The sequence below is a fragment of the Gadus morhua genome, chromosome 2 (assembly GCF_902167405.1).
Source record: "Gadus morhua chromosome 2, gadMor3.0, whole genome shotgun sequence".
Classification (NCBI taxonomy): Eukaryota; Metazoa; Chordata; class Actinopteri; order Gadiformes; family Gadidae; genus Gadus; species Gadus morhua.
This window is the reverse complement of record NC_044049.1, coordinates 16,806,312-16,877,615: the sequence shown is the minus strand read 5'-3', so window position 1 is coordinate 16,877,615 and position 71,304 is coordinate 16,806,312. Positions and strand designations below refer to the sequence as shown.

Here is a 71,304-nt window from a genome sequence, read left to right as displayed (position 1 = left end):
GAATGTGTACTACAGCGTTTCTACAGATCTACCCGGTTTCGCTTGGCTTCGTCTTTACGGAGATACTTCCAAACCGGATAGATCGAAACCGTAACGGTTTCGCCCGTTTCGGCTTCGTGTGAACGGGGCCTCAGTCACCATGGTGATACAGCGACGCTAAAAGAGATCGACTTTTGTGGTACAACTAACCCAGGCTTTGAGCTTAACCTACCTCGCTAACCCTCTAAGCGAGCTTCGTGGTACAGGCCCCTGGTTGACAGACATTAAACTAATTGGAAAACAAACACACTGGCTGCAGCCATGGAAACAAGCCAACAAATTGGATAAATTGAGATTGTGCTACATTCTTCTACCCGACCTAAAAAACCTCTACCTCTTTCGAAAAAGCTTCTAAATCATTCTGACAACCAGCGTGAGCTTCGAGTCTGGGGAGAAAGGGGCAGGTGGAGAGAACTCTCCAATATGGTGATGAGTAGAGCAGTACCCATTTTGAACTCTCAGTGTCATGTTACACAATCGAACAATATCATTAAATATTTTTCACTAGTACAATAGGTGTGTATAATTATCCGCACAGGCCAACAGCTTAACAGCCTGGAAGGCTGGATATGTTTCTTCTCACTCTGTGTAAAAATGGCTCCATGGCAAGTAGGTGTAGCACACTGGAGTCACAGAAACCCTGCCTTAATCCCCTCCTGATCGTAGTAGTAGCACTCAGACCGCCATCTATCCTGAGTGTTCTCTCTCTCTCTCAGTCTCTCTCTCTGTCGCTCTCTCTCTCTGTCTCTCTCTCTGTCTCTCTCTCTGTTGCTCTCTCTGTCGCTCTCTCTCTCTCTCTCTCTCTCTCTCTCTCTCTCTCTCTCTCTCTCTCTCTCTCTCTCTCTCTCTCTCTCTCTCTCTCTCTCATTCTCTCTCTCTCTCTCTCTCTCTCTCTCTCTCTCTCTCTCTCTCTCTCTCTCTCTCTCTCTCTCTCTCTCTCTCTCTCTCTCTCTCTCTCTTTCACACACAGACACACAGACATACAGACGCACAGACTGACGCCAGTACAGCATCTATTCTACCTGTCAAGATGCAGGCTTGGTGGAGACAGAAGCATATTAATAAGTATCTCGTCCCTGCAAGTCATCTAAAATCTCCTCAAATTCAGGCTGGCACAGATTGTACGCTTCAAGGGCCACATTTTCTGAACAGGATAGGCATCAGTCTTGCCTAAACCTGCTGCAAATACCACCACTTAAAGGTTACGACAGGGAAATAGTATGTTGAGGCTGTACACATCACAAAGGTAACGCCCTTAAGTTCAACTCAATGACTGTACTGTATAACCAACCCAATCCAGATCCCTGCTTTGCCGTGGGGTTTGACAGACCGTCTTGAATGATGTGATGATGATGATAAGCTCTGTGATCTACCAGGCACAAAAGGTATAGACGCTGTACAACAGCTCAGCTCCAACAACAGCTCAGCTCCAACAACAGCTCAGCTTCAACAACATCCTAAATAACGTCGTAGAAAGCGGTGTGACAACAAGACAATGTGATAATTGAAAACACTTTCAGCAAGAGACAGAGAGAGAAGAATGGTCCTCTGGCAGCTGTTGCGGGCAAGGGGGGCATTGCAGACCACGCGGGACCGGAATCTCGGCCATGGCAGGGTGGGGGGCCAGGCCGTGCCGGGTAGCTATAACGGGTCCCTGGGAGCATACGCGCCCGTGCACTATGCTGGGGACGCTGCACATGGCTCCGTGAAGTCTTTCTCCATGGGGGCCATCAACAAGATGACCATGCAGGACCTCAACTGGAGATTGGCTTCCTACATGGACGAGGTAGACACCGACTCTGCTTTAAATGTGCTGTAAACAAAGAGTTCTAGATGGTCAAGAAGAATTCTCTCTCTCTCTCCCTCTCTTTCTTTCTCTCTCTCTCTACATCAATATTTCAAACGTTTGAGTTTTTTGCATGCAGTTATTAATTTCTTTTAAATCTGTTCAAATTCATGTCTAATGAGTAGTACATGCAGTTATGCTTGAAATTCCAGGGATTAAAATGTATACATATTTGATTCTTTAATTATACCCGAAAAAACATTGATTTTGAAACATTGATCTGACAATCTTTATTCAGCAACGATCATTTGTTTAAACTGGAGCATTTTAGAAAATTGTAAATTGAAAAGATATCTTGAGAAATTGCTATTTGACAAAGATCCCAAATGGTCATTGGAATCTCGATAAAAGCGTTCATATAGTTATTTGTATCATGGTCCAGGGCTCCATTTTCTTGTTTAGTTATCATGAGTAAAGCTTACCTTGAATTTATTTTAAAGATAAACAAATTGTTGGATCCTTTAATGAATTGATTATTCTAACCAAATCAAATAACATATTGATGCTGTATGTTTGGAATAATGAATTTAATTATTATAGACACACCAAAACATTATTATTTGATTAATATTAGAGAAAAACAGACACTATTTTAGAGTTGGGTTACTATTATTAAAATAATGCTGCACAGGACCCAGAGGAAACATACTATATAATAGACATACTATATATATAAAATCGTATAATAGATTAATAGACATTGGAATGCTGTTTGCTGATTTTCTGTGTACACTGAATGGCGGTTCAAGGTCCAGGCTTTGGAGGCGGCCAATGAGACACTGGAGATGCAGATCAATGAGCTGTTGGACAGGAAGAGCCCAAGTGATCTCATCAACCTCGACCGATACCTTGAAACTGTCAACTTGCTCCACTCCCAGGTAAGCGCTGCAAAGATAATTACTGTGCCCTTTAAAACTTAATGGGTTCATCCTCAGTAATATCCGTTAGCCGCACCCACATAAACACTGCAAGTCATACATTCAAAGAACACACAGTGACATTTAAAAACAATGGACAGAGTAGACAACATAAAGGTGAGCGAGACTGGTTCTGACTAGCTGGGAAGATTAGTGCTTACTTCGGTTTAATAGGTCATACAGGCACTGACAAGTCGATCTGAAAGGTTCTTACCGTGCCCAGATGAAAATGACATTTGATTTGAGATCATCTAATCTGTCACCATAATGATGACTTGAAATTAATGAACACATAAAACACAATGATCGTAACTCTTCAAAAAAAAAAATCTTTCTTTCATACGCTCTTTCTCTCTGTGCCTCTACCTCTCTCTCCTCAGATCACAGAGGCTCAGACCGCCGAAGCACAGACCAAGCTACAGTTGGTCAGCCTAGTGCTGGTAGCCAGTGACCTAAGTGCCAGGTTAACACGCACACGCACACACATACACACACACACACTGGCGCGCATACACACAAACACACACAAGAATACCCTATCCAGCATTCATCCACGCGCACATCTAAATGTTTTACTGTGCGTGCTGTGTTGTGCAGGTTGGATGCGGAGCAGGGCATGTGTGCGCATCTGCAGGCTAACCTGAGAGATCTGAGGATGACAGGGGAGCAAATGTGGGCCAACACGCTGCCTTGCCTGTCCTGTCACGCCAGCTCGCTCACACAGGAACTCACCGAGCTGCAGGCCCAACACCCCCAGGTCTGTGATCCTTTCCAAAATGCACCATCTCCTAGATAATATTTTGTATTGGACCACACTTAGTTGGCTGAATGTTTTACCTTGAATGTATTTAAAAATCAAATGAGTCAACAAGAACAAACCCCCTTGAGTCAGTAAAATATTTCAGTAAGTCATTATCTATCTATCTATCTATCTATCTATCTATCTATCTATCTATCTATCTATCTATCTATCTATCTATCTATCTATCTATCTATCTATCTATCTATCTATCTATCTATCTATATATATAGATATTCTTGTCTATATACCTATATCTATAACTATATCTATAACTATATATATATATATATATATATATATATAAATATAGTATATATATATGCTAAATAAAACGGTGTGAGGTGATTTCATAAACCTTTAACTTTCTCTCTGACTGTTGATCCATTCTTTCGCCTGCCAATCACTTGGCCCTCCAGGATGTACAAGATCTCCGTGCCAAGGCGTCAGGGGAAATTTCAATACAGCTATCGTGTGCTGAATCAACCAAACTCAGCGAACAGCTGGAGATGTTCAGGGATGAGTCCCTGAATACGATGATCGACAAGAACCAGACACAAAACAATTACTGGTTCAACGCTCAAGTTAGTACAATTACAACTTTGTGTCAACTTTTCCACCTATCCTATACTAACGTACTATGTAATCTGTTGAGTTAGCTTAATGCACGTAAGTACAATTGATCACGATTATGTCCTCTACAATACGATACAAACCACACAATTATAAACTTCTTGGGATAGGCCACACACATTCACATGACATACACATAAAGCATGACAGATGGATGACAAACTGACACACAGTGGAGGAGCATGCGCAGTCATGAAAACTATAGATAAATAATGCTTCCTTGTTTGTGTGGTTCTATACAGGCCTCCATGCTGACTCGTAACAAAGAAGAGGCTCCTTCTACATCCAGTTCAGAGTTCTCCCAGACAGAAATGAACAATCTGAAGATGAACAAGCTCATGTTAGAGGAAGAGCTGACCAAACTACAGACACAAGTAATATAGAACATTAATTTGAAACAAAAACTACAAATACATTGAATGTGCTTATATTTGTCATATATGGTTATTATCAGTGACCCAAAGATTTACAATTCCAGCAAATGCATATTCGTCTGTCTGTATAGAAAATATTGTTGGAAGGGAGTGACCTAAGCATAACGGATGGCTACAGTATGCAGCTTGCCCAACTACAGCAGAGGGCAGACGGTCTAGCGCTGCAGCTCAGCTCCGTTCGACAGGCGACAAGTGAACAGGCTGAGGAGTACCAGGCTCTGCTCCACATAAAGAGCGGCCTGGAGAGAGAGATAAAAGACTACACAGCGCTGCTCAGCGATGACAGGTATCGTGTTTCAATAGGCCAGAACCACAGGGCCACTTACCCTGTTAAAGTTGTATGTTGATTTATTGAGACAAGTTTTGCTGAAAGACTTTTTGGCAATCGTTTATATAACTAATTGCACATAGCTGAATAAGATAATGTGATGCTTAAAGTGACCCTTGAATACGTCAACCCACTTTAGCTCTAAGCAGACCTTCTCAACAAGGTATTAGCTTAACTTAAGTTTATGATTATGATCTCACGGTAGCTTTATTTTCCTCAACAGGACTCTGAGTTCAAGCTTTCAGACTATGACTAGTGCCGTTCCCCTTAACGTACAAACTAGTGGCACAGCCTTCCAAAGTACAGCCATAGTGGAGCACGATAGAAGAATTGGAGCTCAGACCAGGACACTCTGGAATGGGTCAGAGTTAAAAGCCCAAGAGTCACGTGTTCACATGCCAACAGCAATCCACCTAGGCCCCGTGGACCCAACATCAGATCTTCAGATCTCAGTAAGCCCTACTACACAAACGTCTATCCGACCAAACCAGGTGAGGTCAGCCGAAGATGCCCCAAGAAAATATTCCACATCTGTGACATCCATCGGTACCAGTGGTTTGCTTGACCGGTCATTGACATCTTCTGAAAACAAAATCCAGAGCATCACCAAAGAAATCCTAGGCACTTGCACTGGGAGCCAAGAAGGTGAATCCAAGATAGCAAGTTTAGAGGTGAAAGAACAGAGCATATTATTGGAAAGTCAAGTCCCAAGTCTACAAACTCCTACTGAAAACACTGTCATCGTTGAACCAAGAGGGGTCCAGGAATTCACTGGGACTACTCTTGACCGACAAATGACCAAACAAGTGACCAATACCGTAACAGAGATTGTCATCAAAAACAAGAATATACAGCACACCATTACTAAGGTGCCAAAACCAGAATCACATATCAACTCAGATTGCCTCACCCCAACAATCCCAGTCATAGAGAGACTACTAGAGAAAGAACATGACATTTCACCCGATCTAAGCATTACCAGTTGTGACATGCAGATAAGTGAAAGAAGCAGCAGCCAGTCCAATGTTTGCCAGATTGATTCCGTAGTGCTCCAGGCTGTAATTACAACAGGGACAGCAAATACAGATATTGTAGGGGAGCCAACAGTGGTGGATATAAACATATCTGAAGCTAAGAGAGTTACATCAATAGAGAGACCCACTGAAGAAGAGATCCATGTTGGCACCGTACAGGGGAACACACTAGATATCAGTCAGAAAAGTAAATCTGTGGAAATCACGGCAGTTGGCAATCATTTAGAGAAGACTATCCAAGAGAACACAGATGGTGATGCATTGGGAAAAGCACAAGCTAGTTTGGATGAAGCTCTTGTTAGCAAAGAAGTGGATGTCATGGTTCGGCTGGAGAGTAAAACATATTCCACTGAGGATACATCAGATCAGATCCCAGGTACTGTTGTTAAACTCCAGGCTTCAACAGTTACCAAAGTAGAGGATGATAGGTCTCATGTCGGAGGCAATGCAGAAGGCGTACATCTGCACAGCAGTGTAGAAAGTAAGGCTGATGACAGTTTTGCGCCCTTGTTAGCCAGTGCTGTGAGGATCAAGGAGGAGGCTGAGGATGTTGAACAGAGTGCAATAACAAGCCATGGTTCCTCTGATGATATTGCTTCCATCAATCACACGCCTTTATCTGAGAACAACGCAATACCAGCAGTCATTGATGAAGGCCCCATAATTGAGAACAGAGAGGGAGCTGTCGAGTTGGACAATGAAGTGCCCCAGGTCCAGATCATTGAATTTGTTGAAAAAACTCATCATGTCAAAGAGATTGAAAAGGGTCTTTCTACACACTGTGCTCTCGTGGAGTTGAAAATGGATGAACCAGAACAGGAAGAGGGGAAGGAGATAGAGAAAGTGGACACGACGCTGCATGCAATAGACAATAGCCTTCGTTCAGACCTTCCAAAAACTATACAACAAGGCGATCAGGTTCATACAATTGTCAATGTGGTTTGTCCTAACTTATACAGTGAGACTGCTGTGGTTGTAGAAGTCAACCCAACACACCAAAAAACGGTAGCGCTTCTAATAGAAACAGACACTGGCATGTCTTCAGTGGTTAGCTGTGAAGAGGGGACCAAAGTTAATTTGAGCCAAACACACCCAGACCTAAGCTTGAGTCCTGAAGATACAGAGTTGTGTTTGAGTCTAAACAAAACCGTAGTGTGTTCTAGCACAACAACCCCAGGGGTATCTGAAGGGAAATTCGTGACTGCAAGGGATTCTGATTCCCTTTTGAGTCGGATTGATCCACACACTACTTTAAGCCAGAAGGAATCAGGCCCTGTCGAAACTAATGATGCTGAGATCATTGACCAAAATGAATTGGACACTTGTTTCAGTCTGGTTGATTGTGACGTCATGACTCAAAATGAGTTTGAGATTTGTTTCAGTCCTATTGATACTGGCGACATGACTCAAAATGAATTGGAAATGTGCCTCAGTCCCGTTAATCAAGATAATCTCAATGAAAATGAACTAGAAGCTTGCATGAGTCCTGTTGATAATAGTGACATTATGAGCCCAAATCAATATGAAACTTGTTTCAGCCCTGTTGATAATAACGACATTCTGAGCCAAAATGAGTTGGAAGGTTGTTTCAGCCCCGATGATAATGACATCCTGAGCCCAAATGAATCCGAAACTTGTTTCAGCCCAGTTGATAATGACATTCTGAGCCCTAATAGGTCGGAAGCTTGTTTGAGCCCTGATGCCAACGAGACTGGTTACATTAATCGTGAAGAATGCTTCAGTCCATCAGATGATGTGTGCATGAGTCCAACAGAGGAAAGAATTTCCAATCCGGTTAAGAGATATTTGCTAACCACAAAAGAAGATAATCAATCTTTGCCATTTTCTGGAAAGCTGAGATTGAAGGAAAAGGACAAGGCCTCCACTGCTAGTGAGCCCCCGAAAAAAGGGAACAGTTTTAGAAAAGTGCTAAGCTCTGGATTTAAGTTTCTTTCTAAAATGGATGCAGGAAGCAGGGAAGAGGCAAATAATCGTGAAAGAAGTTACAGAAATAGAAGCATCGGAGGGATTGGAAAAGATGCTTTAAGTCCAGTAGGTAGTCCACCAGATAATAGGTCCAGGAAACTCAGCCTTGGAGACAGAGAAGACACCAGATTTCACAGTATCACTCGTAGCTCATGGAGCTCCAGTTCAAATAAGAGTTTGGATGGGCAGAACGATTCAACCAGAATGGCCTCTGGTAGCAGTTTAACAAACGAAAGATCTCATTGCTTCAGGAGCGTCCCCACCAGAGGAGCTAGCTTTAGTTCTTCGAGTAGCAATACAGAGGCTGCTGTCAAAAACAACAGGGCGACCAGTCCTGGAGGACGAATCTTTAGCGGGGGAAGCGGTGAGTGGAAGCTGTATGGTGGAAGCGTGGGCCGCACGAGCAATGCCGGCAGCGCATCCGGCAGCAGCGTAGGTAGCGGCGGGAGACTAGCTAGGTCAGGGAGCGGGGACAGAATTAGCAACGCGACAAGTAGCAAAGTCATTAGTAGTTCAAGGAGATATGGCAGCGTGGGCAGCAGTGAGTCGAAGCCTGTGTACAGCAGCGCTAGCGGGCGCATCAGCGGCGTGGTGTGGCAGAGCGGTGTACCCGGGGGCACCAGGGCTCCAAGCCCCGGTGCCGCGCGGAAGCTGGGCTCCTCGACCGGAGGCAGCGGAGGGAGACTCAGCTCAGCGTTTGGCGGGAGCAGGATGAGCAGCGGTAGCGCGGGGAAGCACAGTCAATCGGGCAGCAACGATAGGCTCAGCGGTGGGCAGGTCCTGAGAGTCAGCAGCACGGCGGGCCAGGTGAGGACCAATAGCACGGGAGGAAGGGTGATCAGCAGCAGCGACCGGCCAGGCTCCAGCGTGGGTAGCGGTATTGGCGCCAACAAGGAGCGCATCAGCGTGTGCAAGAGGGCCGCACTGTCCATCTCAGCGGCCGGGAGGGAGAGGAGCCAAGAGAAACACAGGTCCACCCAGCGAATGGCTTCAGGTAAGGGTTGCACCACATGGAAATGCATATTATTCACCCCCACCCCAAGTCAACGATTATCTGAAAACCATGCACCTATGTGCACGCATAGATATAGATGCATTTAAGACACCCTCACAAAATGATTGTTTAACTAAATTCTTTCTTCTTTTTCATGCTTTTTTGTTGCGCAGCCAAGAGTATTCAGCATTGGGTCACGACGGGGGTCGGGGGAACAGAGGGTATGGACGACCAGGACGACATCCTTAACCTCTGATTGGGAACAAGTGGGACAAACTGGGTACAATGATTTTTGCTCATTGACATTGAGTCAAAAAAGATTAGCATTGGCTTTGATGACCATACTTCCATAATCTTCTTTTGCCAAATAATGAGGATAATTGCAATCCAAATGGGGAAAAAAAGGAAACCAATCCATGAGTGTTGCATGGACAGCTTTATATTTTATCACAGTTTTATTGGTAATGCGTTACGATAAGAGTTCATTAATTAACCATTAATAAACATCAGTTAATGCAGTAATAAACATTATTTTGAAGTTTTAGCATAAGGGTTAGGTTTAGGGTAAGGAAAAGGGTTAGGGTAAGTGGGTATTGGTTAACCCTAACGTATAAAAAATGTAATGCACGTACCCAAGCTAATATGAACACCATTAATAAACTTGAACACCATTTGTAAAGGATACATAGACATGTTGATTTCCTGTTGGTTAATGATTATTACTGCATTAACCAATGTTAATTCATGTACCTTCATTGCAAAGTGTTACTGTTTTATTGAGGTGTTGTAAATGTTGGCTAATATTTAACAAATTCATTTCACTAAATGATTGTTTATGTTTCATGATTATCAATATTTTGTGTTTTGATATATTTAAATTATATCACAGCTACCAACAAAGTAAAATTGATTATCAAAATATAGTCATACATTTTGTTTGCTTCTAACACCACAAATTTCACATGCATTTACAAAAAAAAGTAAATACTTTATCGTGTTCATTCATTCAATTTTCCGTAACTTATGACGGCAAATACTTTTGCAATCTCTCGGAAAGGTATGAACCCTTTGGTTTAGGAGGTTGCCGTCGTCAGCAAATTAAATTTAACTTGGGGACAAAAAGCAACACCATGACTGCCTGTTTGTACAGCCAATGCATAAGCCTCATAGTAGTTTAAGTTGTAAAGTTCTACTGCCTATACATTTCTCGCAATGTCATAATTTTAAGTTAGAATCTCAGTGTCTAGCTCACATATGTATTATAAGTCTTTTCCTCAGTCCTTATAAATACTCCTTCACATTTTTCCTTGACCAAATTAAGTTTTCCATCGAGGTCAAGGAAAAGTGGTTTACTGGTCTACTAAAACTCATAAAAAGCAAAAGTTTGTAAGAAACCAAACCGTTTGTAAATCCGTCAAGATTTCAGCGAGACAAGAGTATTAGCGTTTTTTAGGCTTCCCAAGGTCACCATGGAGCCTTTATTTCTATGGGTTTACATTTCGTTCTGTGTAGCATTGAAAAATCGGAGAAACACTCCCATTCAGAATGCATTGGTTTCGTTGTTTGGAGCACCGTTTTTTTTATTTTTTTATTTTCAGTTTTTGAGGAGGTGCTTAAAAAATGCAATCCAAAATCCAATGGAAAAACCTGTGGCCAACATACGTCATCCCTCCACCACTCATACTGTAAAAACACATGTTCAAGTTGAATGATAATGCATGAATTTATTCTTTATTATGCCATAGTAACACGGTAAATAAATGGCAAAAAATAGGCTGAGAACGAATTTGTATGTGCGATATGTTCAATAAAACGTTATCACAGACAAAATACGTTTTTCAGACAAACGTAATTGAGAATGCCGAATAGTTCTCTGGGAACGTAATTTTGATGAGAAAGGGTTGCTCTGTCAGTTGTCAAAAAAAGCGGACGGACGTGGTCTCTATAGCAACGACCTCAGCTACCCAACACTGATCAAAACAATTATTGTTTCTCTCAATCAAAGCACAAAACAGGACAACTGATGTCCCCATGCGTCGAAAAAAGAAGCACAAGGTCCTCCGTTATCCAATGGAATGAATGCTCATAGCTTCATATATTGCCGTGGAGGGATTAGGCCTACATTGTAACGAGTTGAAAACCCAGTGCGTCGAAAAAATAAGCACAAGGGTACCCTTTTGCGGCAGAGGCACCGTCAGTCAACGGACGTGGGAAGGCGTGGCTGACGGATGGGGGTGTAGTCTTTGCAGAGGCATCCGTCAGCCAATCAAATCGCTTCGCCGGGTTCTTCCCGCTTCTTCCTGCTTGTTGCGATGCAAGATGACCCGAATCATTTGCATACGCGATCTGATTGGATGATGGATCCGTCGCTGCCGAAAAAGTTGAAAATTGTTCAACTTTTTGACGGAGCCGAAGGCTCCAACGGAACGGACGGATCCACAATGCATTGCGCGTCCGTCCCCATTCAAAGTCAATGGGGATCAGTCAACGGACGGAGGTAGTGGGCACGAGGCGATGTGTTGCAACGATATGACTATACTAACTGTTGTTGTCCCGACTGCTTACGGAACCATGTGATTTTACTGTACAGATTTTGAGAACATATCCTTTGAGAACCTCACGTGAAAGCTTGGTCCATTGAAAACCCTTGTTTGATGTGGACGTTTTCACGCCGATCTGGTAGCGTTCGCAGCGATCCACACAAACACACAACCGTAGGTGAAGGCATTTATTTTGAAAGCGTTTCGAGATACCACACAAAGGCTGTTTAGAGTAGAGGCGCATGAAGATTTTGTGTGATGGCTGGCTTAACCGCGGATGGATGAATGACGGCTCACTTGGCCGCAGTCTTTGAAAACCTAAAATGACTTACAGACTTATTGCAGTTCGCAATACTTCTGGCGATGCCACGCTAGTATAACACACATTTATTATTGCAATGCTGAAACTGATAAAAAAAAACTGATAAAAACTGAAAAAAATAATCTAAATTTCAAAGGTTTGACACGGCCGACTCATTTACATGTAGCCTATATATAACTAGAAGGAAAATATTCTGTGAAAAGATGTCTGCCCATTACTACTAGTCAGCCATCATTTGCAAGCAAAGTGTAGTTAAACAGTACTTGAGCAAAATAAAATATGCAAACAATAAATACATTGCAAACTCGAGCATAAGTTGATCAACTTATGGACTTGTTATTGCTTGTAATTGGTGAGATATCTCTCTTCAACATTGTGAATTTGGACTGCAGTTCCCAAATTAAACGCATGATGTCATTGTTTCATCTTGTATCAATAACTACAATTCCAAAGAGCATGCAAAGAGACATCATGCATATGAATGAACCCATTTACACAAAGATCACACTGGTAAATGTAATACCACCTCAATGTGATCACGCTTTTGAAAGTATCGTGTGCAAGTGCATCTTGTCTAACCTGCTCTCAAAAAGGGATTGTTCACATTCTCGGTGTGCGACACATAGGCTACTTCATATATTCACAATACCTTATGAAATGTAGGTCTGTATTTTAGGAAAATAATCACATAGAAGTTGGAAACTGAAGCTCGGAGAGTGGGAGTTTGTGCTGAGGGCAATAACCGAGTGTTTTTGTTGGTGTTATGCTATGACATGAGCTAACCACTGGATGGCAATATATTCAATTTATATATATTCAATATTCAATAAAAAAAAAAATGCAATGCAGTAATGCATTGCATTGACTCCCTACAAAAAACTTTATTTCCTTACTCCGCGAATGTATTTGGTTCTGTCTTTGTAAGTGGCAAAAAACTTAGTTACAATATGTTTACTTTATTTACGTTTATTTTAGTTGAGCATCTTATTTCAGTTTTATCTTAATTTTTGGCTAAATATCGTAGACGCTATGTCTAAATGAAAATACCTTTCAAAGGCAATAGCACATAGAAGGTTAAACAGGGTGTTGGCTACATCACATGCGATAAGCGATATATTTGTTACAAATACAAATTCAAAGTTTGCTAACTCATAGCAATGTCTAGGTCCACATGAAGAGGCTGTGCGGGAGGCTGAGGCAATCAAAGAGGTGTTTCAGGTCGAGGGACCACTCCCCTGTGCCGACCAACAGTCGGTTGTTTTAATGCGACAACAACCATAGCCAAAACCTATACAAACAAATATGCGGGCATACTAGTCATGAAGACAAGCCAACTATCATGTGTGCTTGCGCCTGCACACAGCCACTCATACAGTCGCACACACAGACACAGGCGCACAAACACACACGTACACACACACAGTTTAATCACGGATTTTTTTATTGAAGGTGCATGCTTGCATTGCAACTAATGTGTCCCTTAAGAAATAAGTGAAAGAGCTGCACAAAGGTGTGTCTCTATGCTTCTCCTATATGACAGGAATGATTTATAGGGCAAAAAGCATAAAAAAACACAACCCCAAACCTAAAAATAGCACAATGTTATAATCCCTCAGATCTGCTTCTGCGTCCGCCGAGCTCAAGCATGCCTGAATAAACATGCGATAATCTGTCCTGCCCACTTAATCTTAAATAAAGGACAGAAAAGATCCCTCTTAACACAGCAGAAGTATTCATTAGGAGACCACACTAAGAGGTGAATAAAGCCACTGGTTTAAAGTGAGAACCGAGAACTACAAACCTGGTCAACTAGCATCACTCTGGCCCCCGAATGCCCACCAATCAGAGTGGCGACACTTGGGGGTGTGTTCCAGCATAGGGGTGGGTGGATGGAGGAAGTACTCATTCGCATGACACGGTAGCGTTTATTTTCCTGCCCCAACATGCAGTTTCTGGAGGTGAAATATAATTAATTTAAATGTCAGAACCCTTTTGTGTCTAGTGTGCATGGTGCATATTTAACTGTCATCTCACGGTGGCTCAACCGTGTAAAGGTCAGACTTTGCGCAATGGCGGTCATGAGTTTCGATCAACAATTCCCCAGCTTAACAAAACTTTGACAGCAAACCTTTGATATATATAATATTTATGTATAACATTTCCTCGAAGCAAGTTAGAGTTAAACAGTGTGTATAATTCCATCTGCACCGATCACCATTATTTTCAACTGAGTTAGTTTCTTAACTTGAATAAAGCCCAATCCCCCAAACGTAAATCAGGGATTTATTCTCTCTGTGGAAAAAAAAGAACTAGTTTTAAACTAAATGGCAGAAGACAGACAGATGGCAGATGCAGAGACATTGTTGTTTGCTACTGATGCAATTGCAGCCTTGTGTCTAGATAGCCAAAGAGGGTGCATTTACTGGTTGTTTTGCAACCTCCTTTATCGATGTGGGACAAAACCTTCCTACTGTTGGAGAGATGGGAGCTTCCATTATTAACAACATCCTCAACAAAAGAATCCCACCTTGCAAATGGACGGCATTATTTAACCAAGCCTGTGTGAAATCTTCAATTATTTTGCTGGCCTTAAACTTTCCCCCACTCACAACTAATCTGTCAGCAAAACAGTTTAACAGATTTAGAGCCAACGGTACTATTCAAACCAGTATTAACTTCGCAAACACACACAAACACACACACACACACACACACACACACACACACACACACACACACACACACACACACACACACACACACACACACGTACACACAATGATGCACGCAAACACACAGACAGACACAAACACATACAAACGACCACACAAACACACAAATTTGATATATTATAACCAACGAAATGCTTGTTTTCATAAATATATATATATATATATATTCTGAATGGCAGATCATTATCCACCGTTATCCAAAGTTGATCATGGGCAAATATGAAGGACTGTGAACTTATTTTTAGGCATCCACTTTTTGCTTAACACAACAATGATTAAATGGCCACATTGTTCTCAGGCACGGGTTAAGTAACAGATAAGCAAGTTAACCTGGCAGGAGATTGACAGCTGTGTATGCTGCATGCGTTTCTGTTAGACCGGCACAACGCGAGGTTATCATGTCATGTTATCATGTTATCATGTTATCATCAGAGTATCAACTAGGATTTTTCTTCAGAATAGCTCTATTTCTTTATCTTAGAAAAACCTGTGTTAACTTGAAAATATATGATGATATGGAATATCAAAAACAATTCCAAAATCATTTTTTTTGCTGATGTTGAAATAATGAAATTATGTGACAAAACAGGTGCTTTGAAAGTCATTACATTATACGTTTTTGGCTCAGTCCTGATCGAAGCGACCCGGGTTTGATTCCAGCCCATGGTCTTTTGCTGCATGTCCTCCTATCTATCTCCCATACTTTCCTTAATATCTCACTCTATAATAAAGCATACAAATAAATATACTTATTAAGGAAATTCAGAAAATTGAAATGAATGCGTAAATTGAATAATAGATCACTGTAATACAATAAATCGGCAATACCACTAAAATGTTAAGAGAATGTCCCATAAAGAAGTTATTCAGAGCTAAGCTTAGAGCAGGTGTGGGCCTGACAGCAGCCATAAAAGGAACCTGCCAGAGGGCATAGGGGCGAAACCTGTTTAAACAGAGGCATCGTTATGCCTACGGCAATGACCAGCCCTTATTCATCTGGAGTCTCTCAAGCTGTCGCACGAAGATCCACACATGCAAATGTCAACTTGTACAAAGTGTAAACGTGCATGCTTACATGCAAGCAGGAAAGCACAAAATGTACACATTATCTTCAACAGGAGTCTCAGAACTGGAAGCAGAAATGGGAATGGGCCAAATCATCTGTGTGGGTCTGGATCCGAACACCTTACGGGACCCATTGTCGAGAGTGACAGGTCTATCAATTGTTAAAAAATAAATAACGTTAAAGTTCCCAAAATAGTTCTGAATGTTGAATCCCAGAATGTTGGAGTGGTCGAGAAAACTGGTGCTCGGAATGTCGGAGGCCAGAGTCATCTCTGTGATTTGGGTTGGCAATCCGGGATTGGTTGAAGCACAATTACTTCACCCAACGTTGTTTGCTTATGTACCTCACTTTTCCGATCAACGCTTATTACATTATAATAGTAGATCATATCCAGACCTGATTTGGTTTTTGTTATTTGCATGAGAAAATATGTACCTGTCCTCCTGAAGGTGTGATAATGATTGTAGTAATTACGGCCACATTAGTTGCAAGTTGCAAAGGATGTTAAATCATGTTGGTGGATGATGGCTTCACGGCCTTAAACAGTTCTCCAAAATGATTTTATTCCCTGTATCTTTATTCTTTTGTGTGCATTTGCATACCCATGTCTATGGGCCAATTTATTTTTAATGTCTGCCTTCACTCCATGATGATCTGCCGCATGTCCTATCAAATAAATCCAATGTCAGGCGGAAGAGTCTTCGCAGTGCCAGTGCATTCCTCAGCTTCCCCCTCCAGTGATTAGGTATTTATTTATCTTATCTTGTATCATCTTGTGTTATCTTAACTATTAAAGACTATACAACAACATTTCCCTCTTTCTTGCCACAGGTGCCACTACATAGCGAACCCCGACAAACTGAACACATCACAATTGAATACTAAGAGCTGAACTTAATAAAACTGAATTCATCCAACCAACGATATTTTACTAAATGTAGACAGTAGAACTTAACTTATGAACTGAAACGGTAGAACTTAACTTATGGAACGAAACATTTTGAACTGAAACGGTAAAACTTAACTAATGGAACCAAAAATGTTGAACTGATACTGTAGAACTGAACATATGGAACCAAACATTTTGAGCTGAAATGGTAGAACCTAACTTATGGAACCAAAAATTTTGAACGCAAACTGTAGAACCGAACAATGCAACAAAACATTTTAACTGAAACGGTAGAACTTAACATATGAGAACGTTGGGGTTACGTGGTAACCCTGGTTCTCTAGTGGAGAGATGGTCTCGATACGATAGAGAACCAAACATTTTGAACTGGAACAGTAGAACTTCTGAATGTTTTTGTAGTGAAGCTATAGACGTTGGCAGGGAGCGGGCTGTGTGAAAGCTTGAGCGGTAGTCTGAGTTGGCGTGCACACAACACACGGGACAAAGCCATGACAGATGATAATTATTCCATTAAAAGGTGTTTATTCTTGCTGAAGGTGCCACAGGAACTTGGCACGCACGGAGCATCCGACTGAGTGTACTTTATGTAACACTAAGTAAATACGGTCTGAAGATGTGTTGATGTGGATTTGGATGTGACTTAAAATAGTTTTTTCTCCAATCATTCAAATAATTTAATTCCATGTGTACATCATCCTTTGTGTCTTTCTATGTCTCTCAGTGCTCTGTGTTCCACCTCCCCTTGCCTTCATGCAGCGGCGCTTCTACTTGAGGACCCCTGCGGCCTCACCCGGATCTCCAAAGGAGAGCCTATCTCTGGAAAAAGTTGTTGATAATCAAGCTCTATTTTTTATGCTTTTTAATACACTCTGGAACTTGATTTGTCTTAAACATTGAAGAATGTAAATGTTTATCTCAAAAAGTTATTAAAATATATAAATAAAAAGTTGTTTAAAAGTATTAGTAGGCTGTATTTGTTAGTAAGTATTATTAGTATTGAGTAGAAACAAAATACTTCTACACTGCTAGTATTAAACATGACATGCTATGGTAGCCAACCAAAAACTGTTAAATGTATTGATCTTAAACATTAGTTTATTGGAATATATCATATTCACTACCCCATGCACACACACACACACACACACACACACACACACACACACACGCACACGCACACGCACACACACACACACACACACACACACACACACACACATAATCTTCTGATAAAGGCTATCCAGTGTTGTGCAATTACAAACCCTTTAACCAGCGCTTGCTCACTCTCTCTCTCTCTCTCTCTCTCTCTCTCTCGCTCTCTCTCTCTCTCTCTCTCTCTCTCTCTCTCTCTCTCTCTCTCTCTCTCTCTCTCGCTCCTTCTCCCTCTCTCTCTCTCTCTCTCTCTCTCTCTCCCTCTCTCCCTCTCTCTCTCTCTCTCTCTCTCTCTCTCTCTCTCTCTCTCTCTCTCTCTCTCTCTCTCTCTCTCTCTCTCTCTCTCTCTCTCTATATTTCTCTCCCTCTCACGTTCACATAAAATGCCTGCGTGCCAAGTAATATGAATTCGAATTCGTGCTTCATAAAACATTGTAGGGTTTCGACTCAGATGCCTTGGCTTTACAAGGCTACTGCTGTCATGCCTTCATTCCTACTTATTTTTTCGTTGTTCTTGCCCTACTTTGATTTCCCTATTGCCTCATTCAATGGCGCCAGTTTCTCATTTCCTGTCGCCTCATTCTTTCAAATTATTATCCACCAGATCTATTCACCTTTTCATCTCACCAATTATTATTAATTATAATGTTGACAACAGCACACCATTCTGTTGGGTGGTTAGCTTGGGACATGGCCAATGCAATATACACGCCCCCACAGTACCCAACAAATATAGAAATTAAGATGGCACCCATGTGTAGCAAATTAAGTTTTGTCATAAACCAAAGTGGCAAGCCACCAACTGCACTCTAAATAACATACGTGTTAGGATACACTTACTCACTCCTCAAACACGATCACAATGCACTCACGCACTAGAGTACTTTCACATGTCCACTTGAAAAATAGTCTGCTTGGATTTTGAATGATTTAAGTAGTAAATGTGCAAGTTGCTCAAAGAAAGTTGGTCAGTGACGTTGGAGTATCGAAGACATAAGGCAAGCAAAATAGCACACCTATTTTCAAAAATACACAATTATCCTCATGTGTATTTGAGGATAGTGAAATTGGTTGATGAGTAAACGCTCTACTTCATTCTACCATTTATTCAGGCTAAAAGAAAATGACAACTTTGTTGGAAAGAGAAGAGGTTTACCTTATTCATTTTTACTTATTAATTCATGTCATCCAAATGACATAAAGATCAAGGGTCGCGACAAGCAAAAACACTTCTAATAAACGTCATTCAAACAGTGCAGGGATCCCAGAGGGACTTGTCCTGTCAACTCCTACACCGAGAGGACTAACCTCCCCATCGCGCCCTGAAATTCTTCAACCACAAAAGAGTGCCTGGGAAGGTATTCAATTCTAATGTCTGACAAATAATAACACGTAGAGGTATTGTGCGTGTGTGCAGATGAGGCCGTTAACCTCAAGGCAATGTTTAGACGTTGGTGAGGGAGATGAAATTGAACTAGTTTGGATGTTATGTTGCCTGATTTTAAACACATGATATTGTTATTCTTAACAGCGCTGGGAGTCTTGTTTTTTTGGTTGCTGTTTTAAAGCTGAAATCAAATGTCTTATCTCACTGCTTTTACTTTGTTACGTTTGCATGTTGTGTGTTGAGCGATGATTATTGCCTCTTGGAATGTGACGTGCATAAGGAACATTTCTCCATGAGGTTGGGTGAGATTGTGCACACATAGGTGACCAGCCCATCCTCCTTCATGTTGGCCTTTTTCCGCACAGAGTGAATACACATATATATGTATATACTAGAGCTGTCAGTTAAACACGTTATTAACGGCGTTAACGCAAACCAATTTGAACGATTTTTAATTATTATTATTATTATTTTTATTTTATTTTTTAATTATTATTATTTTTTAAATACATTTTTTTTTTTATTTTTTTTTTTATTTGGGCTCAAAACAAAGTAGCAGTAGCCTGACTGCTATGTTCAAGGCATATATTTGTATGTTCATCGTTTAATTGCATTATAGGCTTTTTTTTTGTACCGTCCTGTTTTGATCAGTATATGCCAATGTTGTTATCAATAAAAAAACATTTATACAAGGCAAGCCGATGCACTTTTCCATGTTGATAAGAGCATTAAAATAAGAAAAATTAATGGGACAAAGAATTCAAGGGATATTTAGCATAGAATTTTTTTTACGATTAATCGTGAGTTAACGATGGCATTAATGCGATTAATCTTGATTAAATATTTTAATCGCTTGTCAGCCCTAGTATATACATATATATATATATATATGCATATATATTTATATTTGCATATTCTTTTAGGCCTGTTATGGACAGGAGAGTGAAGAAAAGAAAAGTGTGCCCGAGAAATACATTGATGGTATGAAGCATGTAGCAACAGTACGATGCATACAGTTAGCAACCCAGTGGGTTCAGAACGATTCTATTCTATTTGTATTTTAACATAATTTTGAAAAATAAAACTGTTGTCTGTGGTTGAAAAGTTACTAGTCAGAAGACGATCCGTGGCCTGTGATGTCATTGAACTGTAGTTTTACAGGCAGGTTGCAGGGTTTAAGAAAACATCAAACTGACTAAACATCATCGAGTAGGTACGTCTAAAAATAAAAAGAGCAGGGAATGCAGCGGTGGACACACCCTGTTAAAGTGTGAACTATAGCCGGGGGTTGACTAGAAAATGTACTTTAGTACACTCATCAAGGTTTTGCTCTTGGTATAAGTAAATCATGGATACAGTAGAGGCATTTTAATGCTGTAGTTGATGATTGTCAAATATTATTTCGAAGTTATGGTTTAGGTTGGCGGATACATTTTTTATGGTCCTGTCCATAGAATTTTGATGAACATACTTACATCTATATCTGCAACAACATATATATACGTTTATATAAGTATAGCTTGCATGTACCTCTTCTTAGAGGGGAGTTGGGCACAAGTTTTGCTCGTATAAAAATTACAAACTGCCGAAGTTTCACGATACGCTAAACCGTCAGCATATTTTGAGACTCTGTCAAAAAGAGGCCATCTAATGAAGCCTATACGTCTATAGGGGAAAACCGCCTGTCGCTGAACATTTCTCTTTCCTTTCATAATGCAAAAAGGTGGGGTCTTTATCAGCATCATTATATAACTCTGCAGCTTAACTCACCTCCAGCATGTTTTTGACATTCACTGAAACCGTAGATGCAATCCAAAGATGCATGTACAAACACGCCTGACAGGTTAATAGTGGGACCGGCTGAAGCAGGTTTCCAAGGTGTGGCTTTGTGCCCCAGGACAGGTAGAGGAAGGGAGGAATGTTGAAAGTGAGGCCAACACCAACTCAATGACAGCGGTTTACTAAGCTACCAAGCATTTAATCATAAATCTTCTCAAAAAAGTGTGAAATTCCGCCAAATGTTCAATCCAAGTAGGCTACGATAACACCTCTTGCACCACATGGTGGAGAGAGAAACAAACTGCCTCTTCTAGATGACTGACCCCAGAAAGCATCGTTACATGTTTTACATTCAGATTGCCCATGTTTATTCTGATGCATGACATCGGTGACAATCCTGTACATCATTGTTCTCATTTCAGTTTTCGGTGAATATAGTAAACACTAGCGCAGATTTGGACAATGCTTGACAGGCCATCAACCCCAAAGAACAAGACATAATGTTCTTAAAGTACTTATATACCAAGGGGCCCATATAGGCTAGAGAGGCAAAATCAGTCATCAGCTTTATTGGCCCAGTCTGTAAACACATACATGAATTTGACACCGTTTTCTTTCTATGCTTTCAATGCAGTCATACAGAATATAGATATAGATACAAAGATTAAACATATAAAAAAAACAATGAAGTTTGTTGCAATGATGAAGAGTCTTGAGATGCTGGAATACATATGGGATGTTTAACAGGTAACTTTATATGCATGAAGTAGGTGGACATGACAGGTGCGTGCATGTTTACAATATACTGCATATACAGCGGGCTTTGGTTCATATTGGACAATGATGATATGGTCAAAACTGTGTTTAAACTACGAAATGTATAATGGAATAAATATAATGAATGGCCAAATAATTAATGAGGTCCCAGGTAATATATAGCATTGTATTTTTTTTTATTGTGCTGAATTGTACTTGCCTGCAACTTTTGAAGACATGAGTGTCTAATATATATATTTTGGGGATATTTCTGTGTGTAGTACTCAGGTGGGGATGGGGACTTTGTCCATTAGAAGGTTAAAAACATGTCATCACCCATGTCCCCACCATTACACAGCACAAATGTCTTGATGGGTTGATAATTCAAATATTATTATGACTCAGTTTTTTATTAAATATGTACTCAACAGTCATTATCATATCTGGATGACCAGTACAGTTGGTTCATTAAAAATCCTTCTTGTGCGATGAGCACAAAGATAGCCTCCTGAATTCCCCCTCGAGCTAGACAGGGACGTGGGAACATGCTTTCAGCAAAGAACTGATCAATAACGCCAATCTTCTCAAGACTCTAACTCAAAAAAACTTTTTTAATTTATACTACAAAGGATTAGGTTCGTCAACCTTTAATGGATAATCAGGGTGTTTCCAACTATTGGGTTCTGCATGCAAGCTTTATGTTTCATTTTAACACAGTGGTTTGACACTCCTTCAGCATTGGAATTTCATCTCATTGTCATTACTGTTTACTCAAGATGAGGCCAGGCGTTAAAGTCGCTTTAGTGGGCAAGGGGATTTGTTAGTCAAACAATGACTTTACCCTTAAAACCAGTTGTACCTCTGTCACAGTTAGATAAACCAGGACAATTCCAATCATCAACCTAGGTTACTACTACAAAATATACATACTATAAAAGGCAACGCGATAATACTGACCTCCAATACATTCCTACAATCTCTATTCTGTCAATATTTCACAAGAACCCTGGAAGGTAAATAAATCGGTGGATGCATGGTTGGTTATGATTTATTGTACTGTCATGCCCACACCCACATTCTGTGTGTCAAGATCTTCATGGGGTCCATAGGTCCATTTGCCTCCTCCCATATTTGGAATGATTTTGCTCCCTCTCACTGCCTGCCTCCCCCTCTTTGCCTCTTTTCCTCCTTTCCTCCATTCCAACACTCTATATAAAACACAGCTCATTCAGCAGATCTTCACTTTCTCCTCTACCGCTGACAGAGAAACACTGCCTCCGGCATCACTGAAACCACCACAACAACATGGCCTTTTACTCCAGCAGCAGCTCCATGAGGAGCTCACAAGGTGGAAGCCGGCTATCAGGCTCAGGCATGGGCTCAGTTATGGGCTCAGGCATGGGCATGGGAGCTATGAGTGTGTACGGGGGTGCAGGGGGCTCGGGCTCTCGTATCTCCAGCTCCAGTGCATCCAGGTCCTTCTCATCCGGTGGCGGTGGCGGCGGCGGTGGTTTCGGTGCCGGTGGCGGGTTCAACATGTCTGAAAGCATTGATTTGTCTACCAACGAGAAGGCCACCATGCAGAACCTGAACGACCGCCTGGCCACCTACCTGGCCAAGGTGCGCAGCCTGGAGTTGGCCAATTCTGACCTGGAGCTGAAGATCCGCCAGCTTCTGGATAGCAAGACTTCGCCAGCGGCCAGAGACTACGCTGCCTTCCAGCTCACCATCGCTGATCTCCAGGGCAAGGTAATTGCCTGACAGCATGTTATCTTCTTCAATACATGGCCTTTCCTTTACACATGACTCATGATGCTTTGTTTACCCGACCAATTCACAGATAAGTTATGAAACCGGTTTTATTAGAATGTCGACAGGTGGAAGTGGAATTGCTTACTTACTATAGTAATCTGTCATCTAACATTCATAAATACTTTAAAAATGTAAGCAGATGTCAGAGACAAGTTGGACCGATAAATCCTCGCATCATAAGAAAGCCACCATTTTTTCCCTCCAGATCCAGGATGCCATCTGTGGCAACAGCAGAGTCTACCTGTCCATTGACAATGCCAAGCTGGCTGCTGACGACTTCAGAGTCAAGTAAGTACTTCTCTTTGATCATAAAGTATATCCAACCATTTAGTATATTTCAAAGCAAAAGTATTGCAAAGCAAAAGTATTGCAAGTAAAAATAAAGAATGGTCTGCTCTGCAGGTATGAAAATGAGCTGGCTATGCGCCAGTCCGTCGAAGCAGACATCGCTGGGCTCAGAAGGGTTCTGGATGAGCTGACTATGGTCAGAACCGATCTGGAGATGCAGATTGAGGGCCTGAGAGAGGAACTGATTTTCCTCAAGAAGAACCACGAGGAGGTTAGTGACATCCTCCTCCTGGCGCCAAAACCCAGTGCTAGTTTTGACGTAGCCAACTTTAACCGTGACAGATATCAGAAAACCATTTGGAGAACATTTGACTAATTTAACTTCCTTGCACTTCAAGAAAAATTCAAATGTTATCTCTTTCATTCTGTTTTTATTTTAATCACTTTCCCTGCTCATGCAAACATCAAACCGATATATTACAAGTGAGGCGAGGACAGGGGCAATGATGCATCCTTTGGATTTGTGTTTTTGTCCCTCCTCTAGGAGCTCCTGCTTGCGCGCACCCAGATGAGTGGACAGGTCAACGTAGAGGTGGATGCTGCCCCCCAGGTGGACCTCAGCAAGATCATTGCTGAAGTGAGGGAACACTACGAGACCGCGTCCGCCAAGAGCCAAAAAGAACTGGAGGCATGGTTCCAGACTAAGGTAGGCAAAACATTTGCGCTTATATGAAAATGTATGAACCTTTACACTGAATTTCTTCGACTTTTACTCCTAGATACACAACAAGACATGATGATTGATAAACGCATGACTCAAAACTTTTCTTTCCCCCCCCCTGAAATAGTCGGAGAATCTCAAAACGGAAGTCGTAGTCAGCACACAGACTCTCAATACATCCAGGTCTGAGATGACGGAGGTCAAGAGAACTCTGCAGAGCCTTGAGATCGAACTGCAGTCACAGCTCAGCATGGTAAACCAAACATTAAACCAATCATCTGATCCGTATAATATCACTGATGACCTGATTGATTTAACTGCACCTGATCCAAAGTCAAGACTATTGTTATCACTGAGCAACCTGACCGATTGCTTTGGCTGATTTGTGTCCATGTGCAGAAATCGTCGCTGGAGGGCTCCTTGGCAGAGATCTCGAACCGCTACTCCATGTCTCTGGCTGGCTACCAGAACCAGGTGACCAACATGGAGGAGCAGCTGGTGCAGCTCAGAGCCGATCTGGGCCGACAGGGACAGGAGTACCAGATGCTGCTGGACATCAAGACCAGACTGGAGATGGAGATCGCTGAGTACAGAAGGCTGTTGGACGGGGATATGTCTTCCAGGTGAGGGGGACCATTTCACATTTTTGAGAGAGACTCTGATGACTGTACGTACGTGCTGTGACATTCAGGGAAGGAGAATATGACATTAACACAAAACCTCAACCTGTGTTTATACATAAATTGTGTTTCTCCTATCCTCAGCATGATTTCCAAAAGCAGCTCAAGCAACACAAGCAGCTCAACAAGCACAGTAACAACAAAGGTGGTGACCATCATTGAAGAGGTGGTGGATGGCGTCGTGGTCAGCAGCGAAACTTGCTAGAAACCATGATAAAGCCAGCCAGAAGTGCTCTCAACACTCACAAACCATAACCTGATTCTATTTGTCTATCAGGCTTAACCCCTGACCAACATCATAGACCAACGGAAAAGCAAAATAAAGTGTTGAAACTTACCTGGTGTCCCTTGATTTTTTTCTTAAAACATGAGAAAAGTGCTGTCTTTACTTTACCCTGTTGGAATTTTGATGCCTTGCTCGAGAATATGGAAGCAGGGCTCATATTAGTTGACATTGGGAACTGACCTTTGGGTCAAGGACAACTGCCCTAAAGAATCATTTGCAATTCCAGTATAAATAACTGTTATGTAGCATGGTTGCCACAATAAAGTTGATAAGGCTTCGTTGCCATTGCCTGCACAACGGGACACTCGGAAGATTTAGGCCTGAGGCTCAATGGATAGACAACAATTTACCGTTAACATAAATAGATTTCTTGGTAGGTTTTGTGGAATATGACTTCCAACTTCCAAGTAAAACTGGTAGTTTGAATGACAAAATAAGATAGTCAGCTACGTGTTTGCAGGTTGAATAGTTCTTGGATGGAAAACAATATCCTATGGTCAAACGTTTTGGGGGGTCACAACCACTCACAACATGCATTATTAGTATTGAATTATATTGGAATGTCAAATAACTAATGTAATACATTTTTGGGGCATTCAATATTGAATTGGTGCATAATATGACAGCTAACCTATACCTATAATCTGCAAGCTCATGTTTTATTTGCTCTGGCATATCTGCTGGGCCCCACCCATTCAGACATATTCTGCATTCAGCCATGTTAAGGTTGGATAGCTGCTGGACCCAAGAGCAGAATACAGACAGGACTGGGGTTGGAGTAATGAACAGGTTTATTTGGAGCAGACCAGGGGTGAGGCAGGGGGCAGGTTGGAGAGTGGGGAGCATCAGGCTGGAGGGAGTGAGGCCGGCAGGCTGGAGGTGTTGACCCACAAAACAAAAAGGCAAAAGGAAACAACAGGAGAATAAACGACTAGTAATATGAATACTGGAGCCATGTATGAATAACTACCACTGAAGTTTGATGCACGATCTGGCAACGACAGCAGGGAAAACAGGTGCATTTGAAGGGGAGTTGATGAGCTGATGCAGGCCAGGTGTGAAGTGAACAGTTGAGTTTAGCAGGCAGAGCACGGAGACAAACATGGGGTGTGGCCGGCACATGGGGAGAACACACAGCAGAAGAGCTGTGGCTATGACAAACCATTTTGCACTCAACAGAATATCTAAACACATGTTGTCGGTGCACATCAGGCAGTTCATTCACTCTTGACCTGACTTGGTTATCAAAAACCCTATTAAATGAAAGGGGAGTAGTCAGCCACCTAGGGACATGATGAACGTGGCTGGGCTACATCTAGTGCTGTGCCTTTGCTGTGGGTCATTTTGGTTCTACTCATTAGCTAAAGGCATTTTTCCGGTTTTTGGATAACCCTTAAATAATGCAAAATAATTCAGCAGAGTTGTCAGATGTGTGATAATTCGTATTGGAACAATCATTTGGTATCAATAATATTAAACTCCCGTAATGTGACTTGGTATAGAAGTGTGGTCAATGGCTTACTTAAAGAAATGTTTCCATCTCTATGCACAAAAAAAGATTTTAAAACAACCAATTTAAAAGAAGTGCGCATTTAAACACAACACACATAAACAGGCCATGTGATTGGCGCTCAAGTAACAAAATATGTGAGAAACACTGAGTTACCCTGTACATACATCTTTTAAATTTGACAGAACATGGCAGCAAACACCACACGTAATAAGTGCATAACAGCAGTTACAAACACATTAGAATCCAATATGCACAGAGAGAATCAGAAACACATGAGCATGTATATGTAATTAAGTGTAAAGCTGACCTCCCAGCTTCGGAGAACACAAATGGGGCCAGTGCATGCTCAGGGGAATCAACTATAGCAGCATCAGGTTCCAGAACAGAGTCCCTGGCCGTGTTAATAATGAACGAGCTAGCGGGGTTCCCAGGGCTGGCAGCATCCCTCTGCAATGTGGAAGGTGGGTGCCAAATTATAGTTCACATGCAGGTTGTAGCACCTTACCCTGTCTTAATTAAAGGTCAAGAGGTTCATGCCAAAATGGGCTATAAATCTGATATGTGACTCCTTCCTCGTCGATCCTGTGCATTCGTTGATTTACCAAATAAGGCCCCCTCCAGTGGGGAGCTGGTTTATGACAGCTCTCTTTGGTATTGTTTATTTAGACACATATCCCCGACCTACTAAGGCAGGGGTGTCCAAACTTTTTTCAAAGGGGGCCATATTTGAAAAATGTAAATACCTCGAGGGCCGAATGCCTCTCCCGTCATATCTTTGGATATAACCCTACAGTCACATACAAATTAATTGCATTTCATCATTTTAATTTAACGAGGGTTAGGGTTAGGGTTAGGATTAGTCTGCAATAGACTTCAATTTGACGATAACAAATGCTAGAAGAAAAAAAGACTTCACAACTTGTATATCACACACAAGGAACAAGTATTGAGGAATAGCTGTCCAAGTTCATTTGAGAAGACATGTATGATTTCATGACTACTTTTTGACCATACCAAATTCACATAAACTGTATTACAACAATTGCAGTCAAATAAAAATATTGTCTTTTCTTCAATTTCATTAACTCAGAACAATAGGAAACTACCAACAATTTGACCATAAAAAATGCACGTGCAAAAAAATACAATAGGTCTCTAACAATTACCAGATGACACCAACAAGCGAGAAGTGAGAAATACACTGTAAACCCGAACTTGTTGTTTCAACTTAAAAATTTGAGCGTCCATGCTGCCTTGAAATTGTAGGTCAAGACAACTAAGACAATAAGTTAACTTAAATAGATATTGCTATTTGACTCAACTCCATCTTCAGTCCATATTACTTGAAACCGTTAGGTGACATTACTTAACCTTGAGTCAATACTACATAAATTCAATAGTTGATTAAACTTAAATAGCATTATAAGTAACATACATTTTTTTGTTGATGCAACTGCAAAACTAGTGAGTTGTAGGCCTACTTACATTTATGAACTGATTGAATATAAACTGCAATCAAGATTACTTAAATGTATAAGTTGATTTAACTGATATACTAGTGAGTTACTTACATTTATTAACTGATGAAAATAAAGCCCAATCAAGATAACATTTAAATGTATGAGTTGAATGTAGGAATACGTCCATGAAATTGCTACACACTAAAGAATTGACGCTGGCTTGTGCTTATGATATGGGACTGGCATATGAAATGACTAAACAAAATGCACAGCAGTGGTCACACAAGTCGTTCAAGGCTAAAGGTACGAACACACCAAACGCGTATCCCGCGTACGACGCGTATAAAATCGGCAATTTTCCATAGGGAACCATTGGTTTACGCGCGTATGAGCTGCGTACACGCGTTACATGCGCTAAAGCAACATTTTACCCGTGTTAGCCGCGTATATTTACGCGCGTATATTTACGCGCGTATATATACGCGCATACATATACGTGCGTACATATACGCGCGTACGCGAGGAGTTCAAAAAAATGAACTTTTTACGCTCATACGCATGACGATTAGCCGCGTTGCCCAATCAGCGTTGAGCTTGACCCGACGTCACTGGCAGAGAGTAGTGAGCTTGGACAGAAGCATACGGCCGACATCTTTCTTTATTCTGTGTGGAAATAGTAACATAGTTACGCCATTAAATGCTTTTATGGAAACATTTTTAGCGAGAAATGTGCATTTTACTTTCATAATGTTCGCTCGGTGAATGTGAAGGATGTTTGGTTTGATAGTTATGACGGAGAGGGAACGCTCCGTTCACTTGCATGGACAGAGTCTCTGGTTACTAAGCAACCTCAACGTCTTGGCGGACTATATATCTGCTGATCAACACTACGAATGCTGGAAACACACCAGACACACCATGTGAAGTTATTTAACCCGATTATTGTTATTTATATCCGAGATTATTTAATCTAACCCGATCCAAACTCTATCACCCAAACACGGCGGCGTTTGGGTTTCCTACCTCGGACTCCAGCGCAGCCACGGCCGACAACTTTCTTTATTCTGTGTGGAAATAGTAACATAGTTACGCCATTAAATGCTTTAATGGAAACATTTTTAGCGAGAAATGTGCATTTTACTTTCATAATGTTCGCTCAGTGAATGTGAAGGATGTTTGGTTTGATAGTTATGACGAAGAGGGAACGCTCCGTTCACTTGCATGGACAGAGTCTCTGGTTACTAAGCAACCTCAACGTCTTGGCGGACTATATATCTGCTGATCAACACTACGAATGCTGGAAACACACCAGACACACCATGTGAAGTTATTTAACCCGATTATTGTTATTTATATCCGAGATTATTTAATCTAACCCGATCTAAACTCTATCACCCAAACACGGCGGCGTTTGGGTTTCCTACCTCGGACTCAAGCGCAGCCACGGCCGACAAATTTCTTTATTCTGGGTGGAAATAGTAACATAGTTACGCCATTAAATGCGTTTATGGAAACATTTTAAGCGAGAAATGTGCATTTTATTTTCGTAATGTTCGCTCGGTGAATGTGAAGGATGTTTGGTTTGATAGTTATGACGAAGAGGGAACGCTCCGTTCACTTGCATGGACATGGACTCATCTAGGCGCGTAGGAGCGTAGGCGCGTAGCTGCGTAGGACCATTTTTGACACAAAATGGTCAAGCAACATTTTAGCTGCGTTACGCGCGTAAATCTTTACGCGGGTACGCGTTTGGTGTGTTCGTACCTTTACGCACTTAGGGACGCAGTCGAAGCCCAGTTAAACAAAATGGAGGCTGATGGGGTTATTACACCTGTTAATTTCAGTGAATGGGCTGCACCCACTGTAAACATCCCAAAAGTAGATCATACAGTGAGAATCTGTAGGGACTATAAAGTGTCTATTAACCCCTAGCTTGAAGTAGATCAGTACCCCATACTAAAACCGCAGGATTTGTTTGCAAAACTATCAGGAGGTGAACGATTCACAAAGCTTGGTTTATCATAAGCATACCAACAAGTAGAGCTAGAATAGAGTTCTAAACAGTACTTGACCATAAACACACACAAAGGGCTGTACCAAGTAAACAGGCTGCCCTATGGTGTGGCCAGTGCACCTGCAATATTCCAAAAGCTAATGGATCAAGTTCTGCAGGGCATAGATGGTGTAATCTGTTATTTAGATGACATATTGATCATAGGCCAGGACTCAGAATCACACAGGAAAAACCTGGAAGAAGTGCTGAAAAGACTAAAAAACCACTACCTCAGGGTTAACAAAAATAAATGTGCCTTCTTTCAGCACAGTGTATCATATTTGGGACATGTCATTGATGCAGAGGGAATTCACCCAATGCAAGAAAAATGTGAAGCTATTGCTAAGGCAGCCGTTCCCACAACTACCACTGAGCTTAAGTCTTTCTTATCACTGCTGAGTTATTATGGAAAGTTCATTCCAAACCTTTCTACCATAGTAGGTAGAAAGGTTTGGATGACAGGGTTACTGCAGAAAGATGTAAAGTGGGAGTGGTCAGCATCACGCCAGAAGGCATTTGAGGAAATTTAAAAAACAGCTTATGTCTAACAGAGTCCTTGTTCACTACAACTCAGACCTGCCACTCATACTAGCTTGTGATGCTTCACCAGTAGGGGTAGGTGCAGTGATCTCACACAAAATGCCAGACGGCAGTGAAAAACCAGTAGCTTTTGCGTCTCGGATGCTTACCAGCGCTGAGAAAAACTATTCACAGATAAAAAAAGAAGCACTTGGCCTGGTTTTTGGAGTACTGACATTTCATGAATACTTGTATGGTCGTAAGTTTACACTGATAACAGACCATAAGCCATTACTGAAGATCTTGGGTCCAAAAACAGGGGTACCTCCCTTAGCTGCAGCTAGGATGCAGAGATGGTCCTTGAATTTAGCTGCTTATACCTATGAGATACAGTACAAACGATCTGAAGATCATGGAAATGCGGACGCATTATCAAGACTACCAATAACAGACGACAGTTTTCCCACACCAAACCCAGTATTCAGAGTGTCTTATTTAGACAGTCTGCCTTTAAAAGATATTGCACAGGAAACTAAGAGACCCTGTACTAGCTAAAGTAAAGCAACATATTTTGTCAGGTTGGCCAAAGTATGTTCCAGATGAGGCTTTAAAACCATATGCAAAACGCAAGTTGGACCTTACTGTTGAAGAGGGCTGTGTACATTTGGGTTTTCGGGTGGTCATACCAGAAAAGCTGCAAAGCAGGTTATTGCCAGAGTTACATGACAGCCACTGGGGCATGGTGAGAATGAAGTCTCTCTCCAGAAGCTTATTTTGGTGGCCTACACTTGATGAGGATATTGAAAATGAGGTAAATCAGTGTGACATATGTAAGCAGCGGCGTAGCATGCCTGCCACAGCACCTGTGCATACATGGAGAGGGGCCTCAGGTCCATGGGAGAGAATACACCTTGATTTTGCAGAAGTCAAAAAGGAAATGTTTCTTGTGGTTATGGATGCATATGCTCGCTGGCCTGAAATAATACACAAGCAAACCATTACAGCCAGCAAAACTATTGAAGCATAAAGAAACCTTTTTGCAGCATATGGTTTACCAAAAGAGTTGGTGTCAGATAATGGACCGCAATTTACTTCAGGTGAATTTGAGACATTGCTTAAAATGAATGCTGTTAAGCACATTAAAACTCCAGCTTATCATCCAGCCTCAAACGGATTGGCTGAAAGACTGGTCCAAAACTTTAAAAGGTTGTTAGCCAAGAACAGAGCAGTGGGTGGCATGACGTTGCAGCATTGTATCGCTAACTTCTAATATGGCTACAGGAACATGCCACATACAACAACTAAGAAAAAAACAGCAGAGCTGTTTCTTAAAAGAAAGTTCCGGACTAGACTTTCGATAGTGAAACCAGAAGTTTCTCCATCGTTCCACACATGTAGTTTTCCAAAACAGTCAGAGATAAAAAGGAAAGTTAGATCTTTCTCTATGGGTCAGGCTGTGCTTGTTAAAAACTACGGGGGAGGAGAGAAGTGGTTGGATGGTGTAATAACTGATGTTTTGGGTCCTGTAGCTTACTTGGTGTCTGTACATGGGATATGTGTAAAAAGACATGTAAATCAGATGCTGGATGCAAAGAAAAATAATGCCATTCCAGAAAAGACTATGAGTAACACTGAAGGAAACTGGGATTACCACATTGATCCTGGAGATGACATGAGTGACATTGACACTGTTCCTGCTGTCTGTGATCAGATGCATGAGAACCACCGAAGCTCAAGGGAGACTGAACGAGCTCGCGAAAACACTTCAAGTCCAGGATGCACGGAGCGCCCTAAAAGGAATGTGCGCCCTCCTCAGCGTTTGGACTTGTAAAAAGAAAGAGACTTTTAAAAGAAAAGTCATGTTATAGAAATGCATTATTATTTGTACACAGGGGAAGTTGTTTTAAATACCCGGTAGGCGTGTACATTTATTTGCTTTGGTATTTTTTGTACCAGGATAGTTGTTGTTCAAAATAAGGGTACAAAAGAAAAAAAAGAAAATGTTAAGTTTAAAGCTACAGGGGAGGAGCTGTGGTGTTTGAATGGAAAACATGTTATATCCTGTTATGCCTGTAGGGGGCGCGGTAGAATCTAACTAGCTGTGTAACCATGTGGCCAGAAGAAGCCACTCTGTAAGAGGAACAGACATGTTCATGTTGCTGTATGCCTGCTATTAAAGTAGCCACGTTTCTATGCATATTCCTATCTGTCGTTTTTCATCATAAGTATCCACACAGTCTGTAGAGACTAATGTTGTTTTTGGCGTCCTGTTTTAATTTTAGTTTTAGTCTAGTCTTTACGTCAAGCTGTAATTTTAGTTTTTATTAGTTTTAGTCACGTTCATACTCTTTTCAGTCTAGTCAAGTTTCAGTCGACTAAAAGTCTGAACATTTTAGTCAGAATTATCCATGACTATTTTAGTCTAGTTTTAGTTAAAGCAAATTGTATTAGTCACTTTTTTGTAATGCAATTCTATTTAACTCAGTCAATATAGGCTACCTACCTAGTAGTGACATTGACAAAACCAACATTTTATTTTTGCCAAACCCATTTCACAATTCAAACAAGTAGAAACGGAAGACACTCTGATATGAATTTACAACTTATTTATTTTACCAACGAACCGTCCACATTAGAACGGCAAATTCCAACAATGAAAAGGATACTTTTCAAAAAAGATCGCTGAGGTGGATAAATATGAAAACGCTGGGTTCGCGTTGTAGTGTGGTCATGATAGGCGGAGGCTTTCAGATACTATGGCGTTTGGTTGCTATGACACTGCCATGACACTGCCACAAGCTTGCGCTCATCTAAAAAAAAAATGGCAGGTGAAATGGAAATTATGATTTCTCTGTGCAATGTACTATGTATCTTCAGTTACAAGTTGTACGTTTTTATATTTACCCGGAATAGTGTGGACAGGGTTTTCATTAACGCTACCACCACCGCTGCGTCTTGTGAATCTAAATACTGCCGCGACGAGCTGGGATTCAGGAAGTAACGTAACCTGATACAGCCCCAGAAATAAATAAAAAAAAGCAATTTTTCTGTTTTGTAAAACACATTTAGTCTCGTTTTTATTCGTCAACAATATTGCATTATGAATTTAATTATAGTTATTGGCACATGACCAGCATTAACGTTGCGTCTCGTCTCGTTTTCCTCACATGATAAAGGGTCGTTGACGACGATATTTCGTCATAATTTTCGTTGACAAAAGCAACACTAGTAGAGACACAACAACCCTCAACGTGACAGTGGTGGCTTTTTGGTCAGGCATGTCAAAGAGATTAATGAACTTGGTGAAATAGTCCTTGATGACTAAAGCATTTCGGCTGGTTTAGAAAATCGTAGAAACTGTACTGAGACTCTAACTGTCATTAAGGTCTTTACAAATACAACTTGACTTCAAAAAGTTGGTGCTTTCAATAAATATTTGTTTTCTTCATTTAATGGTGACAACCATTTTTTATTTGGGTTGTGACTCGCATTCAATGATTTTCCACAAAATACAATCATTTTATGCAATTTAACTTCTGTGTGCCTGCAGGCATGAACACGCACAGGCACGCACACACACACACACACACACACACACACACACACACACACACACACACACACACACACACACACACACACACACACACACACACACACACACACACACACACACACAGGTGCAGATGGACACTAACACACACACACGCTGACACGTTGTCAGTACGCAAGGCAAGGCAATGCAATCACTCAACGGCATAGTTTCCAAAAGATACCTTGACCAAGTACAGAGTAGCTAAGGTAATCAGAACATTTTCAAATTCAAGACCAATTTGTGCTTCATGCAACCACTGTTAAGCTTTTGTTCTTTGAAGCCTTTCTTGTCCTCTCTTTGCCTGAAAGACAACACTGCTCCATTGTGGTCTCACACTAAGACAACCATAGTCTGTTGGCAGAATTACGCATCTCCTTTCAAACCGGTATTGAGACAAGTAGAGACTAGACGTATGGAATCCATACATGAAACAAAAGTGTTTGTGTGTGTGTGTGTGTGTGTGTGTGTGTGTGTGTGTGTGTGTGTGTGTGTGTGTGTGCGTGTGCGTGTGCGTGTGTGTGTGTGTGTGTATGTAATTTGTGTCTTGGCCAATTTACTCTGACATTTGGGACGGGTAAATGGACATAAGAAGGCCCCATACATTTTTTTCAGAAGGAATGCTAGAAGATTCTGAGGCCATTAAAGATACATAAACCTCAGCTTACCACATATTTTAAATAGCGCCTGTTCCTTGGATATACGTAACATTCCACCTCTTGGGGACGTAAGTGTTGTGTGTGTGTGAGTAAAGAAGTGTGAAAGACTGTGTGTGTGTGTGTGTGTATGTGTGTGTGTGTGTGTGTATTTGTGTATGTTTGTGTGTCTGTGTTGATGCAGAAAGTTTTGCATTTTTGGAAGCGCATGTCAGCGCTTGTGTGTGTGTCCAAATTTCAAACATTTGCCCACAGGGCTGGGGGTTGGGCAGGTGTTTTCGTGGCATAAAAGGAGCGATGTCCAACCACTTGACACCGGTTCTCTTCTCCTCTCAGAGCAGACAGACCCTCACACAGCAGCCATGACTTCCTCCTTCTCTCGTTCTTACGGTGGATCCGGCGGCAGCCGCCTGGGCTCCATGCGGGCCGGAAGCGTGTACGGTGGCGCCGGAGGCAGCGGGGTCCGCATCTCCAGCACCAACGCCTCCAGGTCCTTCGGGGCCGCCGGGGCCAGCTCTGGCTTTGCATCTGGTGGATCAGGCTTCCAGCTGTCGGACGCCCTGGACATCAACGAATCTAAGAAGGCCACCATGCAGAACCTGAACGACCGCCTGGGCAGCTACCTGGAGAAGGTGCGCACCCTGGAGAGGGCCAACGCCGATCTGGAGGCAAAGATCCACCAGTTCTTGTTGAACAAGACCTCGGTGGAGACTCATGACTGCACCGCCCACAAGGCCACCATCAGGCTCCTTCAGGAGCAGGTGAGACCACTTCAAGCCTGACATCACGAGTACATACAGTTGTAATACCGTGTGAGCTTTTTTTAACTACATTGTATTAAGATGAAAGCAATAAGGTCATCGTTAGATGAAGTTAATTCAAATGATGGGCAATCCCATGTCTGTGTCTCAATTAATGTGTGATGTTTGATGATGTCTTGTCAAACAAAGACCTAATCTATGACAGAAAGACCAGGTGAGACATTTGAGGCTGTTTTCTTCGAGGAAGCAGGCCAAGCACAGCTCTGTATTCCGCATGTGTGTATAGCCACGCCCTAAAGTATTCCCTGGGGCAAACTGAACTAGTTTGACGGAACAGAAAACAGTGCAAACTTGAACTTACTTTACATAAATATTAAGTAAATAATTTGAGCAATTAAAAAGTGGATAAGATAATTCAATATTGAACAAATAAATGTTGTTCCTCATTACAGATAATTGATGCAACCCGCTCAAGAGGAGCAGTCATTCTGGCTATTGACAATGCTACGCTTGCCGCAGAAGACTTCAGGGTTAAGTCAGTACATCAGCAGAAGCAACACTGAATGTTATACATATCATTAAATTATTATTAATATAACTTTTTTTTGATATAATAATATAATTTGAGTAATATTTCAAAAAAGTTTGTACAAAACTGTTGTACTTTGGTTTTGATTGCAGGTATGACAATGAGCTCAACATGCGTCAAAGTGTGGAGGCAGACATTGCCGGACTCAAGAGGCTCTATGACGAGCTGACCATGAGCAGAGCTGACCTAGAGATGCAGGTTGAAGGGCTGAGGGAGGAGCTTATTCAAATCAAGAGAAACCACGAAGAGGTAAGGGGCTGTGAACATGTATTTCAGAGAGGACTATGTGGCCATGCAGACAATGGTCAAAAATTAAGTAATCAATGACCAAAATCACATCATTTCATCACTTCATGTTACATGACGATGACCACTCCCTTGAAAAATATAAAATAGCACCTGTCGGCACAAACACATCGAGGTGTTTTACGACAGAATGATTGCTTCCACCAGGACCACTAACATGGCTAGGAATGGCATTCAATCATTGGATGAGACTTTTGACCCAAGCTGCCCTTTCTTTCTACAGGACCTTCTACTTGCACGTTCCAGTATTGGAGGTCAGGTGAACGTGGAAGTGGACGCCGCACCACAGGAGGATATGTCTGTCACCCTGGCAACAATGAGGGAGCACTATGAGGCCGTTGCCAACAAGAACCGCAAGGCACTGGAAGTCTGGTTCCAAGCCAAGGTAGACCTACCTTCCCTTACCTAATACTGAATCCAATATGAAATGGATATGATTTTGTGTTTATTCTTTGTGGTTTTCGTTTTCAGTCAGAGGAGCTGAACAAAGAAGTTTCTGTCAGCACTGAAACACTCCAAAGCTCTCGTTCTGAGATCACCGAGGTCAAACGCACCCTACAGAGCCTGGAGATTGAGCTCCAGTCCCAATTAAGCATGGTGGGTTCCCAAGTTCCATTTTTATGTTGATTCAGTCTCAATTCACCCTGATTCCTCCTTGAATAGTGAAGCCAATGGAATTTTTCATCAATACACTTTCTCCTTGGTTGTGTTCTACAGAAAGCATCTCTTGAAGGCACCTTGGGAGATACACAGGGCAGGTATGGCAACATGCTGGCAGGCTACCAGAGACAGGTGACGGCTCTGGAGGAACAGCTGGGAGACCTGAGGGCCGGCCTGGCTAACCAGAGAGAACAGTACCAGATGCTGCTGGACATCAAGACCAGGCTTGAGCTGGAGATCGCTGAGTACAGGAGGCTGATGGACGGAGAGCTGTCTGATTCTACTTCTTCTACTACTACTAGAACTTATACTACTACTACTATTGTTCAATAAATCGTACACTTACTTGTGCCTAAACTATGTACCGTTCACAGAAATCTGAAAAATAAAACTTTTCTGAGGAACTGACATGAGACTTAATTTCTTTGGTCATTTGCTTTTCATTGAGTTTTCATTTACAAAACATAAACAAAGGTGGATTTCGAGTTAAGCGTCCGACCGTAGTAATTTCACGGATTCCTGTGAGACCATGTTGCAACCGTACGTTGCCATTCTTTATCATGGTTACTTTTGTCTTTCTAAAGCCATTTCCTAGTGATAGCATTTTTGCATGCCACCAACAAAACCCGAAACAGGTATTTATCACACTTTGTTACAAAAAGCTCTTCCAAATCTCCCAGGCACAATATTTTTTGTAATTTAAATAGATTTTCCTCTTAAAGACTGTCACCAATACGCCCTGGACACTTCTCCAAAATGGAGCCACAGAGGCACAATTCCAGAAAATGTGAAAGTTATTGGCCAATGCATGTCCACAGGACCTCCACCATGTGGTCTGATTAGAATATTTACTCTTTTACACCGGAGTAACATCGGTGAGCTTGTTGTTACAGATTGCTGTCTACAGATCCTTTCCCATTCTTCCAGTGTAATTGTGAAACCTCCCTCTGCTTCCAACCTTATTTAAATATGCATATGATGGTATTTTTTAGTTTCTAGGCAGCAAGTCAGTTTTGTTCCCGATGGGTGTTGGCCTCTGCCAGGGCTGTGCTTTGTCACCAATCCTGTTTGTGATATTCACAGACCGGATATCGAGGCGTAGTCGTGGTGGGGAAGGGTTGCAGTTCGTTTGTCTGAGGATCTCATTACTGCTTTTTGCAGACGATGTGGTCTTGATGGCATCATCGGCCTGTGACCTTCAGCACTCACTGGATCAGCTCGCAGACGGGTGTGAAGCGGCTGGGATGAGGATCAGCACCGCTAAATCTGAGGTCATGACTCTCAGCAGGAAACCAGTAGATTGCATACTCCGGGTAGTATATTAGTCCTTAGCCCAAGGAGTACCTCGGGGTCTTGTTCGCGACTGAGGGTACAATGGAGCGTGAGATTGGCAGGAGAATTGGAGCAGCGGGGGCGGTATTGCGTTCGCTTTACTGCACCATTGTGACGAAAAGAGAGCTGAGCGGCAAGGCAAAGATCTCAATCTACCGGTCGATCTTCGTTCCTACCCTCACCTATGGTCATGAAGGATGGGTTATGACCGAAAGGACGAGATTACGGGTATAAGCGGCTGAGATGAGTTTTCTCAGGAGGGTGGCTGGCGTATCACTTAGGATTAGGGTGAGAAGCTCAGCCATCTGGATTGCAGCCGCTGCAACTCTGCTTAGAAAGGAGTCAGTTGAGATGGTTCGGGCATCTTGTAAGGATGTCCACTGGATGCCTCCCTTTGGAGATGCTGGAACTGGGGACTCATGACGGCACCGCCCACAAGGCCACCATCAGGCTCCTTCAGGAGCAGGTGAGACCACTGCATGCCTGACATCATGAGTACATACAGTTATCATCCAGTTTGTGGTATGGCAACATGCTGGCAGGATACCAGAGACAGGTGACGGCTCTAGAGGAACAGCTCGGAGACCTGAGGGCAAGCCTGGCTAACCAGAGAGAACAGTACCAGATGCTGCTGGACATCAAGACCAGGCTGGAGTTGGAGATCGCTGAGTACAGGAGGCTGATGGATGGAGAGCTGTATGATGCTACTGCTACTGCTATTATATCTACTACTACAACCATATTAAAATAAATCGTACACTCACTTGTGCCTGTTCCGTTCAGAGAAATCCGAAAAAATAAAACTTCTGCTGAGGAACTGACATGAGCCTTTATATGAGATATCTTGTGTGTTCCTACGATGATATTTTGTGCTTGGCCGAAGATTATTCTACTATCTCGACCCGAGAACTTATCTATGGCCACCTACATTGAGGAGAACCCTGCCGGCAGGCCATATCCGACACCTCTACATCCTCTCCACCGATGCCCTGGGCCCTATCGCCTCTAACATCAGGCCTTCTGTCAGAAATCTCGGGGTGATTTTTTGACAGTGCCTTCAAGTTGGAGCAGCAGATCAGTGCAGTAGTTAGGAAAAGCTTTTTCCTGGCCTCCACATCCATGCAGCCCAGTCTCTAAATATTTTTAAGTCCCATTTAAGGACCCACCTCTTTTCACTTGCATTTCATTAGTGTCTCCTTTTTTTTAAGTGCCAGTGAATAGTGTCCCCTTGTTACCTTTTAAATGTTCTCTCTGTAAATGCGCTATAGAAATAAAAATGTACTAGACTTCACTTGACTACATCTCCCGCCGGTGCAGGGTTCTTCTTCGTGGCCAAAGGATTCGCGGCCTTGCATAGATAACAGGGGACTCAACGGGATCATTGTTAAGAACCGCAATCTTCTACTCTTCTACCCCTTATAAACACAGCGTTCAAAACTGTACATGGAGCTCAGATTTTCCCTAAATTAGACCTAGAAGTGCTTACAAAGAGAATCAAATTAATCAAAACCAAATCAAATCAAATTTATTGTCATTTTGTTGATTACAAGTAACAACAAAACGAGAAGGTGTTTCTCAGGGATCATGATCAATTCAGTACATACATTGCCACACATTCATTTCACACATCGACAACACACATTGGTGCCGTGACCCGGATTGACGTCGTGGACCAACACCAGCTTGGTCACCGGAGGTTGTTGGACGACAGAACAACGACGAACGAAAAAAAGGTTTCCTTAAGAGGGTTACATTGGAGTGACTTTGTCACAGTTCAAGGACATTAGGGGGATTTGGTTTATTTATTTTTTTGTTTCATTTTCTTATAAAGAAAAGAAATGTACAGTGTCAAATGAAGGAAAGGAATACAGTACTTTCCGTGGTTTATTGAGTCAGTATTTTCATTGTTTTTTTTTACTTAAGAAAAATGGATTCCAATGTTGAAAATGGGACTGCTATTCGTACTGTTGATTCTATTTCCGGGAGGGGGGCACAGATGTTCACCTTTCCAGTTGCTGATTCGGGGAGGGGAACACAGCTATTGAGCTCTTTTGGGAGGGGAACACAGCTATTGAACTCTTTTGGGAGGGGGGTACAGTTGTTTAACTCTCCAGTTGCAAGTCCAGGTGACGTGAGGTCACCAGCGTTCAGCTCCATCCGTCGAGTTGATGTCCCAGACAATGTGGCTTCCTCAGTTTTCACCTCCACCCATCTACCTAGTCACAACACACAACGCAGAGTCCGGTTACATTGGAACACACACACATTTGGAACGATCTTCCGCTCTCTCTGCGTTCGATGGAGTCTGTTGACTCCTTCAAAAAGCAACTAAAGACCTATTTGTTTGCTCATGCTTTTGCTTAGCTGTCTTGGGGCTGCTATGTTTGTCACCTAGTTGTCTTGGCCTTTTAAACTTAAATTTGTATGTACTTCTTAACTGTGTATTGTTATTGTTTTAGTTTTAACTGTGAAGCGCTTTGTGACCCTGGTCTGTGAAAGGCGCTGTACAAATAAAGCTTACTTACTTACTTACATACATCCCAATGATGAATAAAATAGATGTAGCTGGATGGCTTAAATAGCTAAAAGACCATAACATAATACACATATATGCACTGAATAAATAAATACATTTAATTTAAAAATGCTCTAATAAATAGATAAAGTGCAACAGATTAGAAATGATTTAAAATGTTATGTGCAAGTCCAGTGAGTCCAGTGAGGAGATCTAGGACGCTGGTGTGTTGAGCACCCTGACAGCTTGAGGCAGGAAGCTGTTTAGCAGCCTGTTGGTGGAGCATCTTATGCTGCGATAGCGCTTCTTGGAGGGTAGGAGCTGAAAGAAGCTGTTCAGAGGGTGAGAGGGGTCTCCCACTATTTTCTCGGCCCTATTCCTGCAGCGGCTCAGGAATATGTCCTGGCCAGAGGGAAGTGAGGCTCCAATTACCTTTTCCGTTGATCTCACCACTCTCTGCAGGGCCTTTTTGTCCACCGCACTGCAGCTTGAGAACCATGTAGAGTTGGCGTACGTCAGCACACTCTCCACTGCCCCCCTGTAGAACGTTGTGAGGATGCTCAGAGGTAGTGAGGCCTGTTGGAGTTTCCTCAGGAAGTACAGTCTCTGTTGGGCTTGCTTAACTAAGGGAGGGAGAGTGGAAGAGTATGAATATCTGGTGATGCCCTTTGATCTAGTTAATGCACCTGGGATATTCAAGGCGATGGTTAACGCTGTCTTGAGGGAACTCCTCAACCACTCTGCTCATGTATATTTTTAGACGACATCTGCTACTCTTATGGGCGCACAGCTCGAACCCCACCTGGAAGCATGGCTCTCTACCCGGGAGCTTTATCGGTCCTTTCAAAGTGATCCACTGGATCACCCCGTAACTTAACCTCTGCAGCTTGTAGACAGTACAAGCATGTTGGTATCCTCCCCGACACTGTACAATAATGAACAAATCCTGTCTATTTATTCCCTCTGCTCCCCTTACTTCCTGCTGAGTGTTCACAAATGTTTGTTGCATTGGATTTTGCAAGAACGTCTGTTACTTACTTCAGTTAAGAAGATATTTTGCTTTACAAACACATCGCTGGATTTAGATTCACACTTTACCCAGGCCGTAACAAATTTCTGCTTCCGAGCTTTGGTTCTTTGAAGCCTTTCTTGTCCTCTCTTTCATTTGCGCAAAAGACAAAGCAAATTCCATTGTGATCTCACCCTAAATCAACAAAAGTCTGTTGGCAGATCTACTCGTCTCCTATTGAGACAAGTAGAGACTAGAACGTTTGTGTGTGTGTTTTTGTGTGTGTGTGTGTGTGTGTGTGTGTGTGTGTGTGTGTGTGTGTGTGTGTGTGTGTGTGTGTGTGTGTGTGTGTGTGTGTGTGTGTGTGTGCGTGCCTGTGCGTGTGTGTGTCGCAGGGACGTCCCTAGGAATTCTGGGCCCCCTGACAGAAGGAGGGGGGGGGCGGGCCCCCCCCCCCCTCCCCCCCCTATATGTATAGCCTACATGTTTTATGTTATATATTCATTCACATTTTATGATCATTAAATATTGGTTAATACTGGGTCAAAATTGGGTAGTCATTCTCATCAGAAGAAAATGAATAACAAATGAATAACAACATGATAAACCTACCTACTTACCTAGGCTACTTTGTACACTCGATAGTTAGTTAGTATTTAGTTACACATTTACCTGGCTTGTAGTTACTATAGACCGAAATAAGCTAATAGACTGTGACAGTGCTGCTTCTGCTTAGACTTTACTCCTTCTCCCCTTCTTCTATTTCAACCTCACTGGTTTCTTCTGTGGGTTCATCATGGCTTGAAGAGGGCCCTGACTCTAAGATACATCATATAATTCAGAATATGTCTCATAATTATTTGAACATATTAAACAATGTTGTCAACAGTCTATTTGATTGGATTGAGCTGGGCATGACTATTTGCCATAATAAATAGCAGCTATTAAGCTAAGGGTAGACTACTTGTAATTCTAGCTAACTTAAAACTTAAAAGTCAGCTAAAATGTAAGTATCCTTGGTTTAATGTCTGCTAATATTGTAATGCAGCCAATCAAAATATTCAAAATCTGTTTACATGAATGTTATTATCATGCTGGCAAGCAGTATGGAATGCTAATCATTGCATTATCTCCATTTCTACCATGGTCTGGGTGAATACTCGATTCTGATTGTCTGGAGGGTGTAGGTTAAAAAGTGTTAATTTACACCTAGGAAAGACGTTGACCCTATGAAGACGCTATGGCCACGTTGCTTGGCAACGCCTGTAATTCAAATTCCAATTTACTCCGACCTTTGGGGCGTGGTAATGGGCGCAAGAATGCCCAATACGTTCTGTTGCCATTAGAACACTAAACCTGTGCTTTACTAGACCACATATTTTAAAAGGCGTCAAAGCGGTCTTGTTTCATAAAAAACACTGCATATTTGTCTGATGTTTCTGGGAAAAACGTAACATTCCCCCTCTGATATATTGTCCAATATATCATGCCCACCATGCCCCATCTCTTGGGGATGGACGTTAAGTCCAGAAGTGTGAAAGACTGTGTGTGTGTTTGGGTCTGGCTGTGTGTCAGGGCCTGTGTGTGTCTTCATTTCCCTAATAATTTGCCTGGAGGGAATGGGGGCTGGGCTGTTCCTGAAGCCCTTCCTTATGTTTTGGTTGCATACAAAAGGAGGGAGGTCCAACCGCTTGACACCAGTTCCCTTCTCCTCTCAGAGCAGACAGACCCTCACACAGCAGCAATGACTTCCTCCTTCTCTCGTTCCTACGGTGGATCCGGCGGCAGCCGCCTGGGCTCCATGCGGGCCGGAAGCGTGTACGGTGGCGCTGGAGGCAGCGGGGTCCGCATCTCCAGCACCAACGCCTCCAGGTCCTTCGGGGCCGCCGGGGCCGGCTCTGGCTTTGCATCTGGTGGATCAGGCTTCCAGCTGTCGGACGCCGTGGACATCAACGAATCTAAGAAGGCCACCATGCAGAACCTGAACGACCGCCTGGGCAGCTACCTGGAGAAGGTGCGCACCCTGGAGAGGGCCAACGCCGATCTGGAGGCGAAGATCCACCAGTTCTTGTTGAACAAGACCTCGGTGGAGACTCACGACTGCACCGCCCACAAGGCCACCATCAGGCTCCTTCAGGAGCAGGTGAGACCACTTCAAGCCATCATGAGAACATACATTTATCATACAGTGTGAGTTTATTAACTCTGATGGGCAATCCAATGTCTGTGTATCAATGAATGGCGATGTCTTTGTGGAACAGTAGGACAATGAGTCCATGTTAACAAACCATGTTTGATAGATTAACACAAACAAAGACCTGTTCTATAACAAGAAAGACCAGGTGAGACATTTGATATTGGGCCTGTTTGCTTAGAGGAACCAGGCCAAGCACAGCTCCGTGTTCTGTGTGTATAGCCACGCCCAAAAGTATGCCCTGAAAACTGAACTAGTTTGACAGAACAGAAAACAGTGCAAACTTGACCTAACTTTACATAAATGTTAAGTAAATATTTGAGCGATTTAAAAATAGTTATTTATCAAATATTTAACGAACAAATGTTGTTTCTCATTTCAGATTATTGATGCAACCCGCTCAAGAGGAGCAGTCCTTCTGGCTATTGACAATGCTACGCTTGCCTCAGATGACTTCAGGGTTAAGTCAGTACACCAGCAGAAGCAACACTGGATGTTTATTGAAATTATAATAATAATATAACATTGAAGTATATATTTAGTTTAATCCAATGTTTCACAGAAGTAGGCAAGGCAAGGCAACTTTATTTATATAGCACTTTTCATACACAAGGCAGACTCAAAGTGCTTCACATATAAACATTGTCATACAATAAAATAAAATAATAAAACATATGCAAAGAAATGGGTAAAATAGAAAGTTAAAAAGGCATTTTAGTATTAAAATAGAAAATAAAGGCGAAGTTAAAAAAGCTTTTTAGAAAGTGCAATGTATTATTTAGCAGAAAGCTAAAGCTAACATAAAAGTCTTCAGTCTTGTTTTAAAGGTGCTCAGAGTTGGGGCAAGTCTTAAATCCTCTGGGAGTTTATTCCAGCTATTTGTTGCATAGTAACTAAATCCTGCTTTCCTATGTTTTGTGTTTACTCTGGGGATAATTAACAGATTGGTCTCAGAGGATCTTAGTGGTCTAGAAGGCTTATGTAGTGGAAGCATATCAGTTAAATATTTTGGGCCTAAACCATGTAGGGATTTATAGGTTAGCAACATGAGTTTAAAATCAATTCTCTGACCTACAGGAAGCCAATGTAACGATTTCAGAATTGATAGATAGATAGATAGATAGATAGATAGATAGATAGATAGATAGATAGATAGATAGATAGATAGATAGATAGATAGATAGATAGATAGATAGATAGATAAATACTTTAATAATCCCAGAGGGAAATTATTTTTGTCACGAACTCCAGATATACATACACAAATAAATAAATAAATATTAAGAATAAAATAAAAAATATAAAATATAACATATATATATATCCATATCCATATATATACATATACATACACACACACACATATATATATATATATATATATATATATATATATATATATATATATATATATACATATACATAAAACATAAATACACATACATACACAAAAGATAAAAGAAAAACAAAATATACAAATAACAAATTTAAGGACAATATAAATATATATACAACACCATATATACACATACATATATATATACATATACACACATACATACATATATACATACACATATATATATATATATATATATATATATATATATATATATATATATATATATATATATATACATATATATATATACATGCATACACATACATACACAAAAGACAGCACTGTACAAAAAGAATTGTACAGTATTGTGCAAAAGGTGCAAGAATTATAGTCCTTGTTTGAGGTCAGAGATTACAGAGAGGGACGGTGTCTGACATTCTAAGGGAGGCGTTGTAAATTTTAATGGCCACAGGCAGGAAAGATTTCCTGTGGCGCTCTGTGGTGCATCTGGGTGAGAGGAATCTCCTGCTGAAGGTGCTCCTCTCCAGGGCCAGTGTGTCATAGAGAGGGTGTGAGACATTATCCAAGATGGACTGAAACCTAGACAGCATCCTCCTCTCTGCCACGGTCGTCAGGGTGTCCAGTTCCTCCCCCACAACATCACCGGCCCTCCTAATCAGTCTTTCAAGTCTGTTGGTATCTGCAATCCTCAAACCACTGCCCCAGCATGTGACAGCGAAGAAGATTGCACTGGCTACAACAGACTCGTAAAACATCCTCAGCATCGTCCGGCAGATGTTAAAGGACCTTAGCCTCATGAGGCAAAAGAGTCGGCCTTGCCCTTTTTTGTAGACAGCCTCTGCATTTCTAGACCAGTCCAACTTGTTATTAAAGTACACCCCCAGGTACTTGTACTCCTCAACAGTGTCCACTGGGACCCCCTGTATGGAAACAGGGGTCACAGCTGCTGTTTTCTCCCTCCTCAGATCCACAATGAGCTCCTTCGTCTTTGTCATGTTGAGTTGCAGGTGATTCAGCTCACTCCAAGTGACAAAGTTGTCCACAACAGTCCTGTATTCACGGTCATCCCCCTTTTCAATGCAGCCAACTATTGCTGAGTCATCAGAAAACTTCTGAAGGTGGCAGGACTCAGTGCAATAGATAAAGTCTGAGGTGAAAAGGGTGAAGAGGAAGGGAGAGAGGACAGTCCCCTGTGGGGCCCCAGTGTTGCTGACCACCTTGTCAGACACACAGTTCTGTAGGCGTACGTACTGTGGTCTGCCCGTCAGGTAATCAACAATCCAGGACACGATGGGGGCCTCCACCTCCATCGTAGTCATCTTCTCACCCAGTAGAGCCGGACGGATGGTGTTGAAGGCACTGGAGAAGTCAAAGAACATGACTCTCACAGTGCTTGCCGGCTTGTCCAGATGAGTGTAGACTCTGTTCAGCAGGTAGATGATGCCGTCCTCAACTCCCAGGCGGGGCTGGTAGGCGAACTGTAGTGGATCAGTGAAGGGCCTGACCATAGGCCTTAGCTGCTCCAGGATGAGCCTCTCCAGGGTCTTCATGACATAGGACGTCAGGGCCACCGGTCTGTAGTCCTGAGGGCCGTTGGGACGCGGCTTCTTAGGTACAGGAACGAGGCAGGACGTCTTCCACAGCACGGGGACCCTCTGGAGGTGCAGGTTCAGGCTGAAGACCAGACTCAGTACTCCACACAGCTGATGGGCACAGGCTTTAAGCACCCTGGGCAACACACCATCGGGGCCTGCAGCTTTGCCGGAGTGGAGTCTTGTTAGCTGTCTTCTCACCAGGTCAGGCGTGAAGGACAATGTAGAGGTGACAGTTGGGGGAGGGGTGAGGTCCTCAGGTTGTAGAGGACATGATGCAGAGCAGGGAGGAGGGGTGGAGTAGGTAGGAGTGAATTGAGGTGTCAAGGGGCAGACAAGAGGTCTGTAAGGAGAAGGAGTAGGGGGAGGTGGAGTGGCAGTTTGGCAGCCAGCAGAAGAGTCTTGTGGGGGAGGGGCCGCAGTATCAAACCTCTTGAAAAATAGGTTCAGTTCATTGGCCCGGTCCACACAGCCCTCCAAACCCATGCCACCAGTCTTCTGGAACCCAGTGATGTTTCTCATACCACTCCACACATCCCTCGTGTTGTTTTGCTGGAGTTTATTCTCCAGCTTTCTCCTGTATCTGCCTTTTGCCTCCTTGATTGCAAGTTTGAGTACCACCTGTACTCTCCTCACCTCATCACGGTTGCCATCTCTGAACGCCCTCTTCTTTTCATTCAGGATGGCCTTAATGTCCTTTGTGATCCACGGCTTATTGTTGGCATAACAGGTAACAGTCCGAGCAGGGACATTGCAGTCCACACAGTTTTTGTGTTGATATAGTTGATATAGTCCGTGATGCACTCTGTAAGCCCATCAATGTCCTCCCCGTGGGACTCACAGAGTGCAGGCCAGTCAGTCCCCTCAAAGCAGCTCTGCAGTGCCTCATAAGCCTCCCCCGACCACCTCCTCACAGTCCTTGTGGTCGTAGGCTTCCTCTTCACCAGCGGCACATAGCAGGGTTTGAGGTGAACCAGGTTATGATCTGACCTGCCCAGAGGGGGGAGAGAAGAGGAGATGTATGCATCCTTAATGTTAGCATACATCAGGTCCAGGGTCCTCTCCTCTCTGGTAGGACAGCTCACATATTGCTTGAAGGTCGGCAGAACTCTATCCAAGGTGACGTGGTTAAAGTCTCCCGAAATGATGATGAGGGCACTGGGGTGTTGAGTCTGGAGTTTGGAGATGGTGGTGTGGACGATGCTGCTGGCAGATGTTGGGTTTGCAGAGGGAGGGATGTACAGTACAACAATGATAACATGCAGGATCTCTCTAGGCAGATGGTATGGACGAAGTCCAACGGCAAGCAGTTCAGCATGGTGTAATATGTTCACATTTTTTGGTCTTTGATAGAACTCTAGCAGCAGCATTCTGAACAAGCTGAAGCTTCCTCAGGGTTTGTTTTGGGAGACCTGTAAGGAGACTTATGCCGCTTTTCCACCGCACATGTAGCTCGACTCGACACGACACGACTCGACACGGTAGCAGCGCGGGTCCTTTTCCACCGCAAATAGTACCTCCGGGACGTGGGCGTGGTCGGCTGCGTGAAAGGGCCGTGACGTATTTTTGTACGCGACGCAAACAACACCTACGTAACCCACACATGGACAGAACCCACATAACAACAATGGAGAACATCGATGCGATGGTATTCGTGTTCATATTATTAGCTGGCATGTTGAAGAAGTGGAATATGTTGGCTGCGGCGCTGCTATGGCTGTTACCAGCATGGTTGCCATGTCGCTCTCGTGACTTCGTCACACTCTCTGGCCAATCAGTGGCCGGCCGTCTGCCGACGTCACCTTTTAGCATCGGCTCAGCCGCTTGGAACCTAGAGCGAGGCGGTACTAGAAAAAGCAGCCACTTCAGGTACCAGATACCATGTTTTCGCGGTGGAAACGCAAAAAATGCGAGCTGAGTCGAGTCGTGTCGAGCTGGTACCATGCAGTGGAAAAGCGGCATAACTAGTGATAAAAGCATGTACAAGTTTTTGTAAGTCTTCGGTGGACATGAGCCCTCTAAGTCTTGCTACACTTGGTGTACTTGGTGATAATATGCCGATTTTGTAACTGATTTGATGTGACTGTCGAAATGTAAATCTGAATCCATGATAACCCCTAGATTTCCGGCTTTGATTGAGGTTTTCAGGGACAGAGAGTGAAGGTGTTGGGTTACTTTAAGCCTTTCCGTTTTAGAACCAAATACAATTACCTCTGTTTTGTCCTCATTTAGTTGAAGGAAATTTCGGCACATCCATTCTTTCACTTGCTCAATGCACTGGCACAGCAGATCTATGGGCCGATAGTCATTTGGTGATAGCGATACATAGATTTGCGTGTCATCAGCATAGCAATGATGCAATGATGGTCAATATCGTTATTTTGCATGATTTGCCCTAGTGGGAGCATGTAGATGTAAAATAAAGAGGGTCCTAAGATCGAACCTTGTGGGACTCCACATGTCACGTTGGTTGATTCTGATACAAAGTCGCCAATGGAAACAAAGTAGTTCCTATTTTGTAGGTAGGATCTGAACCAATGTGCCTGTGCCTGAAAGCCCCACCCAGTTTTCTAACCTGTCCAGAAGTAATGTATGGTCTACAGTCTCGAATGCAGCACTGAGGTCAAGTAGCATTAGTATTGAGGTTTTGCCAGAGTCTGTGTTAAGACGGATGTCGTTAACAACTTCAATAAGGGCGGTCTCAGTGCTGTGCAGGGGTCGAAATCCTGATTGGAAGGAGTCAAAGCAACCAGTTGATGCCAGGAAGTGATTAAGTTGCTGGAGGACAACTTTCTCAATGATTTTACTTTTGAAGGGTAGATTTGATATTGGTCTGTAGTTGTTAATAATATAGGGATCTAGGCTCTAGGCTTTTTTAAAAGGGGTTAATAACTGCAGTTTTCAAAGCTTTTGGGAAATTGCCTGACTGGAGAGAGTTGTTAATTATCTGCAATATGTCTACTGCTAGGCAGTCGAAAACATTCTTAAAGAGGTTGGTAGGTAAAGTATCAAGGCAACAGGTGGATGGCTTTAGTTGTGTCACAGTTTCCACAAGATTTTGAGAGTCTATAACATTAAAGCATGCCATCCTTGCCACGTTACAGAACGCCACGTTGTACAAAAGTACAAAACTGTTGTATTGTGCTTTTTATTGCAGGTATGACAATGAGCTCAACATGCGCCAAAGTGTGGAGGCGGACATTTCCGGACTCAAGAGGCTCTATGACGAGCTGACCATGGGCAGAGCTGACCTAGAGATGCAGGTCGAAGGGCTGAGGGAGGAGCTTATTCAAATCAAGAGCAACCACGAAGAAGTAAGGGGGTTTCAACATGCATTGCAGAGCGAAATATAATATCAATATCTCTTTTTTTGGTCAAATTACCAAAATAACATCATTGCATCACTATGACACAACGATTTCTTGTATCAGGACCACTAATATGGCTAGAAATGGATGAGACTTTTGACCCAAGTTGCCCTTTCTTTGTAAAGGAACTGCTGCTTGCGCGCTCCAGTATTGGAGGTCAGGTGAACGTGGAAGTGGACGCCGCACCACAGGAGGATATGTCTGTCACCCTGGCAACAATGAGGGAACACTATGAGGCCGTTGCCACCAAGAACCGCAAGGCACTGGAAGTCTGGTTCCAAGCCAAGGTAGACCTACCTTCCCTTGCCTAATACTGAATCCAATATGAAATGGATATGATTTTGTATTTATTCTTTGTGGTTTTCGTTTTCAGTCAGAGGAGCTGAACAAGGAAGTTTCTGTCAGCACTGAAACACTCCAAAGCTCTCGTTCTGAGATCACCGAGGTCAAACGCACCCTACAGAGCCTGGAGATTGAGCTCCAGTCCCAATTAAGCATGGTGGGTACCCAAGTTCCATTTTTTGTCAGTCTCAATTCTCCCTGATTCCTCTGTGAATCATGAGGCCAGTGGAATTTGTCATCAATACACTTTCTCCTTGGTTGTGTTCTACAGAAAGCATCTCTGGAAGGCACCCTGAGAGATACACAGGGCAGGTATGGCAACATGCTGGCAGGATACCAGAGACAGGTGACGGCTCTGGAGGAACAGCTGGGAGACCTGAGGGCCGGCCTGGCTACGCAGGGACAACAGTACCAGATGCTGCTGGACATCAAGACCAGGCTGGAGCTGGAGATCGCTGAGTACAGGAGGCTGATGGACGGAGAGCTGTAAGGACGTGTCTCCTTTTGTAGTTGGATAATTCCTACCACTACTTTTAGTATTATATGATTACCATTGACTGGCAAAGTGGGATTGACTGTATCCCCCGCATTTACATTATGTTTCATCTCTGTCTTTGAAGATTAAATAAAGTTGATGCTTTCCCGAATATACTTTTTACTTTATGCTCTTTGTTCCCCAGCCCTGCTCCAAACCTGATTACTAAGGAGAAGTAGATCTATCAAATATCCTCTCAGCACAAAAAGTAACATTCAATAAACTACGTACCGTTCACAGAATTTTGGAAATAAAACTATTTCTGTGGAACCGACATTTGAGTCCTGACACGTTTTTTCCTATGTGTTCTTGGAATGATAATTCCTCTATTCTGAATGGCCATATTTTTACTTGTTGATGGATTTGAAACAAGGGAGCACAGAAAAATGCATGGGTAAAACAATAATTTAAAGGGACTATGTGTTGGATTTCCACACACATAAATCGCTTTGAATGCCAATATTTGTAAGAATATGTTAAAATTAACCATTTTACAACAAAATGGATAATTTCAAATATGCTAAAATGGTTCCGGTTTTGCTGGGGAAAAGGAAGGAGGTGACGTCTCAGTGTGGATAATGGCATAAGTATCTCTTCTTTTTTAAAGTTTGATATTTAATGTGCATTATACCTACTCAAGCCACTACAACGGTCTGTAGATACATAACCTTTATTGATGTTTAGAACTCATATTAGTTCATGATTGTTATTGCTTCAAACCAAGGTGTTCGCATTAAGGTTATCTCCATGATTGGCGTATGAACCAGGGGTTTTGGCACAAGTGATGCAACGTCTGGATCTTTTCCGAATTTTGACCCTCGCATCTCGTTCAAATTAACAAATGAGTCGGAGCATTCATTTGTGCATAGAAATAATGCATGTAATATACGGCAGTTGAATGCACTTGCGCATATATAGGGTGATATACGGTAAGAAAGTGAAAACGTCGAGGGCTATGCTAGAATTTTTTTTTAAATAGACAATTCGACAAACAGTAGGCCTACACATATTTAAACACCACATAAAAAAGGACCCTATTAAGTGGCAGCTGAGGAAGGAGTGGATGTTGGAGGAGTTGCAGGTGGAGGAGAGACAGTTGGAGGAGTGAAAAGTTGAGGAGTGACAGGTGGAGGAGTGATAGGTAGTGTGATGAGGTGAGGTCTTAAATGGATTAGTGAGAATGAATACGTGAAAGTTTGTACCTTTTATCAAGCATTTTGTACATTACGTAAGAAGAGCTCAAAGTTAACAGTTCTGATCGCCTACCAAGTCCAATATTACTATGTTTGAAATATCCTATACAATTTGTATTGTATCATGAGAACCCTGACGCGTCCAAGGAGGGGACAGGGGGGAGTGGCAGGTGGAGCTGCAGGGTGTGAGGTGGGGATTTAAAATAGTTTCATCATTTGAATGGGTTAAACCCAGAAAGGAAACCAGGGAAGCATGGCGGTTGAGTTCCTGCATGTTCAATAACTGTTTCTCAGATCAACAAAGAAAAATAATACAATGCACAGTTTCTCAAAAGCCCCTCAAGACCCCTTCAACCATGAGACGGACCACTTAACTGGTCCGGACCAGAAGGACTACTTAACAGACAACACTACTGACCAATGAGCAACTGACCAGACCACAAGAACCATATGGAGCACCGGTTAATCTTTATAAAAAGTTCAATTAAATTACTACATATTTGCTATGAACAGACAGACAGACAGACAGACAGACAGACAGACAGACAGACAGACAGACAGACAGACAGACAGACAGACAGACAGACAGATATAAAGATAGATAGATGGATATATAAACACATGGACGGACAGATATAAGATATAACAGGCATAATCAATAAAAGAGTATATTTAATAGACAAGGGATTATGATCTCTGACATTTCTTCTGCTAACAGCGTTGCCAACAAGGCCAGAGATGGAGGAGGTCGCTAAGGACCACAAATACCACTCCACAGACCATTCGCTAACTGGAAAAGATATAGGCTTAGCATAGATAGAAAACATAGGCTTGGGCGCCCCTTAGTGGTAGTAACCAGGGGTCGGTCTGAGCGACCATGGCCAGTAGACAGACCACTGAATTGGCAACAACCCCTGCTCCTGACCATGTCCCCGGCAGATATAAACCGTGAAACACAAGGAACTCATACCAGATCTAAACAAACAAGACAATGGTACACTTCCAAATCCCTTTTGGGAGAGCATTTGGTCCAGGAAAGCGGTAATTTTTTATCCATTTCTCAATTTCAAAGCAACGCATTATTTGTAAAGAAATACAAATTAATCTAGTTCCAAATGTTCCTAGTAGCCTACATTGTTTTCAATTTATTTTTTCCAGTATCCTCTGATACAACGCCAAGGATTGTTTAATAAAGAAAAGGAGGGATAAAGAGGTATTACAATTATGTTGGTTACTCAGATACTATGATGACATATGGGCCTAGATGTTCAAGAAGAATGGAATGAAGTCCAACTGGCCTACCGCTTCAAGCGATGCACTGTAGGCCTAAGCAGAAGCAATGGGCGGGTCGGGGGGCACCCTCAGGGATGCATACGTAGCACATAGCATTCCTGATGAACACTGAAGGAAACTGAAAGGTTTATTCTTGAATGAAAACATGAATGCAGTCTGCCATTAAGGGAGTTGAAGTAAAAGAATAAACCATTTTAAACCAACCAATACCAACTACATCCCGTACCTGGTCCGTACCTGGACATCTTATGTTGTAAGATGTCAGCCATGTTATTAACACCAAAACTATTTGTTTTAGAAAGATAGATAGATAATACATAGATAGAAAACAACTTTATTAATCCCTTGGAGGGGATATTCCTTAGTTACAACAGCCCAGCAGTAGTGGAAAATCCAGGATAAAATACAATACAATAAAAATACAAGGTACTAATGATAAACAAAAATAGAAGCTAAAGTAAATGCTAAAGTAAAGGCAAACAGAACAAACAGGGTATTCAAAACAGACGGTGTAAACAATATAAATTATAACGTGTAAAGTGTAAATTAGAATGTGGCGAAGTACCAGTACTTCACAGTTTATTAAAGTGTATAAATGCAAATTCAAACAAAGAGAAGTGGCCCAGTGATCATGTATATATCTACGTAAATATATATATATATATATATGTAGATGTATATACATATATATATATACTAGTGATGGGTCATTTGTGACCGAATCAGTTCGAATGAACGAATCTTTAACAAGAGCGAACCGACCTGATTATTCTCTCTCGTTCATCTCGTTTGTCTCGTTCGTTCTCCGAGTCGACTCCTCCCAGACCCACTAGTCGCTGAGTAGCTGACTCGCTGTTCATTCACTGACTTTGAGTGGTGCAGAGGCTTAGTGAGCAAGTGTACAATAAAACTATTAAATATCAGTGAAATGGTAAATGCATGTTGTCTTTGTATTCTCTGTGTCATGCCAGATTACTCAAATATTTGAATGTCTCGTCAATCTGTCTCGTTCTTCATGTGTCGTTTTCACGCATGCGAGCCGGGACCCCGAACTTGGTGGGCCTTGATCGATTGTTGAAACTCCATAATTTCTAAATCAAGTCTATTAGCTTGCTGATATGTTAAACATCCAATAATTAACATTTATAACATAAACCATCGTCATTATTTTACTGTAAAAGGTACGCTAGTAATCTGATGTAATTCAGCAGAATGTTGAAGGTGTGCTTGGATGGCCTCAAGCTGTAAGGGACTAAAAGGGCACAGCCCCTTAGAGTGACCAGACTAGTTAAAACAATGCTGCCAGGTGTGTGTGTGGGGGGGGGGGGGTGGTTTCAGAGGCACTTTCCCTGGCCAGGGCACATTCCTTGCCCTGGGCAGCATTTTAGGTCAAACAACTATTGTGAAAATCACAAACCTATCGGCCCTTCAGAAGGCCCATATAAGAGGCTGCCTCTTCAGCAGCTCATTCAAGCCCCTGACCAGCAGAGCAACAACAACAACCACAGCAGCCGCTCAGAAACAACCACTGACTCAATGGCCTCCTTCTCTAGCCGCAGCGGTTACTCTTCTGGCTCAGCCATCAGGAGCTCCAGGATGATGTCCTCCTCGTCGGACATGTCTGGTGCCCAGGCCTCCGGGGCCGGTGGCGGCAGTGTGTATGGCGGCGCAGGGGGCTTCGGTGTCCGCATCAGTCAGGGCTCAGGGTTCAACCAGGCCGGCTCCATGAACCAGTCCATCAGCGAGAAGGCCACCATGCAGAACCTGAACAACCGTCTGGCCAGCTACCTGGAGAAGGTGAGCATCCTCGAGAAGGCCAACCACGAGCTGGAGCTGAACATCATGAGGTTCATGGAGACCAAGATGTTGCCAGAGGCCCACGACTTGGTTGGCTTCCAGGCAACAATCAAAGACATTCAGTACCAGGTAAGCGTTGATACGTTTTTTTGCTTTACTGACTTGAATGTCATTTCCACCATTCAAAGGATTTAAAGTTCTCTGGACGTTACTATCTAAATAAGGTGTATATTTTGTTGAACATTGAATAATAAGACTCTACTTTCCATTCTATTCAACCCTTCTTTCAGATTAACTTTTCCGCCCGTGGAAACTCTAGTATCTTCCTATCTATTGACAATGCCAAACTTGCAGCAGATGACTTCAAAATGAAGTGAGTTCACCTTGTGTTTATTCCATGACTTCTTACATGATGCAACATAAAGTCCTAAAACACATGCTGAGGCTGATGACCTAACTGACATTCAAACACAGATACAGTATATCATTGACTATATGTGTCTTGCATTGATCATCAGCAAAAGTGTGTACATCCGCATTAAGCAGCTTTAATTTCATTGTCCAGGTATGAGAATGAGCTGGCTATGCATCAGATGGTGGAGGCAGACATTACTAATCTCAAAGGGGTTATGGTTGAGCTGACCAGAGACAGGAGCAGCCTGCAGGAGGACATTGAGGGGCTTACACTTGAGCTCTTCAAGATGAAGCAGACACACGAGGAGGTAAGGCAAAACAACACCGAAAGAGACACCCTAACATGATTGTGGAGCGGGCCATATTGTCAGTTAACAGTGAAATCAAGCTTTTGGTTCTTGTTTTTGTTGATGTGTGTGTGATTGTGTGTGTTTGTGCTTTTCCAGGAGCTACTGGTTATTCGATCCCAGTTGGGAGGTCAGGTGAACGTGGAGGTGGATGCTGCACCACAGGCGGACCTGTCCGTCGCCATGGCCGAGATTAGGAGTCACTACGAGGGAGTGACAGAGAAGAACCACAAGGCGCTGGAGGCCTGGTTCTTCACCAAGGTGGGCTGGCTGCACCATGTCATGCTTGAAACCCGGTGGTTGCACGTGTTGCCCGTGCACAATCACTTGTTAAAGGATTTTCTTTGATTCAGTATGTCTTGACTTTTGATTCCTTGGGGTATTATTTATTTTTCTTTCAAATATGCTTAGTTTTTACAAAAGGAGGCTACTCTTTCCGATTATATCTTTAATTCTCGATACAATGTTTCTAATGATCTTTTTTATCTCCAGACCAACGAACTCAACAGCCAAGTTTCTGCCAGCACCTTGACGGTCGAGTCTTCCAAGAGCGAGCTCACCGAGATCCGACGCTCCATGCAGAGTCTGGAGATTGAGCTCCAATCCCAAAGCAGCATGGTAAGATCCCGAGACATCATGCATCACTATTCAGAGCAGAGTGAGATGGTATAGAACGGTCTAGTGTACAATGGGATAGAATAGAATCAATGTCAAAAGAGGGAAGAATATTCTGAACTATAAATGGTCAGGTCTTTTGACTCCAAGTCTGCAGGCTACCTATAGTGATCCCTGAGAGCAAGATTTCTTACCGACTACCTGCTCCTTAATGACATGTATGGCACGTAAAGGTATTTCTTTGGTTGATGCGACAAGGAACATTGGATCAAAACATCATGCATTCTTATGTCTTTTCTCCCATTCCTCCAAAAGATTGCGTCCCTGCGAAGCAACCTGGGAGATACACAGGGCAGGTATGGCAACATGCTAGCAGGCTACCAGAGACAGGTGACGGCTCTGGAGGAACAGCTGGGTGACCTGAGGGCCGGCCTGGCTAACCAGGGAGAACAGTACCAGATGCTGCTGGACATCAAGACCAGGCTGGAGCTGGAGATCGCTGAGTACAGGAGGCTGATGGACGGAGAGCTGTCTGAATCTACTTCTACTACTACAACTAGAACTTACACTACTACTGTTGTCGTAAAATAAATTGTACACTTACTTGTGCCTTAATGATGTTCCGTTAAATCTGAAAAATAAAACTTTTCTGAAGAACTGACATGAACTGCCTTTGTATATGTTATCTTGTGTGTTCTTGCAATGATATTTCGACTTTGCCAAGTGCCAAACAAATCACTGGCTGATTGATTTGTTATGAGGGGGCACATGAAACTGCATAAATAAAAGCACTGGAGAAAAGTAACAGACAAGAATTGCTCATTTAAAAATTGTAGAGGAAATGTTGGGATTTAAAGAATTTGTGTAAAACAAACAAGAGGATGGCCGATAATAAAAACAAATAGGAGCCAAGAAATAAATGGTGAACCAAAGCATAGACGATCCAAGAGAGAGGAGTCATTGATGGAGTGACGGGAGGGCTTGGAGTAGTAATGGGAGGGATTCTGGGCTCACTGTGCTGTACCGACAAATTACAACCCTCAATGAAAACTTACCTGACTGGAATAAACGAGAAATAGCAGTTGTTGAACTGAACGTCATAAATGAACCCGGCCAGGGAAAACTTGGGAAACAATGTGGTAACAAATGGTCATCGGCTGTGCTGTCTGCATTCTCCGATCTACATTTTCCAATGATAAAGATTTAGATATTGCATTTTCCATAACTTTTAAAAGCATAACATAAAACATGAAATCTCTCTCGCCACTCTTTCACATGCTCCAAACTGTCTTCTGCGCATATAGAACAATTCTTTCTCATAATTTTGACAAAACATTCCGTCCTCCCTATACTACAAAATCACACTTACATGGGTAACGTGTTAAAGCAACATTTAGATAGTGCCCTGATGTACCTTTTGAACACCTATATACATTTTCGACTGAAATTCTCAATCCCTGTGATAAAAGGCTATGTGTTGACTTCAACAAAATTCGAAGAGACAAGATGGCATATGTGTGAAATTAAAAACAAACTAGCAGTTTGTGGTCTACTGTCAGAACAAGTGGAAGTGTGCATACTTAATTCACTGCAAAATGCAACATCTACTACATTTGGTAGAACTTTCTCTTTCTTTTACTGAATGTTGTGAAGTTGTCAGCAACTTCTTAAGTAAATTAGCCCTTTGTTGGTTGCTGACATAAAAATGTAATATAGCCTACATATATTTTGACTAAACATTGGTTTTTCAGATATATAAGACTTTTATTCTATAAAAATGTTATTAATTGTGAAATAGTATCAAACGGTTACATTACAAATAATAACAGTTTTTTCAAAATCTGACCAAATATATATGTATATGTAGGATAGCTATATTTTTTACCCATGTTACACATTCCAAGCTACACAACATATGTTGGCGACAATTTGAGTAGTTCCAGGACTCAAGAAGAATCGAATGAACCTTGCACTGTAGGCCTACGCAGAAGTAGGTGGGCATACAGGGTTGCATACGCAACACATTTCCTGATGAACACTGCTTAAAGATACTGAAAGGTGTGTGTGGGGGGTGGTGGTCAAACGACAGCAACCCTTGAAGGACCTGCTCGACACCGTTAGCCAAGTATTACAGAACAGACAACTATTCCCTGTGTACAACCCTTACCGACCCTCCCTTAAATGGGCCCATAAAATAGCTTTCCTCTTCACCAATCACTCAAGCAACTGGCCATCAGAGCAACAACAACAGCAACAACAACAACAACAACAACAACAACAACAACAACAAGTGAGACCATTTAGAATCAATAGCTGCAAGTTTGGTTCGTACAGAACCGTAATCCTTTCACTTGAGAAAATCAATTCTACTCTGCTTTACCTCAAAATCCCAAGGATCAGAACGAGCTCTCCGTCTGAACAACCACAACGTCCTGATGTGCCTATTATGTAAGTACAAGAGTATACTACCTCCAAATGGCCCTCATTTATCAAACGAGCGTGCGACAGAAAACGTGCGGAAAATGGACGTTCACTCATTTCAACGTTGAGCTTGGCATTTTTCAATTTGAACGTGAGCGCAGGCTGCGATGAAATCTCAAGTCAGGTCTGAGCTTGTGTACGCAAGTTTTTTTGGCGCAACATACGGGTATTTCACTGATGAATAGTGCAGCACAAGTAGCCTATGTTGCACATCTGTATTAATTACTAAATAAATTGGAATTAGCCCAGCCGTTCAAACAATTAAAGTCAGGCCTAATTAAAAACAGTATAGCTATGAAAATAATTAGAATGTGACAGGTGAAATGTTTATTCAGCTGTCTATATAAACCGGAGCTTTGCCAAATAGGTGGTTGAGTCTCTTGAGTTTTTCGAGACCGCGCCGATTTTTTTTATGGAGAGCGATGAATGGCTCTTGAGTTGTTTTTTTTTCGTCTCCCAAGGCATCTCCTGATGGAGCTATGCAATGCTTTGGAGCCACAGTTAAGGCGAGAAACTAGGCGATCAAACGCAATACCTGTGCCAGTGCAGGTGTGCTCTACCTTGGGGTTTTTTTGGCCACCGGGACCTTTCAGCGGGAGATCGGGGACAGGTCTGGTATTTCCCAGCCAAGTATTAGCCGAACCATGCCAGCAGTTTTGGCAGCTATAGGCCTAATGTCCCTCTCCGAACGTTATATTAAATTCCCATATAATAACGATCAGCAAACTGGAATCAAACAGGATTTTTATGCTATTGCTAGGTTTCCAAATGTGATTGGTGCGGTTGAGTATACCCATGTGCGTATGAAGCCACCATCTATTAATGATTACGCGTACATCAACCGCAAAAGCTACCATTCAGTTAATGTTCAGATTATTTGCGATGCCAGAATGTCAATCCTGAACATGGTAGCCCGATGGCCTGGGGGCACGCACGATTCTTTTATTTTCCAAAATAGCAACGTTGGGCATCGTCTACATCAGGGCGCACTACATGGTCAGAGTCATCTCGGTGAGTTACGCTGCAGTCGCACTGCACCGGCCTCCTCCCGTTTCTTGCTTGGCCCGCTTCACAGCCGCAACACGTTTTTTGGTGCTAAGCTTCATGTCGGACCATTTTTTCTTCACCTTATTCGGAATAAAATAACTCTAACGCAATGCAAACAATAGCATATATGTGAAATGTTTTAAGCTGGATAACAGAAATTTTACATTGAATCTATTATTAAATTAATTTAATTAACGTTCGTTTGATAAAAGAGGGCCATTGTCTCTAACATAAACCAAAATAAAACAGGATTAAACTGAACAGGCAGGACATGTTTGCTTTTATAAAATAAAGCTGTTGAGCGATTGAGAGATTCTCTTTGGATATTGGCTATCTCATTAATTCAGAAAAAAAGATATTTGAAAACATATCTCAGAATACTGATAATTAACTTGTTCATTAAAATTTATTTAGTTATTTTCTCAAGTGATTGCCTTTGGCTTTCGTAGGTAGGTGCATGTGATCGCTTAGTTATGGCGCGTTCACATCACTGGAGATTATGGGTAAAAAATATTTTCGCGTCATCGGAAAGTTGCCAAGTTGGTGTATGTTTTACTAGTGATGCGCATGAACATGGCGGAACATGAAAGTTTTACTCAAAATAAAAGAATCAACCACCATATCACATACTTTACTATTGATTGACGTTGTAACCGTCTGTTTGCACCGACATTGCTCAGTTTTAAACGTTGTCTACTGGTAAACCATCTCTAGATAAAGGCAAGTGTGCCTTCCAGTAGCAATGCAATTTGCTTCTCATAAATAAAAGCAAAAGGATAGTAGTTGATAGGCTACAATAAATAAAGGCGTTCAAACTTCAACGGATCTAACTAAGTTCTGACTGTTTTTTATCAGATTAAAAAGAGGAACTTTTAGAAATGCATTGCACATAAACGGTCGCTCTCAGGAACATGCGTAAGGAGTCGTCTCGTTATCCCCAGGACCCTGGACGCCCCTTTAAACAACAGCAAAAGTTGCTAAATTGAGCACAGAACTCCGCCAAGGAATCAGTTTGATAGAAATTAACCTGGCCTGGAGGGAGCTGATTGGCTGCTCTGAGTCTGACAATCCACATGGTCTCCTTTGGAGATTTTCAAGAAAACAGGAAGTTTGCATGGGGTGGGGGAGGTCAATTAAAATTCATTTTGAACCCTTGAAAAAACGTTCAGGATTATTTGTTGCTGGTTCATGCTAATCTAAAATAAATGATGCACCTTTTTGTGTGCCACGCCCTTTACCACACCCCATTTGGCTGATTGGCATGCACCGTTGATATCTTATAATTCAACGGCGCATGCCGTCTCATAAGTGTTTCAGATATCATATCCCCCACCCGGGAAAATGTTAAACTGCTTGGCAGAGGAAACACTTTTCTATTATAGTTCATCCCTGCAGTATCATCCAAGGTCTTAAACATATCAACGTTTAAAGACATTGTTTTCTTTCTTATATGTTTTGAAGTGCCATGCAAATTAATTAACATCATCAAATGGCACTTTGGCAGAGGTAAGACAGCCCGAGACAAGGTCTGCACTGTTTGTTTGCCGTTATCAGACTGCCATCTACCTGCAGCGGGACAACACTGCGACGTCTCTTCACATATACACACTGTTGGCCTGTAGGCGGCGCAAATAACCCCCAGGTATGCTAAATGCCCATGTCACATCTGCACATTTAAATGTATAGTCTGCAATGCATGAATCTAAAACGTTAATGTTTATGTATCAATGTATGCATATGTAAATTATACTCATGCAGTTGCTCGCAAAACATTTTGTTTGCAATTTGTATTAGTATTATTCTTGTTAAACACAACATACATAAATCCTTGAGTTGATTCTCCGTTACAGCAGGTCTTTATTGATGTTGTACTGATACTACTCATACTACCCTCATTATTTATTTTCTTGCTGGTGAGACAATGACGGGCTGGATAATGAAAAAAATAAATCATTGCCTCATTTTTACAATACAGGTACAAAACGACATACCCACCGAAAAATGGGTGCGGCCACCCGATCCGCTAACGTTTATGGATAGTTTGTGGAACATATTTGTAACACCAAATTATTATTGTTGATCAATGTCTGCCATTCCTTTCATTTCTTGAAGTAGGGTCCTATATTTTCTGCAACTCTCAACTCTCGCCCCACTTCACCAAATGAGTCTGGGCATGCCTTACGAATCTAAGCCCTTACACTATACAGCTGCAGTTTCTAACAGGTGCTAGTACGTTACGACAGCGGCCTCTGGGGGCTACGGTGGCCTACGGCGTTCCTCCGTATATTTTTTAATTACAAGTAATTTTATTCATAGATACAATAGATTCATGCTGTAGGCCTATGTACTGTAACTGTCATTTGACTTAGCATGTACAGTGATAGTGTGCGTTGTTTGCTTTTTTTCAACAGCTTGGATTAGCTCGCAAAGTGTGCATAGGACTTATTCATGATGAAGAGTTCAAAGGAATCGACAATCTAGCTTTTGCTAAATGTCTTCCTGGCACAGTGTCAGTATAATCTTCGGATTGAAGGAGAAGCAACAAGATGAGGCTAGTTTGGATTTTTGCTGAAAAAAAATTCAAAGAGCCCACAGAGTCTTTGGAACATGGCCAGCGTTTGTTCTGCACCCAAAGTCCACCAACTTTCAAACCTACCAATATGTGGTGGTGGCCTTATTTCAAATTTGGTGAATTATTTGCAAAGAACTATAGTTCAGATAAAATAGAAGGAACTGAGAGCAGATTGCCATTGCTTATTTTTTGTAAGAAAAAATAAACGACAGACAGGCATTTGTTGCAGAAGCTCTTGCAAGAGCACAATTTGCTAATTATTGGTCTTTATATATATAATTGCAGACGACAGGTTAATGACATCACATGATGTAAATGCTGAAGCATGAATAAGAGGCAGTACAGCTAGCCAACTTATCTCTTTTTTTTCACCCATATTTATAACACCCATATAATACTACCATACCTAAGAAGAAGGTAGCAGTCAGGAGAATGAGACTGGCCGGTCATTGCCAGAGCTTCCAGCAAGCAGGCTGGTGCTATGGTAACCAACACACGGGCATCGATCAAGAGGACGTCCCACACCAACATACGTGGAGATAGGGCCTACTTCTGAAAGACGTGGGAGCAGAAAGCAATAGCGAACTAGCCAGATGCATGGAGGATCGAGAGGATTGGAAGCACCGCTGGAGGGCTCGTCCGAGGACGACCTAGAGAGATACCTAGGTAGAATTAAATTACACATGCTGCTTTGGGCATATAATTGCACTAATTGTATACAATGCTGCTTTTGTCATATCCAGGGCAGCTGGGGGCAGCTTCAGTCACGCGCAGGTTCCGTATTTTTTGGGGGGAGGGAACCAAAAGTAGATTTAAATGGGACATATTATACCACCAGGTGTGAGTGTGATTAGCTTTACAAGCCATTCCGAAAAAATCTGCCCCATATGACATCATAATGGGCGTGTCCACTTAGATCTGTGTTTGATAGATCAGTCTACTAGCCTACCCAGTGGACTGAAGTAAAGGTTGCTCATCTATCCTGCACAGATCTAGGTGGACACGCCCACTATGTCATATGGCTTGTAAGGCTAATCACACTCACACTCACTCCTAACCTGGTGGTATAATATGTCCCCTTTAAAATTTCCCTTAAAAAAATATATAATTACCCTAGGGGCTTCGTACAATCTGCTCGTGTGAAAAACAAATGTGTGAAAAACAAAAAAAAACACAATGCAGTTTTTGGTTGGAATGAAAGCGACCTTGAACAATGTCCATTATCCAGTGTAAATTAACTATGATGTTTAGGGCTTGTACGTCATGATTTCAGGCCTAATGTTACTAGGCCTATAAAGATTTTTCCTCATTGTTCAGTACTGAATCTTGAAATGTTTTGTCATGACATGATTGTTAGGAATTGTTGTTTGAAACAGCCACAGCTCTTCCCATGCAAGAACTTTGCAACAAAGTATTTATTAGCCTAGGTTACGGTTTATTCAAGTTGATTTAGGATTTTTACAGTACTACAACTTTCTTGCGTCCTCTCAATATGGCGTATGATGGGCGGACACATAGGCATAACTTAGACAAATAATGTTGTTTTTATTCAGTACTTTTGGTTATAATTGCAATGCAAATATACTTCTTTGACGGTATGTTCATATCATACTTTGGGTTTTGGTTCGTAGTACGATTATTTGAAGGTGGTGTGGCTAGGTAAATGTCAATCGAGTGGCCTGCTTTAAAGTAGAAGTAAACTGAACTCAGAGACAGATTTAGTTACATGAAGTCAAAAATATGTGTTATGGACTGGTTTGTGCATGTGCATTATGTAGAATAAAATGAATAAAAGTAACAAACAACTTGTGCCCTTGAACCCTAGCCCTCACCCCATATTACACATTGCTGGTGTGTGTGTGTGTGTGTGTGTGTGTGTGTGTGTGTGTGTGTGTGTGTGTGTGTGTGTGTGTGTGTGTGTGTGTGTGTGTGTGTGTGTGTGTGTGTGTGTGTGTGTGTGTGTGTGTGTGTGTCCTGAAAAGAAGTAGAACTCGACCTTTTGTGGTCACACCTGAAGTGGTGGAATGAATGCAATTATGACATTCACCTTTCTATCTTGACATTTACAAACAATGAACTCTTTGGCATGGTGCCCCGGAGTCCTGTCATTTTCTTGATCATGTTGAAACAAATAAAAGGTCAGGAGATACATTTCCAACTGCTACAAATCCCTTGGCAAAATTTAGCACCAGCACATCCTTCCCCCTAAACCATCCAGTAGAGGGGTCTGTGTTCAAACCGCAACCTCCCACCACCTGTAGGATTCCCTAAAGGACCAAACCCCCCCAGCTGCTTATTAAAAACATTAATATGTGTGCTCTGGAAGTCACTTTGTACTGAGCCATCTCATAATGACCAAACGAAAGTCCATTAATCCTCTTTTGATAAATACTAACTAACCATACTGATGCTAACTAAAGTTTGTGGTCATATAGCTCAGCCTGTTTTGGTGTTTCATGTTCTTACTCAGAAAAAGCCATCACCTCAGGAAGACTTCAATACAACAATGGCGACATTGTTCCTTAACAAAGATAAAGAAAGCTTTAAATTGAGGAATTGGGTGAAGAGGAAGGGCTGGGGCGTGTAAACTGGTTTTCACATTGGCATGATGATTGTGGAAAAAGATTTGCATAAATTGAGTGGATATACTGTTAGAACAACACATTCTCACTCCGAGCGCGTCGATTTCTGACGAACGGTCAGTGACTTTGGCTTCAGTTTCTGACGCAAAAGGGTACCCTTGCGCTTCTTTTTTCGACGCATGGGGTTTTCAACTCCTTACAATGTAACAACTTCACGGGGGAGCCGATGGCTGCACATAGAGACGCTATGAGCATTCATCCCATTGGCTAACGGAGGACCTTGCGCTTCTTTTTTCGACGCAGGGGGTTTTCCACTCATTACAATGTAATCCCTCCACGGCAATATATGAAGCTATGAGCATTCATCCCATTGGCTAACGGAAGAGCCGATGGCTGCACATAGAGACGCTATGAGCATTCATCCCATTGGCTAACGCAGGACCATGTGCTTCTTTTTTCGACGCAGGGGGTTTTCCACTCATTGCAATGTGATCACTCCACGGCAATGTATGAAGCTATGAGCATTCATTCATCCCATTGGCTAACGGAAGACCCGATGTCTGCACATTCGTTGCTATAGAGGCCACGTCCGTGCGCTTTTTTTGACAACTGACAGAGCAACGACCTCAGCTACCCAACACTGATCAAAAAAACGATTGTTTCTCTCAATCAAAACACAAAACAGGACAACTGATGCCCATAAACTTAACCCATACATGTTTTGTAATTAACAAGGACACGTTGGTAGTAGTTGTGTTGAGGAATGTCACAGATTTCACTGTAAAATCGCCGCTAATGTGCAGACATCGGGTCTTCCGTTAGCCAATGGGATGAATGAATGCTCATAGCTTCATACATTGCCGTGGAGTGATCACATTGCAATGAGTGGAAAACCCCCTGCGTCGAAAAAAGAAGCACATGGTCCTGCGTTAGCCAATGGGATGAATGCTCATAGCGTCTCAATGTGCAGCCATCGGCTCTTCCGTTAGCCAATGGGATGAATGCTCATAGCTTCATATATTGCCGTGGAGGGATTACATTGTAATGAGTGGAAAACCCCCTGCGTCGAAAAAAGAAGCGCAAGGTCCTCCGTTAGCCAATGGGATGAATGCTCATAGCGTCTCTATGTGCAGCCATCGGCTCCCCCGTGAAGTTGTTACATTGTAAGGAGTTGGAAACCCCATGCGTCGAAAAAAGAAGCGCAAGGGTACCCTTTTGCGTCAGAAACTGAAGCCGAAGTCACTGACCGTTCGTCAGAAATCGACGCGCTCGGCTTTGCTTTGAATATGTGTCATTGTCTCTGCAATGGTATGATGGATGGATTCTTAAGTATGAGGTTATCATTACGATTGCATCGATACGACTGCATCACCATGCTCTTGTGCTTCAAAATGGATGTCATTGTGACGTCCAACGTACAAGCCCTATACATCATAGGTCATTCAGAGTGTATAATAGACATTATTCCAGGTCGCTTTCGTTCCAGTGAATAACGTGTGGTAGTTTCTTCTTCTATCTAAAAACTAACAATTCTCTCTCTTCCTTAACATTAATTAGGAAGGATGGGCTTTTGGTAAATAAACATTCATGTTTTTTCTTATATGCAGTCACATATTTTACCACCCAACTCCTTCCAACTCTATTTTCTCACACTTTTTTTTATCCTCACCTGGTCTCCTTTTCTTCGTCTCTTTCTGCTTTCTCAGACGAGATGACGGCAGCCAACTCGTCGGGAGCACTTATTTAGGGTAAGGTGTCTCGCTCATCGCTCCTTGACACCCTGCAAGGAGGAGCCGAGGATTGAACTGGCAACCTTCCGGTTACAGGCCAACCCACTCCCATGTCTGAGCTAAGCCGACCCGTATGCAAAATGATACACTTTAACAGCACATACCATCTGTTTGTGAGATCAAAATCAACCGTTCACATTAGGCAATATGTATTTATATATTTATATGATGCATGTGCAATTATACTACATTTTGACAGCTGTTTGACAGTTGACTGGTATTTGTTTTTTTTTTGCACCTTTTATATCTGCCTCTCCTCGGATCCTGCCACCTCCAGCACACAGGATCATATTTCTAATATCCATTCACCAGCCCGCCACTTAAGTGGGCGCTCTTTGAATTGACTTAATTGACGTGCTTTAACAACAGTGCTGAAGTAATAGTTAGTCATTTCCCTCCAAAGGACACCCTTAGCCCGAAGGCTTAGTTGACTTTATCACCAGCAGGTCCCGGCATGGTGAAAGCATAGAACCGAAATGCCATCTTTGTTATCATGGCACCTAGCGTAAAGGTTACATTCCTGCCTGACCTTCAAGAACCGCGCCTATGATAAACGAAGACCAGGGAGGTACCGCACCTTTGGGAACTGTACTCTCTTCCCCGCAAGTGATTCTCATCATCAGCCTCCCTCTTTAAATAAGAGCTGTACATCCCCCATCTGCTCACACTTCTCCTGCTCTCTCCTGCTCTCTCTCCAGTTGTGGTCTTCAGCCAGAGCAGAAAACACAGCATTCCTTCTACCATGGCAGCCTGCTTCTCATCTCGCTCCAGGACCTCCTACGGCGGCTCCATGTCAGGAGGCTCTTTGATGGCTGGAATGGGATGCGGAGGAATGTCCATGGGCGGGAGGGCTGCCAGTGTCTACGGTGAAGCTGGGGGCTCCAGGGTGCGTGTCTCCTCCTCCTCCAGGTCCTTCTCGTCGGGTGGTGGCGGTTCTGCGTTCGGCATGGGTGGAGGATACTCGGGCAGCTTCAACGCCTCCGGGATGGACGACTGCGTCATGGGCAATGAGAAGTTCACCATGCAGAACCTCAACGACCGCCTGGCTACCTACCTGGTCAAGGTGCGCAGCCTGGAGTCGGCCAACGCTAGCCTGGAGATGAAGATCCGCCAGTTCCTGGAGAGCAAGACCGGGCCCGTCACCAAGGACCACAATTCTTTCTTCGCCACCATCTCTGAGTTGTTGGGCAAGGTGAGCCTTATCTTACTTACGCATTACTATTTGAATGGGCATGTCATGTTCTTGGGTTGTGAGTTTTTTCCCCCCCGGATAAGCACCATCCCCTGATACCAACTAAAGTAGCTTACTACATTAGTAGTTACTACATTAACATGGGGAGGTGTGGGGGGATATTTAAAGCCATGCATTTCTACATAAAGCTAGAGTAGGCAATTTTGGGAAGCTCGATTTCTTCTGCATTCGCCTTGGACCTAGAGATACCTCCCTTCCTCTCTCTATCTTTAGTGTTGTTAAGGTAGTTTGCATTTGCATTCCCACAGTAGCCACGAAGTCTGATACTAAGGCCATGCCAATCGACTTCTTTGTTGCGCGATTAATTTAACTGTCTTGCAGCCATGCTTGCAGACTTGCAGACATATCCATATGCGATTTCTGGAGAGTATCCAACTGAAAAAATCACACCCCTGACTCCATGCCTCCCACCAGAACCACTCCCCCAAATCTGGGGGAGGGGCAGTGAGTGAATGGGCAGAGTACACACAGGTAACCGGTTGGGTAGGGCAACTGGTAGGCCATCCAATCATTTCAATTGAGGGAATTAAATGATTTGACAGGCATATTACTGGCCTGTGACAGCCACAGATACTACTGTCAGGATGTAAAGGGAAATTCAACAAATAGGACAAAAAAATCGACTGTAGCTTTAATTTGGGCTATGAACATCTGTGCTTGTTCGTCTTCATTGTTTAGATCAGAGCTGCCAGCTTGGCCAATGGTTCTGTCCATCTCAGCATCGACAATGCCAGGCTAGCTGCAGAGGACTTCAAAATGAAGTGAGTACTACTCCTCCCTTACCCTAACCCATGGAGAAAAACAAATGGAGTCATCACACACTCATAGTATGACTACACTATCTTGTTTTATGTAAGGCGATCTATTTTATGTTTACCTTTTGGCTTTTTTAATATATATACATATCATATAAATGTAAAATGTGTATTTATTTATTTTCTCCAAAAAATACAAATGGTTATATATTTAGTGAATTCTACATTCACACATTACAAATCCATCTATTGAGCAATATATTACAACTTTAAAATGTGTATTGCTTTAACCACATGCTGGCTTTGTGCCTGCACAAGATGAGCGAAGAAAAGCTTTGGAGATGCTATTCTTACTTCTCTACTCATGTCACCCCCCCCCCCACACACACACACACACACACACACACACACACACACGCCTCCATGTATGCAGGTATGAAAACGAGCTGAATATGCGCATGTCGGTGGAGGCGGATATTGCCGGTCTGAGGAGGGTCTTGGATGAGTTGAGCATGGCCAAGACTGACCTGACCATGCAAGTGGAGGGCCTGAACGAGGAGCTCCTATACCTGCAGAGCAACCACAAGGAGGTGTGGTTCATAGTCTTTACATAAGCATGTGTGCACACACAAACACTGACACACACACATGCATGCATACAATCACATACACACACACCTGGATAAACACAACTTAATGAAACAATGTGTAATTATACACCAGAAGCCCTGATCTGTTAATGCTAAGGTTGCGATATATAATTATATTAATGGACATTGAAATGTTTATATTAAGATGAGAGATGTAACACATTTTATAGGGCATGTTTAGTAAAAGTGGTGGTTGAATCATTAGGTGGTGGTTCAAGAGCCAAGCAAGCTCCTGACCTGAGCAACACTATCAGGGGGAAAGTGGAGCAAGTAAAGAGTGATAAGAACCGAATAGTCTAACCAGTGTGCTGTTGCTTTGGGTCCCTCCAGGAGCTCATCGTGGCGCGCGCCCACATGGGGGGACAGGTACACGTTGAGGTGGACGCTGCGCCCCAGGAGGACCTCAGCAAGGTCCTGGCTGAGGTCAGGGAACACTACGAGGCCATGAACGCCAAGAGCCGCAAGGAGCTGGAGGCATGGTTCCACACCAAGGTAATGGGGTGGGGGGGGGGGGGTCCTGTGGTATTTATTGTTAGACGTAAGACCTTCTGCACTGAACTGTGCACACTGTGGTGGGAGTGCTTTGGGGAGATGGATGTGGGAGTATGTTTCAAGGGGCACATTGGATCACTTCGTGGGTCATTATATCACGTTATTCTTTGTCAGACCAACGTGCCATGATTCCAATGAAAACAATCAAAGACCTGCTTTTCAAA

At 42.4% G+C, this 71,304-nt stretch overlaps 6 protein-coding genes across 6 annotated transcripts in view; all 6 read left to right on the top strand.

The window, feature by feature from the left end:
- The first annotated feature begins 1,136 nt into the window (after window positions 1-1,136).
- On the top strand, window positions 1,137-10,138 carry LOC115534710 (uncharacterized). Its single transcript, XM_030345877.1, has 9 exons — window positions 1,137-1,825; window positions 2,635-2,763; window positions 3,183-3,265; window positions 3,400-3,559; window positions 4,021-4,185; window positions 4,477-4,608; window positions 4,740-4,954; window positions 5,220-9,010; window positions 9,184-10,138. Exons 1-9 carry the CDS (start codon window positions 1,580-1,582, stop codon window positions 9,264-9,266), a joined length of 5,004 nt encoding a protein of 1,667 aa, XP_030201737.1. The 5' UTR covers window positions 1,137-1,579; the 3' UTR covers window positions 9,267-10,138.
- A 12,705-nt stretch (window positions 10,139-22,843) lies between these two features.
- LOC115534848 (keratin, type I cytoskeletal 13) lies at window positions 22,844-25,492 on the top strand. The gene is made up of 7 exons (XM_030346131.1): window positions 22,844-23,403; window positions 23,672-23,754; window positions 23,869-24,025; window positions 24,299-24,460; window positions 24,603-24,728; window positions 24,875-25,098; window positions 25,240-25,492. The coding sequence occupies exons 1-7, from the start codon at window positions 22,960-22,962 to the stop codon at window positions 25,358-25,360; spliced, it is 1,317 nt and encodes a 438-aa protein (XP_030201991.1). The 5' UTR covers window positions 22,844-22,959; the 3' UTR covers window positions 25,361-25,492.
- A 7,603-nt stretch (window positions 25,493-33,095) lies between these two features.
- On the top strand, window positions 33,096-37,958 carry LOC115533329 (keratin, type I cytoskeletal 50 kDa). The gene is made up of 7 exons (XM_030343805.1): window positions 33,096-33,118; window positions 35,419-35,995; window positions 36,448-36,530; window positions 36,677-36,833; window positions 37,114-37,275; window positions 37,362-37,487; window positions 37,608-37,958. The coding sequence occupies exons 1-7, from the start codon at window positions 33,096-33,098 to the stop codon at window positions 37,881-37,883; spliced, it is 1,404 nt and encodes a 467-aa protein (XP_030199665.1). The 3' UTR covers window positions 37,884-37,958.
- Window positions 37,959-44,087: 6,129 nt separating this feature from the next.
- Window positions 44,088-51,914, top strand: LOC115534885 (keratin, type I cytoskeletal 13). The gene is made up of 6 exons (XM_030346169.1): window positions 44,088-44,549; window positions 44,983-45,065; window positions 50,713-50,869; window positions 51,049-51,210; window positions 51,297-51,422; window positions 51,537-51,914. Exons 1-6 carry the CDS (start codon window positions 44,151-44,153, stop codon window positions 51,753-51,755), a joined length of 1,146 nt encoding a protein of 381 aa, XP_030202029.1. The 5' UTR covers window positions 44,088-44,150; the 3' UTR covers window positions 51,756-51,914.
- Window positions 51,915-55,744: 3,830 nt separating this feature from the next.
- Window positions 55,745-58,122, top strand: LOC115534859 (keratin, type I cytoskeletal 13). The gene is made up of 6 exons (XM_030346142.1): window positions 55,745-56,212; window positions 56,374-56,456; window positions 56,649-56,805; window positions 56,944-57,105; window positions 57,337-57,462; window positions 57,775-58,122. The coding sequence occupies exons 1-6, from the start codon at window positions 55,823-55,825 to the stop codon at window positions 58,048-58,050; spliced, it is 1,194 nt and encodes a 397-aa protein (XP_030202002.1). The 5' UTR covers window positions 55,745-55,822; the 3' UTR covers window positions 58,051-58,122.
- Window positions 58,123-68,500: 10,378 nt separating this feature from the next.
- Window positions 68,501-71,304, top strand: part of LOC115534837 (keratin, type I cytoskeletal 13) — a 5,064-nt gene continuing 2,260 nt past the window's right edge. Inside the window, exons 1-4 of the mRNA XM_030346121.1 lie at window positions 68,501-69,123; window positions 69,862-69,944; window positions 70,372-70,528; window positions 70,919-71,080. Of these exons, the coding sequence (XP_030201981.1) occupies window positions 68,674-69,123; window positions 69,862-69,944; window positions 70,372-70,528; window positions 70,919-71,080 (852 nt within the window). The 5' untranslated portion in view covers window positions 68,501-68,673. The remainder of the gene's footprint in view (window positions 69,124-69,861; window positions 69,945-70,371; window positions 70,529-70,918; window positions 71,081-71,304) is intronic.

Excerpts from the sequence above, each read along its gene's own strand:
- LOC115534885 (XM_030346169.1), top strand. The coding sequence starts at position 44,151 with ATGACTTCCTCCTTCTCTCGTTCCTACGGTGGATCCGGCGGCAGCCGC. Across the intron at positions 45,066-50,712 it reads TCAGATGACTTCAGGGTTAA|GTATGACAATGAGCTCAACA; the intron begins GTCAGTACACCA and ends TTTTTATTGCAG. Across the intron at positions 51,423-51,536 it reads TCCAGTCCCAATTAAGCATG|AAAGCATCTCTGGAAGGCAC; the intron begins GTGGGTACCCAA and ends TGTGTTCTACAG.
- LOC115534848 (XM_030346131.1), top strand. The coding sequence starts at position 22,960 with ATGGCCTTTTACTCCAGCAGCAGCTCCATGAGGAGCTCACAAGGTGGA. Across the intron at positions 23,755-23,868 it reads GCTGACGACTTCAGAGTCAA|GTATGAAAATGAGCTGGCTA; the intron begins GTAAGTACTTCT and ends TCTGCTCTGCAG. Across the intron at positions 24,461-24,602 it reads AGGCATGGTTCCAGACTAAG|TCGGAGAATCTCAAAACGGA; the intron begins GTAGGCAAAACA and ends CCCCTGAAATAG.
- LOC115534859 (XM_030346142.1), top strand. The coding sequence starts at position 55,823 with ATGGCCTCCTTCTCTAGCCGCAGCGGTTACTCTTCTGGCTCAGCCATC. Across the intron at positions 57,106-57,336 it reads AGGCCTGGTTCTTCACCAAG|ACCAACGAACTCAACAGCCA; the intron begins GTGGGCTGGCTG and ends TTTTATCTCCAG. Across the intron at positions 57,463-57,774 it reads TCCAATCCCAAAGCAGCATG|ATTGCGTCCCTGCGAAGCAA; the intron begins GTAAGATCCCGA and ends TTCCTCCAAAAG.
- LOC115534710 (XM_030345877.1), top strand. The coding sequence starts at position 1,580 with ATGGTCCTCTGGCAGCTGTTGCGGGCAAGGGGGGCATTGCAGACCACG. Across the intron at positions 2,764-3,182 it reads TCAACTTGCTCCACTCCCAG|ATCACAGAGGCTCAGACCGC; the intron begins GTAAGCGCTGCA and ends CTCTCTCCTCAG. Across the intron at positions 3,266-3,399 it reads GCCAGTGACCTAAGTGCCAG|GTTGGATGCGGAGCAGGGCA; the intron begins GTTAACACGCAC and ends TGTGTTGTGCAG.
- LOC115533329 (XM_030343805.1), top strand. The coding sequence starts at position 33,096 with ATGTGGCCAGAAGAAGCCACTCT. Across the intron at positions 36,834-37,113 it reads TCAAGAGAAACCACGAAGAG|GACCTTCTACTTGCACGTTC; the intron begins GTAAGGGGCTGT and ends TTCTTTCTACAG. Across the intron at positions 37,276-37,361 it reads AAGTCTGGTTCCAAGCCAAG|TCAGAGGAGCTGAACAAAGA; the intron begins GTAGACCTACCT and ends TTTCGTTTTCAG.